Genomic DNA, 72,089 nt, shown 5'->3' on the forward strand with positions numbered 1-72,089 from the left:
ATCCGAAATGGAGAAATATGAGAGAAAATTCTAGTGTTATTTGGAGATTAAAGTGTAATATACTTTATTTTATAATGCCAGAGACGTGCAGTTATTACCTATATTTTATTTAAGCTGGCCAATGTGTTTTATATTATATAAGCTATTTTGCTAGGCGGGGGCTAGCGTGGTTAGTGGCCGAGCCATGTAGGCCTAGGGTTTTTGAATAATAATATATTGCCTATATGTTAGCTGTTACCTATTGGAATGTGAAAAACGGTGGAGAGGCAACGACCCGAGAAAAGCTGATGAATGAGTTTCTATGGATGGCGTGAGATAAAACGCTTAGTTAGACAAGTCAATGTACGATAGTTTATTAACTCTTCTCAAAGTGCCTTTGTGAAACTGGTTGCGGCCAGTAAGTGTGAGGCGTTAACGAGCTGTGTGTTCGTATGTGCGTGTGCGCCTCTTTCTGTTAAAAGTGTATCATACACAAGTCTTTGGAAGAAAGGCAAGATGCCGTGGTGCTCACCGGGAGTTTTTCTTTGATATAGTGCTTTGGAGTGTTCCGGCTGCTTGGGTGAGTGTTGAAGTATTTTAGCCGAAGACTGGCTTGTTGTCTGTTTGACATTTTGTGAGGATATTCAATCTTTAATCTCTGATTGTTAAACTTGTGTGTGTACTTACCGGGATGTGTTCTGTGTCTTTGAAACAGACGGTTCTGGCAATGAGGGGGACAGAGAGTCCCCGATGGATAATAAACATTTTGGTGTGACTATAACTGTTCAGACATTTTTGTTGGGGTTTTAATTGAATTGATTCATTATTTGTTCATTGTTAATAAATGTATCTTTTGTAATGCAACTCTCTCATTTTGACTACCTGTTAGAGTGGAGAGAAAGAGGTGGAGAGAGAGAGGAGTTGCGGAGAGAGAGAGAGAGAGAGAGAGGTGTCGGTGCTAGAGAGAGAGAGAGAGAGAGAGAGAGAGAGAGAGGGGGGGGCTATGTGTATTAGTTTGCCTCGACGCTCGAGTTACACGTTTACCAAATAAATAATGGGAAATGTCCCCATTACATACATACATATATATATATATATATATATATATATATATATATGTATATAAAATTGTGAACCTTTCAACTTTTTCCGGGTAGCTAACATTTTCTTGATCGTCACTTCGATCTTGTAATCATCAGAAAAAAGTCCTACATACTTAGAATTGTAGACGTGAAGACCCATGAACGTAGAGGTTTATACACTGGACAGAAACTCGCATAAAATTTATACGTTGGGCATCCTCGCTTTAACTTCAGAAGTTCCAGCTGCACGACAACTGCTGGCTGGATAATCTCGGCTTATTTCAGACTAGGTCTAAAAATCACGCACTTGAGGTTTACGTAATGAAATTCCAGTTCAATACTAATGGATTTGTGAAAATATTTGTCTGCCAGTTTGTGTGCCTATATCTGAGGAAGTGAACGACACTATATCGCCAGCGTATGCAGTAATTCTTGAATTCATTGTCTTTAAAGAATTTAGAAATACATGAAAGAATGAAACTGATGATGTATCCTCCACTTTCTATTTCCCATTTATTTGGCACAAGGCTTACATTTCATATTTTAACCCTTTGGTAAACAAGTGGAAAGTAGATCGTATTTACCTACATAATAAACACATCCATAAATATTTAATTTCTCATTAAAATATCACAGTTAACAGAATCAGCCACTGCTGGCCTGGTATCACTGAACAAACGACGAAATAGCGGAAATATTAATGTAGTGCAGCATTTGCTATATAAATGAATAGGAAAAATTAGCGAAATATAATGAATAAATAGATAGACGGGCCTGTAGTAGATGGGTAAAGCAGGTAAAGAACGGGAGAATACGAGTAAGTTCATGTAAACCCGCAACGTAGTCTCAAAAATACTCGACAAAAACGACTGCCCTTCTTTATACTACCTTGCAAGGAATGCTTCTACGAGGGCTCCCTGATTAAAGGGGATTTGTAAAATGTTTTCCCTGTCATCTTCATTAAACTCCGGCGGACAATAGTACTCGCAGTGAAAATGCACTTTTTCCCTTTCACGTTGATTAGAAATCCGTTCATTTAGGTAGTACTCTTCAGAGGATGCTAATGGCAGTGGCTGGAACTGTGATTAGAAATATTTTTAATAAAGTAATAGCTGAGAAATTTTTATGCGTAAAGCTAAAATTATTATTATTATTATTATTATTATTATTATTATTATTATTATTATTATTATTATTATTATTATTATTATTTTCATACAAAAACCACAAGTTTCAAAAATATTTATGTGCAAGGTTAAAAATGATAAGAGACTCAGATACTACCCCGTATCCCCTCATCACTGCTATGGCTTTTAATCCTCGATGTTCTAGTCTCGTTACAGGGGTTCCTTGGTTCATTATTATTATTATTATTATTATTATTATTATTATTATTATTATTATTATTATTATTATTATTATTATTATTATTATTATTATTATTATTATCTATATGAATGAATTATTCTATTTTACATGTTTGACATTCAAAGTCAGCCAGTGCTGCTTTTCTTGAATAATTTCACTAATCAAGGACAAGAAATATTCCTTTTTCGAAAGTGGAAAAATAATGAAAATAACTTCCAATTACTTGCTGAAAATCTGATGTTATTGCTGGGTGTTCATTAAACTGGATTAATTGGTAGGTAAAAGCTCGCAAGACTGGCATGCATCTCTTATTTAGTTTCATTTAATGATTTTACCACGACTAACAAGTTAGTTATGGAACAGATGTAAGACTGATATACAATTCTTATGCAAGGGCACTAAAATGTCATATGCGTTATGTTTTTTCATTAGAATAGTTTTGGGATTATATATTTTACATTAACACAAGATATTCCAGTTCCATTTGCCGACACCAAAAATCATATATAGGTGATGCAACCGATATCATATTGTTTTTGGTTAAGGAGAAGTCTCAGACTTGCTTTGAATATGAGCTAATAAATATTTTTCGTTAGATTTATTACTTATTTTTTCATTGATAAGGTAGAATTATTAAGCAAGTATTTCGTTTGATAAACTGAGACAGCTGATGTTGACAGAATTCAACTATTTTGTTTAGACATGAGGATCCATTTGAGAGAATAAGAACTAAATCACTCGAAAGAATCCCCTGTGGTATGAGACATTTAAGCCATAAATTATGAGAAATGAATTATTGGGAAAACAAAGCAAGTTATATTCTAAGTTCGCTAAGTTATTGAAATTTAAGTTGAATCACTTACGTAAGCACCACGGTCAAATTTTTGGCAAGCCCACGACCCACTGCTCGTTCACGTTGTAGGGCATTTTGCCCAAGTTAGGATTTTTACTTGTGGTTTGTAATGGTAACATATATGAATCATAAACATTTTCCAACTGTTTCTTTAGTGTTTGAGCTTATTTCAGTTTTAAGCAGTGTCCCTGTTTAACTGTAGGGGTTTTGTAATACATGAATGTATGATTGGCCTCAGCAATAAGAAGAAAAACACAGGACTCTTGGTGAAATATATACTTCCCAGGTCTGGCAATAAAAATTTGCCATATTTGAACCCAGTTCTTCATTACAGGCCATATTATCTGTCCCTGTATTTGTGTTTGCAACAACTTTTCATTTTTAAACCTTGTTCCTCCTTATCTTTATTGCCCATCATTTTGTACAGTTTCATCAATGGGTTAGCCGAATGAGTTTTAATGCTTTGCTGATTCAATTGTCCGTTCACATCAGTAGCACTGTAACTTTCTTTTGCTATTTTGTGACGGCTCTCAACAAGGGAGAACAATGCCGATTACCCATCTTATATAAGATTAGAACATACAAAATATAGGACATTATTTAGCCAATTATATATACATATATATATATATATATATATATATATATATATATATATAATATATATAATATATATATATATATATATATATATAATTGATATGACCTGCATCATTTATGTCAGTATGTGATTAAATATGATTTTAAGATGTAAAATTGGCATAGTTGAATGCATGGGAATACAAAGCTAAGGAGTGTCACCAAAGACTAATTTTAGTTTTCATTAGCAAAGTAAATCTGAATCAGACCCAAAAAAGGTTAAGATTCTTATACCTTTTTAGAATAATAAGTAAATTAATGACAGTAATTTCTTATTCCATCCGGCTTTCAGTTTTTTGTGATACAATTCGGAACTGGCTGCTATTTTAGATTGACTCATTGATTTATTTAACTCTCTTGACGTTCTCTAACGTTCATACACTAAGCCATTTGGTTCCAGATATGTGGGAGGATTATCCTGAAAAGATGAATAAGCAATCCTTACCACAAACATAATATTTGTAACTGATACGAACTTCTGGGAAAAGCCAAATTTATATAGCTGAGTAAGATATGTGTAAAATATATCTGAACGAGAAATGATTACTAGGATGAGTAAGACAATGATAAACTTTTATGTATAGTACTGATTTTAGAATTAATTTGTCTTTTCTACTTCTTTTAAACCAGTAGGACGTTGGGTATTGATTAAAATAAATTAATTAATTAATGGTGAGTCCAGGATTTTTTTAAATTACGTTTTTCGAGATTATGTTTTATGATTCATTTCAAGGTCTATATTGTGTGAAAAGTAGCTTTTTTCCACGAGTTCTAGAAAAGCTGCTTAAAAGGAGCTCTACCATTAATTAATCATGATTACGTTGATGGGAAATGCTACTCCTTTAAAAACAGCTATTTATCCTCCTTAAATGCTAGTTTACACTTCATATCACAGTGGTCTACTGAAATGAATCAAAACTAAAATTTCTTGAAGCTAGAATAATTAAATGAAGAACAATTCGATGATATCAAAAGTGTTTCATAATAAAATCAACAATAAAATATCTGTAATTACCTGAATGTAGGCAGTACTCTCATAATGCCGGAAGCATAATGAATGTAATGTAATGAATAAAATACTTATCTGTCGATCAAAATGTAATTCAGAGACACTGAGGAGTAGACTAACTGTCTCGAAACAACTAACGCTTTCAAAACTAAAAATTGATTTTGTTGGCATATATATCAAGCATAGAACGAACGTCATAATCTCACCGTCGAATCGACTGTGGAAACTGCTGCCTTACTGTCGTACTTTATAGCAAAAGGCTAGTCCCACTGCCATAATTGTGGAAACTGCTGCCTTGCTGTCGTACTTTATAGCAAAAGGCTAAGCCCACTGCCCTAAATGTGGAAACTGCTGCCTTGCTGTCGTACTTTATAGCAAAAGGCTAAGCCCACTGCCAATAACTGTGGAAACTGCTGCCTTGCAGTTGTACTTTTCAGTAAAAGGCTAGGCCCACTGCCAATAACTGTAGTTGATGACAGCGAGGGGATGCGGTCGTAAAAACCCCCAGACAATAAATAAACCATGCCTGATGCCTTTGATAATGCAGTGGAAAAGGCGCATCAGGTAACCGACCCCTTAACGTAGGGATAACGGTGGGAAAGAAGAAGGATGATCTTGTGAATTGTCTTGCACTGCTAAAAATACTTCCTCCAGCGTTGGATTTCCATTATAGAAGCAGTTTCTATATATAACTCGGTTACACGGTGGGAGGAAATACAGATAGAAAGCAAATGCTGAAAGCTTTTATATTCAAGTATATTTGTATATACGAGTAACCATGAACGGAATATTAATATGTATAGCATCACTGAATATGAGTTTTATTAAATTTTAAATTCTTGGAAACTCGATAGCTATGCAGCACTTTCAAATATGAACTCTACACTGTTGAACAAGATGGTTTTTTAGTCAAGTCTTACTCCATTACATACATACATACATACATACATACATACATACATACATATTATGTATAAATTTTTCACTCCAACAGTCGTGAATTTTTTTTACTCACAAATATCATATGACAAATATTAATTATTATCATAACTATGCCTATGAAATAACTCACAAAGGTAAATATAATTGTTAAGTGCTTCTACTTCTGCCAGGATTCGAACCAGGGTGCTTGGTTTAGAGACAACGAAAAACATTCGATTGTGATCACTCGGCTGCCAAGAGAGATTCAGGTTGCATGGATGTTCTAGTCGAATATAGGTTCGGTAAACATATATACGCTTCTTTTGACTTTCGTATGCTTTATGTGAGAGAAAGGGAATGTGACTTAGAGGAATAATTGCAAGGAAAGAATGAAGTTAAACAAACATAAAAGTCTCTTTGAGTAATCAGTCTTTGTTACTGAAAGTGGAAAACTTCAGCGACCTGGAGGCTGCTGGATGGAGCTGGAAACGAGAGAGAAAATCCGTCTCTCCCTCATTTAATTCATGACGCGTTTCCCTGTTTTACCGTTTCTCACATCCCTAGCACATCATCAACTTGATTTGTGTGAAAGGAGAAAGGAGAGAGAGAGAGAGAGAGAGAGAGAGAGAGAGAGAGAGACTCAGAAATGACAACAAAGTTAGTTCAAATCATATCCACATTAGCTTAATGTACAAAATTAATGAAAAAAAACATTGGTTCATTGCTGCGATTTAACAAATAGTTAAAAAAAAGTGGATTGTTTTCATGAAAGTTTGTACATGGAGTTTGCAATTTTTATTTTCATCTTAATCAAAATTCACACCAACACTGGTAGGTTTAGTAGGCATATTTAGCTTTAGTATCAAAGCCAAAAGTACTTAGAAGACGGAACGCTGTGTAATGGAGTATGAATTATTCACATTTAGCAATCTCATTAAAATAAAGACATTTGTGATGAACACTGAGAGGAAAAGCCTGATTCTTAACTCCAAATAGTAAAGCCTTAAACAGTTAAGTATTTTATATTGATGCAGCATACTAATCTAATGTAATAACTTCTAAAAAAATATGAATAAAAAAAATGAAGATCACCTTTCTAAAACAAGGTATAGTGACTTCGATATCAAACGATTTCTGTTTTTTGATATTTGTGAATAAAAACGGTACTCATTGCACTCATGAGGTAGTCGGTTTCATTTGTTCATTCATCCCTTTTGTGATAGTCCCGCTTCCGCTTAGATCTATCTAGTCCACATACGTCTAATCCATGAATGTTATTCGTTAATTCAGTCAACTTAAAATGACACTGGTAAGGGCTATTAACTGGTATTTATGATATGAAAGTTTAAGTAATATGGAACAAGGCGTGATCTGACCTCCAGCTTACTCGGGGGACACGCAAGATTTTCCCCTCACGCATAAGTTGTAAATATTATATTCCTAACTTAATGTAAATCAAAACGTGCTAAAATCTACGGTCAAATGGAGCCTTGTTTCGTCAACGAAAATTAAAGTAAATATTTCATAGAAATAATTTTTCTGTACTGTTAAACATGCAAATTATTTATATTTCACATTTTCATTCTAACAAACAAATCATAATTCTCATATCTTAAAATTCCTGCATCTTTAATTCAACGCAAAACGCCTTTTTCAGACCTTTTTAAACTCTTCCATAGAATTTCCCTATCCCCAACAACAACAAAGTAGTTTGTAGGTTTACTCCCCAGTAAGCGAAAATGTGAACGAGTCTGAAGTAAACAGGCGGATTGCTAAACCTTTCTGTAGCTTTAACTTATGCTTGATACTCTTCTTTGATCTCTGAGCCTGCTTTGTCGCCGTTGATTTCTAATGTGTTGACGGGAGTTGTTCAGTGTTCAAGGGGGGTGATCCGACCATTCGTTTCCTCAATTGGAGGTTTGAAAGCTTTGAAAATGTTTCATAGAAGAGGTGTATGGGGAGACAAGGAATGGAAGAATAAAGAAAGGGTGTGCAAAGGAATGTTAGGCAGATGAAGGTCAAATGGCAAAAGTAGGGGTTGGGCAGAGAATTAGAGATTACCACAGACCTGCCTCTGATTGTCCTTGGGGACTTCAGTGGCCATTCAGGTTACATATGGAAGCAAGCCCTTGACCAAAATGCAAAATACGTTATGAACTTAATGGAGAAATATGACCAACACTAATAAATAGAGATCATAACAGCAAAGGGGAGATAACCTGGAATAGAGGGGATCAAAGTAGCACTATAGACTTTGCTCTCCCCAATCAAAATATGTATAAAAACTACGAATGTATGGAGACAAATGAGGGGAAGTATGAATATGATCTATCAGAACTCTGCCTAATAAAAGTCTTATTCAGTATGAATACAAAAGCAAGAAAGACCTTTAAAAATGAAGCAAAAGAAATAAAATATATGAAAATAACAGAGGAGTCCACCAGGACATACCTTGAATATAGAGAAAGTAAACAAAGCCAACAAGACAGAAAAGGAGATCTAACCCAGCTGGAGGAAACAATGAGTGAAGCAAAAGCAAACACCTTAGAGAAAACAGTAAAAAAGAGGTTAATGAAAGGCAAACAAAATGAAATACAACCAATATGGGTCACCGAAGAAATAAAGGAAGCAATATATATATATATATATATATATATATATATATATATATATAGATATATATATCTATGTTTATATATATATATATATATATATATATATAATATCTATATATATATATAGTATATATATATAGATATATATATATATATATACTATATCTAGTATATATATATATATATATATATATATATACATCTATATTATATCTATATATATATATATATATATATATATATATATATATATTATATTATAGATATACATATAGGATATATACACTTAATATATCTATATATATATCTATATCTATCTATATATATCTATATATAGATATATATGTATAGATATAGCTATATATATATATATATATATATATATATATATATATATATATATATATATATATAATTATATATATAAAACAAGTTAAAAAGGAAAACCACAAGCATAAAAAGTAGAGATTATAACAATAAGAAACACATGAAGAAAAGGTTAGGAAAGAGATAATGAATAACAAAAACAGACAGGAAAACCTAGGAATATGGAAACATGCTGAGAGTTGAGATCACTTCAGACAAATAGTGGATCAGGATATACGACCAAAATAAGCAAGAGATTAAGGAGGAAAATTCTAAAAGACAATAAACCAAAATGAAGAAAACAAAATAAGAGATGATGCAAAGATCAAAGGCAAGATTAAGACATCATGCTTTACCACAAATCATTAAAAGAACACATAGATGTACCTAGCGTACGATCTAACAGTGACCGAAATTACTCATAAAAAAAAGTCAACATAATTGAAAATGTGAAATGTCAACTTGAGAGAATTATTAAATCAAATAAAGCACCAGTTCCAGATGGGATGAAATCAGTATTATTCAAGCTGTTCTTACAAAGCACCAACCTTCAAAGAGAAATGGCAGAATATTTAAACAACATATTGAAAGACAGGAAAACACAGAACATCTGGTTTAAGTAAAAAACAACACTTACACCCAAGAAACAACACCCCACAGTCAATGATCTTAGACCAATTGCATTTACTGTTAAGTATATCTTAGTTTTTACCAGACCACTGAGCTGATTAACAGCTCTCCTAGGGCTGACCCGAAGGAATAGATTTTTTTTACGTGGCAAGGAACCAATTGGTTACCTAGCAACGGGACTAACAGCTTATTGTGGAATCCGAACCACATTGTATCGAGAAATGAATTTCTATCGCCAGAAATAAATTCCTCTGGTTCCGCGTTGGCCAAGGCGAGAATCGAACTTCGGACCACAGGGTTGGTAGCCGAGCGCGAAAGGCACTCGGCAAACGTGAAACTCTGCATTAACTGTGTCATATAAATTTTTCATGGGAATCCTGAAAACCAATATAGAAAAGCATATTAAAAATCTAGGGAAAACGCATGAAGTACAATCCGGCTTTGCTACACACAGAAGGTGAATTGATAATTTATATATCTTAGAATATTGCATACAAGAAACACACATAAAAAAGGCATGTTATTTGTGGTATCAATAGACTGCCAAAAAGCATTTGAGTCGGTTAACAGAAAATAAGCTCATCGAGGTCATGATGAAATATAGGCTACATGCAGAGGTAATAAGTGGAGTTGCAAAGATATATACAAATGACATGACATTAGTCTATACCTTAGCAATGTACAACAAAAAGAGATAAATAAAACAAATGGAATAAGACAGGGTTGAAATGGTTCAACCATATTCTTTCTTCCAATAACTTAATCACTTGATAATCGAAAAATGAGAAAGTACAACGAAAGTTTTCAGAACTGAAGTTGTAAGGCTAGTGTCATTGTTATATGGAGACATATTAATATTCAACGATTGGTATATAGTATTGAAGACGTAGAAAATATGCAACACATAGAAGGATAAAAATCGTTCAGCAGATAAGATGCCTGGGTGTCACGATCAGCAACATGGAAGACTGCTTCAGAGGACAGATAAATAGGGTTAAAATTAAAGCAAAGCAGTTGACAAATATGGGTAATGCAGTCATCAGCAAAAGCTGTAGCAGGGGGAAATTAGGATAACTGTATTGGAAATGATTAGCGATGCCATCCTCCATGTATGCCATGAAAGTCACAATGAAACTCGACAAGAAAACCATAAATGAACTACAAAAAGCAGACAACCAGGTATACAGAGCAATTCTGAAAGCACCAAGTTACACAGCAAGTTGAATTTTAAAATCCTGCCACTCACAAGATATTAAGAATAAACTTTCCTGTCTGAAACATACACTTGAGAGTGGTGGAAATAGGCTCCTTTACGAGTTAACCATGGATCAACATGAAAATAAGAAAACACTTGGATTCTGCAAATAAAACTATATATATGAAATAATTTAACATAAGCTTAAGTAAAATTGAATTGCTTAAAGATAAGTAGTTAAAAGAAATGATAAATAACTGGGACAAAAAAACATAGCAGAAATAAATAAATGACAAGACAACCTTAAGAATCTATACAGAAAATATCAAGAAAACATAGAGAAGAAATGGTATAATAACACTAGAAAAACAATGGTGATCAGAAGGGCTAGACTACACACACAAGAATTAAATTATAGGAATAGGCTAAAAGAGGAATATACAAAATGTTTGTGTCGTAAAGAAGAAGAAGGAGAAGAAGAAGAAAAAAACCTAGAATATTTTTTACTCCATGTACTACCCAGCATATAATGAAATTAGAAAAGATATATGTAGATTTGTGCAGCAGCCATATTTGGAAAATAGAGGGATTGAAAGCTAATATACTTTTATTTATAGATCAGCTTAAGGGGGACATTAAAAATAAGAATGAATTGATACAAGTTTTATGGCATTACAAAGACATAAGGCTTAAACAAACACAGAGGAGGAACGAAACGAGCAAGGGAGCCGTTTCAATTGCACATCCTGCAGCCCACTACTACTACTGAGAGCAGCTAATTCTGAAAGCCGGTATCCTTGGATATCTGCCAGAGCCCAGAGTTGACCGTTTTGTGCAATGTTTGCGTGATTAGCTACATCTATTTTTTGCAACAATAACTGCTGTGTTTACGGTGCTGCTTGGTGCATTCTAATTTAGGCCACTCTGGGCAGACCCCTTTTGAAAATGTTGCACACAGTTCGTCCCCAAACAGTTGCTGGCTTTCATAACTTGATCATTTAGCCTAGTGTAGCCTACGAAAACTAAGTAATACCTAGTAGCTACCTAATCAAGTTTCATAGTTTGCTTATCGAGAACGAAACAGATTCTCATCTATGTTTTATGCTGGATCTATTAGTACCTAATGCATATTTTTATAATTAGAAAAAAACAAGCTAAATTAATAAGAGCAAACTTTGATTCACATGTAGTCAGTCATCATTATTTTATCTAGGAAGACAAATTGTAACAATACAAAAGTAGGCTCAGCTTATGCTAAGCCATCCTGAAGTACTTAGTCATAAGCTAAGCTTAAATAAACAGGCCAACATTAACTCACAGTTAGGCCTAGTTCTTCAGTTGAAGTTAGCTACCTATATCATGAAGTTAAATTTACCTAGGGTAGTCTAGGTTGTAGAGTGTAGCCTAGTCTTCGTATTCTAGGCTAGGCTATCAGAGAGAAAGAGAAACCTGTACTTACCTTTCCAGGCTTAGCAAGCTACATGGCATTTAATGGACTTAAACCTCTTGTATGTACCATTGACCATTTGAAGTTAACCTAGGTTAGGCTAGGCTAGATAGGCCTTGCTATGAAAACTAGCATATAGTATCCCTTGCTTAGTTTGGTTAGGTCTAGCCAGCCAAGGAGGTTAGCCTTTGGAGACTAGTGGCCTGAGGTGTAATTGTCTTTTGGCAGTGGATGCAAAGTAGGTAGGTAGGTATGATTAGGTGTGAGGAATCTGACTGTGAAAACGATTCAAACTACTGCTATAGTCCCATGTATGTGACCTTGGCTCAGGCTCCTGATTAATGAGTATTTTGCTCAACTTGTAGCACTGTCATTGATTGTGAAGTGTTTTCATGATTTTGGTGTGGTACTACATATGGACTGCATACTGTAGTAGACCAATATATACAGTTAAAGAAAAATAAAGTAGAATTAGTGCAGGAAGCAATAATATTTACAGTTGGTTGTTATACTGATAGGTGCCAGCCAACTTTTCTGCATCTTTTAAATAAACAGTCTTGTAATCCATTCATATTCATTTTGTGCCATACATTAGCAATTCTTTTAACAAATTTATATATCCCATATTACATTCAACAAAAAATTAACATATAATGTCAAAGCATGCCTTGATGCCTTAGAGTAGAAGGCACCAAATCTTAGCCTCCACATTGATATTATCTAGCCATGACATCATTACATGATATGTTTATCAATTTTGTATGCTTGTACCCAAGACATTAGGTACACTGAAAATATCTAAATATAAGAGTGGGATAACTATAATGCATTCACCAACCCATAGTAAAATGATAGTGAGCTAGACTATTTTGATAGCAATGTAGAAGAAAGTAATGATAGTGTTAACAAAATTCCTGTTCAAAATTGTAATGGAGACAGTGATAGAAGAACAAAAAAGTTCAGACCACACATTCTCCAGGTTGCAGAAAGCTAGTCAAGGCCTCTACCCGATGCCCATTCTCGGAAAAAGGAAGCAGGGTGCTAGTCTGTAATCTGAGGAACCCTCCACCTATTTGATTGAACCACCAACTAAAGCATGATTGTTGAGTCTTTTAGGATTCATTCTGCTTTTCATTATATAGTCTGGAGATTTTCCTATTCTATCATAGAGGAAACAAAAGCGTATGCCAAATCTTGTCAAGATGATGTTGGTCAAACAAGTGCCTGTGAGTGGAAGAGTGGAGGGGGCTGCAATAACTAAGTCATTGAACACCGTTATGTGACTTATATTTTTATGAGAATGACAGAAACGGCTGAAGAGCAGATGTACTGGACAAAGAACAAATGTTTTTTTTTTTGTGTTCATAGGTGATGAGTTTTAAATGGTTCAAACAATTGTTTAAGTATTATGTACCATGCTTTCAATAGAATAGTACTACCAGAAAAGCAAAGAGATTAATTTTAGTGTATCCAGTGATGGAATGCTCGCAGAGGCCGTGTCAAGATATGAACAAAATCTTTCTTTGGATGTCTTTGGATGAAGGAATGCATTAATGGAAAAGGAGGTTATCAACAAAAGTGCAGAATCCCTGGAAAAGCTAATTATATTTTATGCAAAGCAGACGTGGTTATGTTCTTGATTTTATGTTTTTTGGTGAAAAAAGTTATTCCCTTCTTGATGTTTGTTTACATTTTGGAGTGCCACGTAGGCAAAGGGTGCCATGTGTTTGTGAACAATGAGTGTAACTCCACACAACTGTTGCTGGGGAGCCTGAGGAGGAGGTGGTTGATGATCCTACATCACCATCAGTGAAGCTCAAGCTTGTGGATCCTCCAAGTCAGCCCAGGTGTACTAGTACATGTCCCAGAGAAGCCACCTATAGGAACAGGTGTGTTTTTAAAAATTCCTCAGTTTTTCTCTGGTGCCCAGCTTCTGTGTAGCCTTGAGTTTGTACATTTCTCAGCCAGCCATAGTCTGGGAGAATTCAATCAAAAGTGTGATGTCTTCATTAATACTTCATATTCAATGTTGCTCTTTTTGTAACACATTCCAGTCTGTACAAAAATGCTCCATGAATATGTTAGACAGTTTACCCCTCTTAACATTTGCACAAAGAAACATTCTTGTACTGTTAGCCATATTCATGTTCTGTTTCTGGTGTGACTCTGAATGTTAGATTTGTAATGCAGAATTTATTTCATAGAGATATTCATCCTATGTATCTGGTTTGTTTTACAGATCCTGTGTATGGAAGTGGAAGTTGGCCAAGTCCTTTGTTGTAATAGAAATAGACTGTCAACTGGTTTCTTGAGGTAGGCCTAATTAGCTGTTGTTCCTCATGGAGGTGCCTTTTCTGACATTTTTGGCCTGATAACCTAGATTTAGACCATGGAAGATTTTGAAGGGTTTCTACTGCATTACTGAAAGACTCTCAGCATACTAAAATAGCATCACAGTATCTTTTGCTGCCACTTGATATCTGTCATATTGGCTAATGGGTGTGCAGTAAGTAACACTTCATCTTAACCCTCACAGTCTGGGTTAGATATACATATATACGTAATAATAATAATAATAATAATAATAATAATAATAATAATAATAATAATAATAATAATAACTAATAATAATGCGTAATAATGATATTGTGTTCAAAAAGTTTTGTCAATTTGTAGTGAAATTTGCATTGGAGACCAAACATTTTTTTCTATGAAATTTACAGTTGCTGAGATTGAGTGGAGTATTAAATAGTAACTAAAGTTATTACTGCTCACTATATCACTATACTACCCTGAAAGAGTTCACCTTGTATTTTGTCAGTGTACTACAGTGTGTATTTGTATTTCTCTGCATTAATTTATTGATTTAAAGTTTTTTTCTATTAACTGATCTCTTCTTTTTGTATTTCCTTTTACCTTCTGTAACTTCCTTCAAAGGAATACCATATTCTTTTGAAGCTTGAATTTCAAGTCAGTGACCTCCGTAGGCTTGTTCCATATGAATAGGCATTTATTTTCAATAATAATAATTTAATTTTTGAATAATAATAAGAATAATAATAATAATAATAATAATAATAATAATAATAATTTTAATAATAATAATTTTAATAATCGTAATAATAAATAAGATAATAATAATAAAATAATAATAATAATAATAATCAATAATCTAATAAAATAATAATAATAATAATAATAAATAATAAGATATATAAATAGATAATGCGCCTTAGTCAACATACAAAAAGGCAAAGTAACGAGAACTGAAGGGATAAACCTACCAGATGGGAGCAAACATCAAACACATAGATGAGACAGGATACAAATACCTGGGAATAATGGAAGGAGGAGATATAAAACACCAAGAGATGAAGGACACGATCAGGAAAGAATATATGCAGAGACTCAAGGCGATACTCAAGTCAAAACTCAACGCCGGAAATATGATAAAAGCCATAAACACATGGGCAGTGCCAGTAATCAGATACAGCGCAGGAATAGTGGAATGGACGAAGGCTGAACTCCGCAGCATAGATCAGAAAACCAGGAAACATATAACAATACACAAAGCACTACACCCAAGAGCAAATACGGACAGACTATACATAACACGAAAGGAAGGAGGGAGAGGACTACTAAGTATAGAGGACTGCGTCAACATCGAAAACAGAGCACTGGGGCAATATCTGAAAACCAGTGAAGACGAGTGGCTAAAGAGTGCATGGGAAGAAGGACTAATAAAAGTAGACGAAGACCCAGAAATATACAGAGACAGGAGAAAGACAGAAAGAACAGAGGACTGGCACAACAAACCAATGCACGGACAATACATGAGACAGACTAAAGAACTAGCCAGCGATGACAATTGGCAATGGCTACAGAGGGGAGAGCTAAAGAAGGAAACTGAAGGAATGATAACAGCGGCACAAGATCAGGCCCTAAGAACCAGATATGTTCAAAGTACGATAGACGGAAATAACATCTCTCCCATATGTAGGAAGTGCAATACGAAAAGTGAAACCATAAACCACATAGCAAGTGAATGCCCGGCACTTGCACAGAACCAGTACAAAAAGAGGCATGATTCAGTAGCAAAAGCCCTCCACTGGAGCCTGTGCAAGAAACATCACCTACCTTGCAGTAATAAGTGGTACGAGCACCAACCTGAAGGAGTGATAGAAAACGATGAAGCATAGATCCTTCTGGGACTATGGTTATCAGAACGGATAGGGTGATACGTGCAAACAGACCAGACGTGACTTTGATTGACAAGGTCAAGAAGAAAGTATCACTCATTGATGTCGCAATACCATGGGACACCAGAGTTGAAGAGAAAGAGAGGGAAAAATTGGATAAGTATCAAGATCTGAAAATAGAAATAAGAAGGATATGGGATATGCCAGTGGAAATCGTACCCATAATCATAGGAGCACTAGGCACGATCCCAAGATCCCTGAAAAGGAATCTAGAAAAACTAGAGGCTGAAGTAGCTCCAGGACTCATGCAGAAGAGTGTGATCCTAGAAACGGCATACATAGTAAGAGAGTGATGGACTCCTAAGGAGGCAGGATGCAACCCGGAACCCCACACTATAAATACCACCCAGTCGAATTGGAGGACTGTGATAGATCAAAAAAAAAAAATAATAATAATAATAATAATAATAATAATATGCTGGAAGTAAACCCTCTTTTATTTTAAAACATGTTTTATTAAAAGTGATTGCTGCCTCAGCTGCATTAATTTTGTAAAGGTTCTTCTCTATTTTTCTAATTATTGTTTTCTCATTGTTGCTTAAACTGGTGAGGAACGACAGGGATGATGAGAAAAGCTCAGACAATGGATGAAGCCAGATACAGAGAGAACAAAGATCCCCTCCATGAAAGCCTACAACACCAAGAAATTAAGGGAGAAAACTAGTGAGGTCAATGAAATAAGGAGACTAATACACACCACCAATATCACAGAAACAAATAACTTGACATTTGCAGGAGCAAGATTAGTAGCAAAATTGATGGGGATACGAACACCAACACCACCAGCACAACCAACCCAACAGAAACCAAAACAGCAACCGCCTTGGAAAAGGCACCTGGAAAAGCAAATCCTGGTGATGAGATCTGACTTGAGTAAACTGAAAGAGATGGCAGAAAAAAGGCTAAGAAGCAAGAAAACAAGGGAGGAACTGAACGAGAAATACAAAGTACAGGAGAGGGGACTAAACAACACAATAGAAGATGTAAAACAGAGGCTTAAGGCCAAAGATCCAACGGTACATGAAGAGAAATAAGGGACACCAACCGAACAAACTATTCGGAACCAACCAGAAAAGACTATACAGCCAACTAAGAGGGGAAGACAACCACCAAGAAATTCCTGAAGCCGAATCAAGTAAGAGACTGGGAAAACATATGGAGCAATCCAGTATCAGACACCAAACTAAAGAAAATGCTCAACTGGAAAGCCCCAGGTCATGATGAAGTCCATGGATACTGGCTCAGAAACTTCAAGACCCTACACCCAAGAATAGCAGAACAACTCCAGCATTGTATCACAAATCACCATGCGCCCAAATAGATGACCACAGGAAGAATATCCTTAGTCCAGAAAGACAAGAGTAAGGGAAATATAGCCAGTAACTACAGACCTATCATCTGCCCACCAATAATGTGGAAGTTACTAACAGGTATCATCAGCGAAAGGCTATACAACTACCTAGAGGATACAAACACCATCCCCCACCAACAGAAAGGCTGCAGAAGGAAGTGTAGGGGCACAAAAGACCAGCTCCTGATAGACAAAATGGAGAGAAGGAAAACCAACCTAAGCATGGCATGGATAGACTATAAGAAAGCCTTCAACATGATACCACACACATGGCTAATAGAATGCCTGAAAATATATGGGGCAGAAGAAAACACAATCATCTTCCTCAAAAATACAATGCACAACTGGAATACAATACTTACAAGCTCTGGAATAAGACTAGCAGAGGTGAATATCAGGAGAGGGATCTTCCAGGGCGACTCACTGTCCCCACTACTCTTCGTAGTAGCCATGATTCCCATGGTAAAAGTACTGCAGAAGATGGATTGGGTACCAACTCAAGAAAAGAGACAACAGAATCAACCATCTGATGTTCATGGACGACAACAAGCTGGTAAGAGCATCAGGGAAATAGACACCCTAATGCAGACTGTAAGGATTTCATCTGGGGACATCAGGATGGAGTTTGGAATAGAAAAAATGTGCCTTAGTAAACTACAAAAGGGCAAAGTAACAAGGACTGAAGGGATAAAGCTACCAGATGGGAGCAACATCAAACACATAGATGAGACGGGATACAAATACCTGGGAATAATGGAAGGAGGGGATATAAAACACCAAGAGATGAAGGACACGATCAGGAAAAAATATATGCAGAGACTCAAGGCAATACTCAATTCAAAACTCAACTCCAGAAATATGATAAAAGCCATAAACACATGGGCAGTGCCAGTAATCAGGACACAGCACAGGAATAGTTGGAATGGACGAAGGCAGAACTCCGCAGCATAGACCAGAAAACTAGGAAACATATTACAATACACAAAACACTACACCCAAGAGCAAATACGGACAGACTATACATAACACAAAAGGAAGGACTACTAAGCATAGAGGACTGCGTCAACATCGAGAACAGAGCACTGGGGGAATATCTGAAAACCAGTGAAGATGAGTGGCTCAAGAGTGCATGGGAAGAAGGACTGATAAAAGTAGACAAAGACCCAAAATATACAGACAGGAGAATGACAAACAGAACAGAGGAATGGCACAACAAACCAATGCACGGACAATACATGAGACAGACTAAGAACTAGCCAGCGATGACACATGGCAATGGCTACAGAGGGGAGAGCTCAAGAAGGAAACGGAAGAAATGATAACAGCGGCACAAGATCAGGCCCAGCGCCTCAGTGTGGTGGTTGGTTTGGTGTTTGCTTCTCACTTCGGTGGTCGCGGGTTCGATTCCCGGCCATTCCACTGAGAAGTTTGGAAGTCACGTAAAGCCGTTGGTCATGTTGCTGAATAGCCACTTGTTCCATGCAACGTAAAAACACCATACAAATAAACAAACAAACAAGATCAGGCCCTAAGAACCAGTTATGTTCAAAGAACGATAGATGGAAATAACATCTCTCCTATATGTAGGAAGTGCAATACGAAAAATGAGACCATAAACCACATAGCAAGCGAATTTCTGGCACTTGCACAGAACCAGTACAAAAAGAGGCATGATTCAGTAGCAAAAGCCCTCCACTGGAGCCTGTGCAAGAAACACCAGCTACCTTGCAGTAATAAGTGGTACGAGCACCAACCTGAACGAGTATAGAAAACGATCAGGCAAAGATCCTCTGGGACTATGGTATAAGAACATAGACCAGACGTGACGTTAATTGACAAAATCAAGAAGAAAGTATCACTCATTGATGTCGCAATACCATGGGACACCAGAGTTGAAGAGAAAGAAAGGGAAAAATGGATAAGTATCAAGACCTGAAAATAGAAATAAGAAGGATATGGGAGATGCCAGTGGAAATTGTACCCATAATCAAAGGAACACTAGGCACGATCCCAAGATCCTTGAAAAGGAATCTGGAAAAACTATAGGCTGAAATAGCTCCAGGACTCATGCAGAAGAGTGTGATCCTAGAAACGGCGCACATAGTAAGAAAAGTGATGGACTCCTAAGGAGGCAGGATGCAACCCGGAACCCCACACTTTAGATACCACCCAGTCGACTTGGAGGACTGTGATAAAAAAAAATTGCTGGAAGTAAACCCTCTTTTAAACATGTTTTATTAAAAGTGATTGCTGCCTCAGCTGCATTAATTTTATAAAGGTTCTTCTCTATTTTTCTAATTATTGTTTTCTCATTGTTGCTTAAACTGGTGAGCAACGCACCGAAGGTTGACATATCTCAATTAGGTAATAGTAAAAAACGATTGGATTTTTATTGGTAAAAAATTCCAGTGGGGGTAGTCAAATTTTCGGGTATATCCCGTAGAGTTTATTGCAGATAGAATTTATGTTAAATTCTATTCTTTTCTATTCTTTTTGTGGGGCCACGACGTTTCGTCTGAATAAACCTCAGACATCCTCTTGGGCAGAGGTGGGTGAAGGACTGAAGTGAGAGGATGATCCTTCTGCTTTTATTGTGGCGTACAGTAGTGGGCTTCGTGCTGCTGCCTTTTCATTGGCTAGTGAATGTGGAGCTGCTTTATGATTGGCTGCCTGGCTGCGGGCTGAAGCCAGCTCCCGAGCACATGCTCAACAGGCGCGCCAATCTTCTCAGCTGCATAGCATCATGCCGGGCTTCCTTTCGATTGGTCAAAGGCTGCATGACGTCAGTGCTGGTATTATTCATGGTATTAATGTTGTCTTCGGTGTTATTTTCTTGAATTAGGGGCGTTTTGCCCTGCCCGAGGATGTCCTGGGAAGTACATTGGAATGACTACTATGCGTCTTGCGAAGAGAATCTCCTGTTACGCCCAAGAAGGGGCTATCAAGAATCACGCTCTCACCGCCCACCGAGACACAATCATCCGCAACTGTATTATCCACAACACTAGGATAATAGGGAGAGCACCCGACCCTCGCCGTTTGCGCCTTCTGGAGGCGTTACTCATCCAGGAGCAAAAGCCCTCCATGAATACGACGCAGGAGGCCTTTTTGCTCACGACCTGCATGCGAAGGAACATTCCAGTAACGGCAAACTTCACCATATCGCCGCCCGAAAACGCCCCAATTCAAGAAAATAACACCGAAGACAACATTAATACCATGAATAATACCAGCAGTGACGTCACGCAGCCTTTGACCAATCAAAATGAAGCCTGGCATGATGCTATGCAGCTGAGAAGATTGGCGCGCCTGTTGAGCATGTGCTCGGGAGCTGGCTTCAGCCCGCAGCCAGGCAGCCAATCATAAAGGAGCTCCCCATTCACTAGCCAATGAAAAGGCAGCGGCACGAAGCCCCCTGCTGCACCGCCACAATAAAAGCAGACGGACTCACCCTCTCACTTCATGATTCTACCAGCAGACCTCGCAGAGAGCAGACGTGCCGAGAGATCGCTCCCGCCTCCTCGCCGCCTATTGGTAGAGAGAAATCCTCCCTCCCATTGGCTGACAACCGAAACCTTCAAGCTTGTTCTCAGCAACCAAGCTTGAAGAAAGTTGAACTTGCCTCCTATTGGCTGAGAGCACTTCTGCCAGAGCTGCCTTCTCATTGGCTGCTGATACAGCTCTTCAAGCCACTTTTACGACTGCTGCCAAATTGGCGCAAAACTATAAGTGAAATTCCACCCTCCCGTCCATCCCCATCCATCCTTCCCTACCCCCATTCCCCCCCCCCAAACTTCCACCACTATCACCACCATTCCTAGTCCCATTCCTACTACCTTCCCAGGTTATATTCTTCCCATCCTAACCACTAGTTAAGGCAATCCCTGCCTTGTCTACCTATTCTATTGTTTCAGACCTCATTCTCAACTTCTCAACTTCTTCCAACTAACACCATCAGTAGCCCTTTGCCCCTGGAGTAGCCGTTGTGGTCTTAAAACTCTCTAGGGGCACTGGGAGTTCTGCATCGTCCAGGCTCATACTTCTTCAGTAGTGCCTGCATAGGAGTTAGGTATTGGTCACTGCCTTCCATAAAGTGACTGCTAACTATTACTGTAACTCTAATTTCCTTTTAAAAAAAAAGTTTTTTGGTTCTACCGCCCTTAATATTTGAAATTCTCCACTTTTATTTGAAGTTTTGTTAAAAAGTTAATATTTTTGCACCTTCCCCCCTTTTCAAAAGTCATCCCACATTGTTGTATCACAAATTTCTCAAAAATATTCCCAAATTTTGAAATTTACATATTTATCAAAAAGGTTGTGCAAATCCCCTAGATTAATTTAGTATTTTTCACAGAGGGAATTAATTATTCTGCTTAATCATGACATAATGGGTAAAGTTAAAATTAAGGACACTAGTCAGGGACTTGATGAAGAATCACGTCGCCTGGCAATATGGAATACTCTTCAGGAAAAATTTTGCTTTATCCACAAGCTCACTAAAGCTAATAATTACTACTTAGCTATAGCTGATGAAGCAACAATTGAAAAAATAATTCATCCTGACACCAAACTGGCTCTACACAATAATAAGTTTGAAGTTCTGGACCCCCCTCATCTGAATGCTTCACGCACATTGGTCATAACCCAGGCTGACAGTTTGGTATATAATCTATCCGATGAAGAGCTCAAGTATGAAATTGAACAACGTAATGGTGTAAAGGTTACTGCAATCATCAAGCTTCCCAACACCAAAACCACATTCAAGGTAAAACTAGAGTCTACCCAAATGGTGAGAGACTGTCTCATCAAAGGACTTCTCATCTCTGGCCAATCCTTTCCACCTAGATTCCTAAGCCAGGAGATCTACGCTGTTCCACCCCAGTGTATGAGATGCTACAGCTATGAGCACACAAAAAAGAACTGCCCCAAGCCAAGTAACTATAAAATCTGCTCAATATGTGCCTCTGAGGAACACTATTGGACCGATTGCACCAACCAGGAAAATCCAAAGTGCATCACTTGCAATGGGGATCACCCAACCATGGCTGCAAGATGCCCAACCAGGAAAGCTTTGACCAAGGACCAGGCTAAAACGATCAGAAACCAACAATCCCAGATCACTCCAAACAAGACCTTCGCCCAAGCCACAGCCTCAACTGCGCCGAATAGTTCAAACACACCCAACAACAACATCTCACTTCATCAGCTCACTGTAATCAACACAGCTATAATAACTGCAAATTTGAGTGAAACAGTTGAACCAGGCACTTTCCAAACAATGATGGACGCTTTCTACAAAGCTAATGGCCTACCGTTGATCAAATTCCTACAGAGGCTATCCAGCTAGCTAAGAAAGTCTCAACATTGCTAAAGTCAGAAAATCAAAAACAACACCAGCCCCAATCAGCCCCTGACAATTGATGACGACATGGAAATTGAAGAAGCCAAGAGGAAAAGAATACAAAGCGATTCAGACTCTGAAGTTGAAATGCCTTCACACCCGGCAAAAAAAACAGCCACTTCAACTATCACAAGCAACAACCTCATCCTACAATAATACAGACCCTGAAACACAAGGAGCTATGGCTCTTCCAAGCCTCCCTTCCATCAACCAGACCAAGAACCCCAAAATTGGACTTAGACTTTACATTTCCATTAACACGGCAAACCCAAAAACCCTACCCACAATACCCTCAAGCGGATGATTTTTGAATATAAAACGATGAAGTACATTTTCACAGAGGAATTAGATAATAATACAGTCAAACAATATATTACTGATGGAACAATAGAACTTGACAAATATAGTAACAGGATCACGAGGATAAACCACGATAAATTCCAAAATTAAACTCAGGATTCTTTGACTTAACGAAAGGAAAAACACCATAATGGACACTCTCACAGTCATCCAACATAACGTACTGAAGTGGACCTTCCTTCGTAGTAAGGAACTAAGCAACATTTATTCTTCTTTCTCCCCACATCTTATACTTCTCAATTCCACAGGGATACCCAACTCCACGCGCATCAAGATCTGGAACTACAACGTTTTCCAATGCAACACCACTAACGATCAAAATGCCGGGACAGCAATAGCAGTAAGACGGGATATCTCAGTCAAATTAATAGACGGATTCAATCATGACCTAATCGCAGTAGAACTACAGACAGTTCGGGACCAGTAATCATAGCAACGACTTATTTACCTCCCAGGAACCCAGTATTTCCTCAGCAGGATATCTTGTCCTTAATGAGACGCAATATCCCAGTCTATTTACTAGCAGACCTAAATGCAACTCACCCGGCCCTGGGCCACAATAGTACTAATCCCAGAGGCACCTTAATTCAAGGTCTTATGAACAGGAATCTAGTTTACTTTCTAGGACCAGATTTTCAAACATATTTCAGCAGAAGATCCAAGGGCAAACCTGACATCCTTCTGTCTAACAGATACCACATTTTCAATTATTCAATCACTCAGGGTCCTTTAACTTCCTCAGACCACATACCTATACTATTAAAACTTACTGTGAGACCTATTATGGTAGCCATCAGCCCAACACTCGATTTGACCAATGCCAACTGGGACCGCTTCAAGGATATTCTCGACGACTCTCTCTCCAACTATGACGAACCTGATAACATCAGAAAGGATAAAACCTATATCGATGACAAAATAACTTTTTGGTACAGGATGATCAAAGAAGCCACAGAACTTTGTATACCCCTCAAAACTTTCAGGATCTTACCATATTCTAAAGAAACAGAGAATCTTAAGCAATTACAATATTGCTATAAACAAGCCCTAGTTTTAATTAATAATCATGGCCCATCACTGCAGCTATTAGAATACTTACAAAATATTAAAGAAAGAATTAAAATAGAAGCTAGGGAACTCATAAATTCGACTTGGGAGACACTTCTAAATAAAATCGAAGGAATCTACAGAGACCCAGGAAAGTTCTGGAAAATGATCAGAAGGCTTCTGGGTTCGGATACTGAACCTACAGCTTACATCCTCCATAACAACAGGAAGATCTTTTCACCCCAGGATCAGGAACCAATTTTCAGAGAATACTGGTCTAATATCTTCAAAATAAACCCATGGGAGAATCTAAGGTTTGACTTGCAACATGAACAACGAGTGATTGCAGCACTACATGAACATGATGACCAAATAATACCATACGACACGGTAGACCTCGACAGATTAGATATTGAAGACCAGTTTATTAAACCAATTCAACTGCAAGACATCATCAAAATAATCAATAATTTTAAAAACAAAGCACCTGGCCATTCTAGAGTAAACAAAATTATTATTAAGCATCTTCCCAACTCCATGCTGGTCTTCCTAAGAGTCATTTTCAATGAAACCATAAGTATGGGCTACTGGCCAGTCTTTTTCAAGAAAGCACTACTTCCCTTTGTGGGGAAAAAGGGTAAAGATCCAACTATGGTTTCAAACTATAGACCAATTTCCCTTCTAGAAATACCTGGTAAGATCCTGGAAAAAATCATTCAGATAAGGTTTAATGAGTTCCTCGAAGATAATTTACTAACCAATAATAATCAATATGGGTTTACTCAAGGCAAAGGAACTCAGCTTGCATTAACTAGACTATATGAGTACATAGCAGTCAAGAAGAGCTTAGGACACGGCTGCAACCTTATCTCTAGGGATGTCAGTCGAGCCTTCGATAAAGTCTGGCATGACGGTCTAAAATACAAACTTTTGGAGGCGCAATTGCCAGATTTACCAACCAGACTGCTATGTAACTTTCTTGACAACCGGGTGGCAAGAATTAAAATTAAAGACTTCATAGGACCAGAGTTCCAGTTACAGTCAGGGGTCCCTCAAGGTAGTATTCTCTCTCCATCACTCTACAACTTCTACATTAAAGACACCCCTCCTCCATCTCAAGGTTGCCTTCAAATTATGTTCGCAGATGATCACACCCAAGTAATAACATATCCTACCAAAGCCAAAGGTATGCTGCAAAGAAAGACTATTAGAGAAATACAGAAAATCAACAACTACGAAAAGAAATGGAAAGTAACTACAAATATCAATAAATTCCAGCTCCTCTCAATTTCTGCTCGACGTCCCATGGATATCATAGTCAACAATAGGAGAATTCCATATAACTAACAAGTCACATTCTTGGGTGCAAATTTCAAAAAATCATAGGCATTCTTCCCATGTACAGGCGAGAATAGCTACCGCGAGGAAAACGGTCAATAGATTAAAAAGATTCAGAGGACTCTCGGCAAAAACTCAACTCAAACTATACAAATCACTAGCCAGGCCACAGCTAGAATACCCAGCCATCATATTTGGAGCACTTAGCAAAACAGTACTAAGTAAAATGCAAGCAGTTCAGAATAAAGCTCTGAGGCAAGCATATAGGGAAAGTCCCCCCTACTTCAACACAATAAGAGAGTTGCATAATCGCTCAAATTTGGAGCCTCTGAATGTCAGGTTCCATAGACTTGGGCAGAAAACTTGGGACAAATTAAGTATAGAGGATGAAAACTTATTCACAACCACTAGAGATCTCACCATCAACCAAGTCAGAGATCACTACTGGTGGAGTAGACTTGAGCCAAAGGTCAATTGTGACCCCCCCAGACCAAGGTATATATATACTGACTAATTAAAAAAAAAAAAAAAAAAAAAAATATGTATGTATATATATATGTATAGGTATGTGTATGTGTGTATATATATATATATATATGTGTGTGTATATATGTGTATATATATATATATATAATGTATGTGGATGTGTATATATGTGATGTAAATAAAAAAAAAACTAATACTAATAATAATATAAATCATAATTAACATTTAACTAAATACATAAGGTGCTTGTACATCTTAATCCTACTGTCATATAAAATCAATTCCAGTTAGCAGGAGGTGAACCAAATTAACTGTTTTTCCGAGCCTTTCTTCTCTGTCTTGTCCTTGCATGATGGCTAAACTAGTAATCTAACTTCGCAAGAGGGTCTGCCCCTCACTATTTTCTCTTCTACTATACTTCACTTTCCATCCCTTTTTTTCCTTCAACCTTTCCCTTCCCGAGTATCCGCCGCCAGGCTTAAACTGGATTGTATCCAGAGGTACTCTTCCTTCTCCCTTATTCCCCACTTCCCTATCCTTATCCTAGTCCTAGTCTCACTTCAGTCCTTCACCCACCTCCGCCCAAGAGGTCTGAGATTTATTCAGACGAAACGTCGCGGCCCCACAAAAAAAATAGAATTTAACATAAATTCTACCTGCAAGAAACTCTACGGGATATACCCGTAAATTTGACTACCACCACTGGAATTTTTCACCAATAAAAACCCAATCATTTTTTACCATTACCTAATTGAGATATGCAACCTTCGGTGCGTTGCTTACCAGTTTAAGCAACATGAGAACACAATAATTAGAAAAATAGAGAAGAACATTTATAAAATTAATGCAGCTGAGGTCAGCAATCACTTTTAATAATAAAGTATTAAAAATAATAATAACTAATAATAATAATCAATAATAATAATAATAATAATAATAATAATAATAATAATAATAATAATAATAAATAATAATAATAATAATAATAATAATAATAATACAGACTTCAGCAGTAGCAAAGACCCCACCTGGCCACTTCATAACAGACCTGTGTATAGATACTTTAGGCCAGTTTGTAGCTACGTACGTAAGTCCATTCTTATCTTACCTTGTAACCAGAAGACTTCACAATTTCTGTGATTTAATCAGCTTCTTACCTGTCATTCCAGGTTATCCACAGCTGAAATTTCTTAAGGGGAATCATTAATGAATTCTGAAGAAAATTACATACCCTGAGAGAGTTGTGTAAGTAATACTTTAACAAAGGTAGGTGTTTGATTATTGTGAAATCTGCTTCTTTGGGGAAAAGTTAAAGTTAAGTGGGACAGGAATGGTTGTTCAGATGGAGCTGATATACACATATAAAGGATGATATTATAGGTAGTATTTAAAATGATGCAGTTTAAGGTTTTGGACTTTGGCCTAGGGAAGATTGAAGATGGTGATGATAAAAGACACTGAAGCTTGTGGACTGTCATAGCCAATAGCTTTTGGAGTACAGTATGTATTCCTAAAATTCGTGTTAGTTTTGGTAAAGTAACATTTAAGTACAATAGTAAACAGAGTTAGGGAGCTAGAATTATTTATTATTCACCGTTTTTATATAAAAATTTTGGTACAGTGTTATGAAATTTTGAACCCTGAAGAGGGTTAAATATATCGTAATTTTACCAGACCACTGAGCTGATTAACAGCTCTCCTAATGCTGGCCCGAAGGATTAGATATTTTTACGTGGCTAGGTACCAATTGGTATCTAGCAACGGGACCAGTAGTTTATTGTGGAATCCGAACCACATTATATCGAGAATTAATTTCTTTCACCAGAAATAAATTCCTCTGCTTCCATGTTGGCAGAGTCGAGAATCGAACTTCGGACCGCTGGATTGGTAGGCAAGCACGAAAACCACTCTTCCAACGAGGACCACCCTGTAGAGGGGTAGTGCCATCAGTACGCCTAATGTTCTTTGCAGCATCCCATTGGGCCCTAACTGCAACCTCTTTCATTCCTTTTACTGTACCACCTCCGTTGATATTCTCTTCTTCCATCTTACTTCCACCCTTTCCTAATAATTGTTACTTACAAGTATGTGGTGTAACCGCGAGGTTTTCCTCTTGTTACATTTTTTTACCTTCTTACTGTCAATTTCCATTTCAGGGCAGAATGACCTCATAGTTCCAAGTGCTTGGCCTTTGGCCTAAATTTAATTTCATTCCATTCCATTAAATTTTGAAGTCCTGTTTCTCTACCATCTCCCCATTAATTATGCGTCAGTTCTAATGTACTGTTGAGAATGGTTTGGTTTTTTGGAAATATGTACTGTGAATAATTCATTTATTCACAGTAAAAATAACTTTTCTGAAAATAATTGAACCAGCAATTAGAGGTTTTAAGACAAATTAGTGAGAAATGGGGCATCGTTGGTGCTGGAATATCTTCTCATATAATGTAACAACATTGAAGTTATCTTTTTAATGTTATAGCTAGACCCAAGTAGCAGTAATAATAATAATAATATTAATAACTTCTGTTGAAAATAATGGCTGATTCAGCTGCATTAATTTTATTCAGGACTTTCTTAAGTCTCCTTATTGTTGATTTTTCAGTATTGCTTAGACTGGCAAGCAATGTGCTAATGGAGGACATGTCAGAAACGTTGGATCAAGGGACAAAATTATTATTCTGCCTTGAAATACTGTACATCAGTCTTATTTCTCTCTCTCTCTCTCTCTCTCTCTCTCTCTCTCTCTCTCTCTCTCTCTCTCTCTCTCTCTCTCTCTCTATTTCTTGCTCCTTCTTCTTATTTTCTCATAATGTTTCGACTCAGGTTCTGCTGGCCATCTTCCAGGTGAAAGTTGGAGTTGGACTGATGCTGTTAGGAGTCCTGCAGTGATTTATACCAGTGGTGCCAGAGGGGTGCAATGGGATGTTTTTGACATGTCCTCCATTGGCACATTGCTTGCCAGTCTAAGAAATATTGAAAAATCAACAATAAAGAGACTTGAGAAAGTCCTGTATAAAATCAGCACAACTAAATCAGCCATTATTTTCAACGGAAGTTGTTTAAAAGAAGGCCTACTTCACAGCAACAACAACAACAACAACAACAATAATAATAATAATAATAATAATAATAATAATAATAATAATAATAATAATAATAATAATAATGATACGTACTAATAATACTAATAATATTTAATTTAGTAACAGAACTGTTAATTTTATTTTGCTAAATTGAAACTTGCACTAAGAACCTCTCACATTTTATAAGTGAAATTTGCAGTGTATTCCAATCATAAATTAATATCTGTAGCTTTGACTGATACCATTGATAAAAGACTATGAATATTCAATACAGGTTTCAAGGGACCTTGTCCCGGGTCTAGGACAACTGGCCACGGCCGACTGGCCGTGGTCCAGCTGGCCGTGGCTGACTGGCCGCAGCTCAACTGGCCGCTGGGGACGACTGGCCGCAGCCGACTGGCCGCAGCGGTAAGAGAGAGAGAGAGAGAGAGAGAGAGAGAGAGAGAGAGAGAGAGAGAGAGAGAGATTTGTTTTTATCTTTTGATGGAAACTAGTGTTTATTTATTTATATATAAATACCCTTTTGATTTTTGTGATTGTTGTTATTGGTTATAAACTCTTTCTTTCGAATAAAACTGGTTTTTATTGTTATTAATGGTTAAACTATTTTCATTTTTTAAATGAGAGCTTGATACTTTGCCAATTGGACTGTTTCCTGTTTTAAATACATTGTTGAACTTTGTAATTATTGTTAATGGTTATAAACTATTTATTTCATGTATGCATATCATTTTTGAAAAGAGGTTTTCTCTAAGAAAAGAATAATACTTAAAATGTAAATTTTATTACACAGCTGAATTACATAGAAGTTACATAAAATCTGAATTACTGGAATAAAAAATTTAGAAAATAAGATAATTAAAGATAAAAAAAAAAAAGTTAAATTTCACTAAAAAGCTGAATCATTGAATAAAAAAACCAAGAAAATAAAAGATAATTAAAGATAAAAAAAAGTTAAATTTCACTAAAAAGTTGAATTATTGGAATATAAAAACTGCTTAAAATAGCATCTACATAACTATATATCTTAAGAGAAGTTATGAGCAATTCCTCTCAGATACTCTTCGTCTTTTAGATTTACTGTATCTAAATATTTTCTGTGTGTGAGAGAGAGAGACAGAGACAGACAGATAGACAGAAATAATTTTTTTTCTCTCATCTCTTCGTCTATGGCCAGTTGGGCTGCGGCTAGTCGGCCCCTGCGGCCAGTTGGGCTGCGTCCAGTCGGCCATGGCCAGTTGGGCCATGGCCAGTCGGTCGCGACCAGTTATCCCATTCCCCCTTGTCCCATATTACCCCTTTTAGTAAAGGGAGCCTTGGTATAGGATACTTAAGGCCCAGTTATAACAAATTATCTTTATCTCAGTACCTCATAAGCCCAAAGATCCATTTAGCACTTAGTAAGCCCAAGGATCTCAATGGGATATGATGTCATTAACTTCTTCCTCATCTTTTCAGGAGTGTCACCAGCATGGGGACAATTTTAGTTATAGCCCAGCATCACCAAGTACCAGCTATGAAAGAAGAAAGAAAATTAAAGCGGTAACTACTTATTATTCACCAGATTTATACCAAGTGCCATAGTGCAAAAACCAAGGGTCCCATTAACCCCGTTACATAACTGCTGGAAAGAGTCCTAGAGATTACAATGCCATCTCCTTTGATTGTTAAAAGTAGGATTCGGTTAGATTTACAGTATTGTGTGCTGTATCTGGGTCATAACAGCACCTGTTGACCAGAAGATTTAGTCAAGCCCAGGTTTGCTTCATGTAATTTTGAAATAGGAGCTGTTGGAGTTTTCATGAAATAAGGTAGTTCACGGCTGCTGGTTTAATATTTCAGGATAATTTTTTTTTTTATTTCTTCTCAATGTTAGCCATGCAGCAGCTCTGTATCATTTGTGACACATGGAGTGTTTTATGCCCAAAACTCATATGGATTTGATATTACTTAAGTACATATTTAGTCTTCTTATAAGTTCAGCATCAGGTAACCTGTAGTTTAGTATGTTTCTGAAGAGTATGCAGTTTTCATGCTAAGACTTCTTATCACTTGAGATATTATTATTCAGAATATAAACCCCTCTTCATGTGGAACAAGCCCACAGGGGCCATCAACTTGAAAATCTAGCTTCCAAAGAAAATTATGTTCATTTGAAAGAAGTAACAGAAGAGATCAGGTATTAGAAAAGATAAAATATATTAACCAATTAAAAAACAGATAGATAAAAATGTTAGTAAATTATAAAATATAAAAAATATGAGGAGAATTGCTTTAGAGTAATAATGCATTGCATCTTCGCTTGAACTACTGAGGTTCAATTTGCACATATCAGTTATTTCAGTAAATGTCAGTATACCTGGTGTACTTTCCACTATCAGCTATGATGAGGCAGCTTGGTGTTTTGGTATAGTAGTATACTATATTAACTTTATCAGTTTTACAATGATAATGTGGTACCTTCAAGATACATAGTCAAGTAGTACTTCAGTATGATACAGGATAGTTTAATTTTAAATTCTTACTAGAGGATACATAGGTTTTCATATAAATTTCATATTAGTTTAATATTAACAGTCAAATTGTTCTTTATGTTTCAGGATACATGGTTTTAAGTTTTCTTTAATAATATACGTATTTGATATCTGTTACAAGTAGCTCAGTGTGTCCGAATTCCCTAAGAAATTTAATTTTCTTATTCAGTACCTGCTGTCTTGCAGACTGCAAGATACATGATTTTTTGTTTTTACTTAAGATTCATAAGTTTAGGGCTAGCTATCTAATTTATGTATCCTGAAACAATTTCAGGATACATAAAATCTTCACTAAAGCCTCTCATACGTTTAATACAGCTGTGCATCAGAATTCATAGTTTTCGCTTGAATTTCCTAGTATGTATAGTGCTATTAGCTATTAAGTAGCTTAGCGGACTTAGAATTCATAATGCTTACCTATAATTCTCATTAGTTTAGTTTAAGGTGATAGGTAGCTCTGGATATTTCCATTTGCATAATATTAAAAATGAATCTAATGTCAGTACAATGTCTTCGATAAGTAGTCACAGCAATGTTATGACTAGCTTATATCAAGAAGTCCTGTATGTATAAAGGTAGTTTTTGTATCAACGTAGTTATGATTTGCTGTGTCCAGTAGGTCACCAAGTTTAATATTAAGCAATTTCAATTATTTTCATTAATTTAACAAAATTTTAAATATGAGCTCCTCACTTGACGAGTGAGTTCCATACTCGACTATCAATCTGGTAGCCAAAGTTTGCTTCCTGCAGCCACGAGCGTGGAATTAGAGGCGTTTATTTCTGGTGATTAGAAATTCATTTCTTGATATAATGCGGTTCTGATCCCACAATAAGCTTTAGGTCCTGTTGCTGAGAAACCTGTTGGTTCCTAAGAAAAAAATTTGATCCTTCGGGCCAGCCCTAGGAGAGCTAGCGGTTAATCAGCTCAGTGGTCGGGTAAAACTAAGATACACTTACTTAAATATGATCATAGCAATAAGTTCATTAGTTAGAAGGACTAGTTTTACTAATGTGGTGGACTATTTTGATATGGGTCAGTAAAGATAGGAATAGTTTTGTGGAATAAAACTTGAAAGATATGAACGTTTTTGGAATATATAATATTTTTATCAAATAATGTTTTGATATTTTTTTTGGCAAGTCTTAAAAGATATTCTCAAACTAGCTTCCATCATAGTGGGGACTTGCGTCAAGCTTATCATATACACTCCTTAGCCTTCATCTATAATTTGTTTCAATTTTTTATTTATATCAGACTTCCTTTTGAATTAATTTGTAATACATAGTTTCGAGGTTTTGCGTTATTGTAATGTTATGTAAGTTTGGTACGTACTTATTTTGTTAAAAAACTGGTTACTGAAAGGCTTTGTTTACTACAAGAAAGATATAGCTTGAAGCATTTACATGTGCACACTGTTAAGACAAGACATTTCATAATTCATTTTATTAGTTTTATCTCAGATTTGATGTCAAAGAACTTGCATTAAATGATACTCTAAATTTTTTTTCTCTTTACAAAACTTGCCATGAAAATAATGTTTCTTGCTTAACATTAAACACAAACCAATCAAAAGTTAGTGCTGTAAATATCGGGCACCACCATGGTGATTTTGCTACAAGACCCATCGGACAATTTGACTGTTTACCCGTCAAGTGTGCCCGTTAAGGCCTGTCCACACGATCGGGCCTGATCGGCGGACTTCCCCTCTAACGGGCACACTTGACGGGCAAACCGTCAAATTGCCCGATGGGTCTTGTAGCAAAATCACCACGGTGGTGCCCGATGGCTTTTACTTCGACCCTGGCAGACGTATGTTAAACATATACATTTCTTTTACTGAGCCATTCTTTGCACCATATTCTCTTCTTTTTCTCCTTTTTCATCACACACAGCAATTATCATGCTACGCTATCATCTTCTTTGCGGTAAGCACCATGTTTATCGTACCGCACTGAACACACTACTGGCATCGTCGGGCACGCCCACCTCTCCATCGCCTCACCCGTGTGGACAACATTCATGGGTACGCCCGCCAGAATTTGCCCGTGAACCCCGGAGCACGCCGATCAGGCCCGCTCGTGTGGACAGGCCTTTAGAGGGGGGGTCCGCCGATCAGGCCTGGTCGTGTGGACAGGCCTTTACAAGCAAATGTTTGCTTGGCATGTAGTGTCTTGACATGATTTATGTATTGACAGTAGATTTTTCCTGAATTTTGTATCAAATGATGTCTGATGGCAAAATAAAATCCCATTCATTTTATTCTATGAACAACTTGTAAGAAAAAATGCAATTTTTTTATATTTATATATTTTGACAAAATAAACCACTCCATCACAAAAGGCACCTTCACAATTGCAATACGTATATGGCAATTTACCAAGGCCATAAGGCCGCATTGATAGAACCTCACAGGGTTTGCCATAATACAAGTCCTTATTACAACCTGTATTAATGAGGTAATTTAGGCAAACCACAGAGATAAAAAAAAAAATAAACACTTGACTTTCATGGGACCCATCCAACTAGTTTGTTTCTAATGGCAAATCTTACATTCTATTTAGTAAACTGCAGTTCTTTAGAAAACACACAATTGGGAAATACAAAAATGCTGAGGATTCTGACAAATCTCTGGACAGAAGATAATAAATTTCTTGTGTTAACTGACCTAACATTAATATGATTCCATTTATTTCTTCTAAAGCACACTTGGCATCAGTTTCTATGAAAGGGAATTGAAGGCCAACAAATTGTTTAGCAATCGTTGGGAATGAAAAAAGATTGAACGATGTACTATAAATATCAAAAGGGAAAATTTTAAATCACACAAGCAAAGTTGAAAAGTAATAGGTGGCCTTCTACATGAGTGTCATAGATCGAAAACATCATATATGTGTCAGCCAGGAAAGAACAAGACACCATAGGAACTCATGATGCGATCAACCTCCTAATGCATTTACTGATAAAGGCTCAGGCTTAGAGGGATACAAAAGATGGCTTCAAAAACTGGAGAAGAATAAGCAGAAAAGGATAACAAGGCCTATGAGGAGAAGAGGAAGGTGGCTAGATGATGATGATGATGCTGTGGTAGATAATGAATCAGAGAAGGGCCAAGATTTGAATATAAGAAAGGGAGTAGACAGACCAGTGAAGGCAGAGCTTCAAGATTCTTCTGTGATGGTTAAAACTATTATCTCAAGGATGTTATGAAAAGAGGAATCAATACAGATGCCTTCACATATACTACTCAAATCAGCAAGAGAACTCATGTGATAAGGAACAGAAGAAAAGTACATGGGAATGTCTATTCAAAATGAGCAAACACCGCAAGCATCTACAATATACGGAACAGATAAAATGGAAATAAATACATACTAACATTATTATATATAATATATATATGTATATAGTTTAATATATATAGTATATATATATAATATAATATATTATATATCTATATATATATATTATATTATATAATATATATATATATATATATAATACATACATCAACAAACACATCATAAACAGTAAAGTAAATATAAACACAGAATCAATCACTAGAAGGATATAATGCAAGGTTCGTTAAGGCAGAATTATACAGATGGGCAGAAGATTGAGGAGAATGATCATACAAATTATATGTAAAGGTTAAGATTGCTTAAACAGAGTGTACATGAGTACGGGCGATGGAAGAAATATTGAAAAATCTCAAGAAAGCTCCGAACAGAGTACAAGAAATACAATTAGATGAGGCCTTACAAAGGCAAAGAGGTCTTCGTCTTACTAAACAAGTGTTGGAACTTAATACTAATATCACGAACAAGGAAGTATTGCAACACTGATTTACATTTCTGCATATTTAGGGCACATATAAGAAATGGCAGGATAGCGAAGTTGGAGTTGATATCCGTGCTAGGCCTAACCAAAATTCAGGGGACACGTGCCCACAGTGTAGAAGGGAAGTAGGTAGGCAACAAAAGGCGTTAGAATGCGACAAATGTAAGGAATGGTTTCATACAAATTGCGACAATATCACTAATGACCAGTATGCTGGCATTCAGAGAGCGGTAGATGTAATAAACTGGTATTGTGCAGAAGAGTCGAGACCAGAAGGATAGGGAGATCAAAGAACTCAGGGAAGAGAACCAGACGATTAAAGGTAGACTTCTATAAATAGAAGTAACCCTTAGGGACATTAAAGAGTCCCTAGTCAAAGACATAAAAGAAGAGATTAGGGACATTAAAGAGACCCTAGCAAAAGACATAAAGGAAGAGATCCTCAGCAGCAGTAGAATAAGGGAAACAATTCAGGAAGAAATAAGAGAGGCCCAGGACAAAGACAGAAGGAAGGAAACCTGATCATATTCAACTTGCCAGAGCCTCAACCAGGAGAGGAAACAGCAAACTGTAAGCTAGATGAAGAGAGGTGCAACGAAATTTTCACAAAAGAACTTGACCTTAATAAAGACGAATGGAAAATTAAAGATATAGTAAGGTTAGGTAGGCCACGACTGCAACAAGGACAAAACAATGAGACGATGGGCAGATCAAGGCCCGGAGCACTAATAGTGAAACTCAGCAATGAGAGGGAAAAGTGGAACATATTAAAAAGTGCCAGACTGCTAAGGAATGCAAAGAAGGATATTTACAAGAAAATATCTATAGTACCAGACATGACTGCGAAAGAAAGAGAAAAAGATAGCATATTAAGATCTGAATTAAAGAAAAAGCAAGATAACAAAGAGGAAGGATGGTTCATAAGTAAGGGAGAGCTGAAGAGAAGGGAAAACTTTCAGACGACTAGAATGCTTTAAAAATGAAGTCCAGGGAACTATAGATAGAAACAATAGAATTGTTAGAAGTGTAAATGAGTTAGAGGTAGGAAAATATAAAATAGAAATGTAAATAATTTAGAGACAGGGAGTAATAATATTTCTAGGAGTGTAAATAATTTAAGAGAAAATAGAATATCTAGTAGTATGTTAAGAATTCTGAGGTAGGGAGTAGAAGAAGGGAAATTAATTTAGGGCAGGTAGGTGAAGGAAGTAACTTTAGTAACAATCTTAGACTATTTGACCTAGAAGAAAAAAGTTGTTCGCAAATGATGGATAAATGTCTATATGGTAGAAGCAATTTTGTAAATAGAGAAAGTGAAAAGATAGTGAGCAAGACAGAAGATACATCAAGAAATCTTGAAATAAAGCTCATAAACATCCAAGGACTGACAAAAGCAAAATAATCGAGCTAGTGGAGATAACAAAAGAAAACAAAACTATGTACAAGCATCAGAGTGGTAGACTCAATGAGAGATGAAGGCGACACCAAACAAGGAGGTTTACTAATAATATATAGAGCCAAAGGAGAGATCCAGATGGAAAAAGAAATGTCGGAACACAAAGACATTCTAATAGTAAAGGTTAATTAAGGAACAGCCATATTTAACCTAATTCTAGTCTACATGTCAACTAGTGATAAAGAAAGAAATAAACGAATAATAAGCGCCTTACATGCAGCAATAGAGAAAGCCACAGACCTGCCTGTGATTGTCCTTGGGGATTTCAATGGGCATTTAGGTTTCATAGGGACACAAGAACTTGACCAAAATGGAAAATACGCTATGGACCTAATGGAAAAATATGACCTAACGCTATTAAATGGAGATCCCAGCTGCAAAGGAAGGAGAACCTGGAGTAGAGATCAGCACAGCGCTATAGATTTTGCCCTAGTCAACCAAAATATGTAAAAATACTATGAATGTATGGAGATAGATGAGGGAAAATATGAATATGACCTATCAGACCATCACCTCATAAAGGTCCAATTCAAATGAACACTAAAGTAAGGACAACATTCAGAAATGAAACAAAAGAAATCAAATATTTGAAAGTTACAGAAGAGTCTACCTGGAAATACCTTGTATATATAGAGTATAAAGTAAGCCAACAAGACAGAAAAGGAGATCTAACCCAGTTGGAAGAAACAATGAGTGAAGCAAAAGCAATTAACTTAGAGAAGATAATCAAAAAAGGTTAAAGACAAGAAAGCAAGAAGAAACAGAACCAGTATGGGTCACCAAACAAAGAAAAAAATAAGCCAAAGAAGGATATATAACAAATTAAATAGGAAAGCCACAAGAATAGAAGAAAAGAGATACTACGAAGAAGCATATCTTAAAAACAAAAAGTACAGATAATAATTAAGAAAGCATATGAACGATATGAAGAAAAGGTTAGAAATGAGATAATGAATGATAAAAACAGACACAGGAAAATCTGGGGATATATAGACATGCTGAGGGGAAAGACCACATCAGAAAAAGAATGGATAAGAATATTCGACGAAAATAAGAGATGAAGGACGAAACCCTCCGGAAAGAGCTGGTAAAATTCTGGGGAACAATATACCAAAAAGAAGAAAACAAAATAGGAGAGATATGGAATGAAAGCAAGAAAGAACAGTACAATCATGACATGGAAGAAATAGTGAAAAAATTAGGACAGCAGATGAAATAACATATATCTTTAAGGGAACACATGCATGGAGTGTATGATTTAACAGAGACAGAGATAAGACCCATGGAAGAAATCAACATAACAGAAGAAGATGTAAAAAAATCAACTTGAGAAAATGAAGGCAAATAAAGCACCAGGGCCAGATGGAATGAAGCCAGCTCTGTTCAAACTACTCTTACAAAGTAACAACCTTCAAAAAGAATTGGTAGAATGTTTAAACAGCATACTGAAGGGCAGGGAAACGCAGAGAAGCTGGTTTAAGTAAAAAACAACAGTTACGCCCAAAAAACAAAACCCCACAGTCAAAGATCTAAGGCCAATTGCTCTAACAAATGCATCATATAAAATTTTCATGGGGATCCTGAAAACCAAAATAGAAAAGCATTTTAGAAATATAGGAAAAATGAATGAACTGCAATCGGGCTTTACCGCACAAAGGAGAGGAATCGATAATTTATATATTTTACAATACTGCATACAAGAAACGTAAAGAAGAAAGGACCCATTATTTGTAGTATCAATAGACTTTCAAAAAGCATTTGGTAAAAAGCTAATTGAGGTCATGATGAAATATAGGCTGCATGCAGAAGTAATAAATGCAGTTGCAAAGATATATACAAATGATGTAACAAGCCTATGCCTTAACAATATAGAACAAAAAGAGCTAAATGTAACTAATGGAATAAGACGGGGATGCAATGGCTCAACCATATTCTTCCTACTAATAACGTACCTGATAATAGAAAATTAGAAAATACAACAGGTTTTATAAATGAAGTAATAAGGATAGTGGCACTATTATATGCAGACGATGGATTAATACTAGGCCACTCACTAGAAGAAATAACAAAATCAATAAAACTCTTATGGAAATCGCAAGTGAATGTGGCTTAAACATAAACAAGAACAAGAGTAATATACTAATATACAACGACTGGTACAGTATCGATGATGCAGAGAATATGGAGCACATAGAAGGAATGAAAATAGTTAAGCATATTAAATACCTAGGAGTGACAATCAACAACATGAAAGACTGCTTCAGAGAACAGATGAAAAGGGCCCGAGTTAAAGCAAAGCAGATGGCAAATATGGCTAATGCAGTCATCAATAAAAGCTGTAGCAGAGTAAAAATAGGAAAATTGTACTGGAAAGGACTAGCGATGCCATCATTCATTGTATGCCATGGAAGTCATGAAGCTTGACAAGAAAACTATAAATGAATTTCAGAAGATAGACAATCAAGTATATAGAACAATTTTGAAAGCGCCAAGTTACACAGCAAGTTGTGCATTAAGATCTGAAATAGGGGCCTCTTCCTGTCACTCAAGAGATATCAAGAATAAACTATTCTACCTGAAACATACACTGAAGAGTTGTGGAAATAGGTTCCTATATGAGATAACCATGGATCAGTATAAAAAAAAACCTGGATAATGCAAGTAAAAGAGTACATGAAAGAACTAAACATAAACTTAAGTAAAATTGAAGCAGTTAAAGACAAACAGTTAAGAGAAATAATAAACAATTGGGACAGAAAAGCATGGCAGAAAGAAATGAATGAAAAGTCAACGTTAAGAATCTACAGAAAATATAAAGAAAACACAAGAGAAGAAATCTGGTATGACAACACTTAAAAGGAGAAGATGCAAAATGTTTATGCTGTGAGGAACAAAATGAAAATTTAGAACATTTCTTACTTTACTGTCCAGCATACAATGAGATTAGAAATAGATATACCTTTATGCAGCAACCCTATCAAGAAAATAAAGAGGAATTAGTAGCAAATATACTCTTATTGGTAGATCTACTGAGGGAGGAAGTGGAGAATAGGAAAGATTTTATAAAAGAAATGTGGTATTTCAGAGAGAAGAAACTCAAACAAACACAAAAGAGGAATAAAACAAGCAAGGGAGCCGTTTCAAAGGCATATCCCACCTACTACTACTACTATGTGAGATCTTGTGTGAATATAGTGACTGAAACAGCCAAAGAATCTATAAATACTACAATAAACTCTCGGGCCCATCACAGATCAGCACAGGGCCCATCATCACTAATCATAGTCATAGAAGAAGTTACAGATAAATGAAAAAAGGGAGGCCCCTATGAGCTGCTGAATACAGATGTTCTGGTGTTAACCGAGGAAGATATCTTACAATATTTTTTGAAAAATTGGATACAGAAATGGGGAGCTAAGGACAGAATATCAAAGCAAGGAAAATAAGTTTATGATGAAGGAAGAGGACACCAAGGGTAAGGCATAGTTTGAGACCACCATGGGTATTCTGAGTGAAAGCACACTAAGCGTAAGATAATGAAGAAAACTCTTCAGATATCAAACTCATATGAGGGAAACCTGACAAAAAATGGGAATGAAGGTGTGTAAAATACTGACATGGAAATTATATGAGTAACCAACTGATGATCTTATAATTGCCCTGAAGTAAATCCAGGCTGAAGGCATAAGCTTGAGCACAACCACAAAGTAGATATTACTAAAGTCTCTCTTTGGTATCCTTTCAGCCTCAAGTGCACCGCTCTTTCTCTCTACTCTTCGCCAGTTCCCTCTGGTCTCTTTTCACATTAGGCACCTAACTTCTATAACTTTACCTCTCGTTATTTGTCATTCTGATTCAAGTCAAATGAGAGAAGTACAGTGAGTTTTGCAGTTTGATTGAATCAAATCTCTTCAGTAGGATGGTACATGTTTGTGATCCTGTAAGCAACGTCTCCTAAACCCAAAGCCATCGACAATGCTAAATTCAATCCAAACTCCAATCAAATATGCTACCTTCAGCATCCATATAACTGTATATTTTCATCTTCAAGTAACCTGTAATGAAAAAAAAAAGTACAAATTCAAAGTTGTAGTTTGGAAAATTTTCATATAACAAAATAATGCGATAATATAATGCAATAACATACAATACCCTTGCCTTAACACATGTTCTGACCAGAAAAATGTTATTGTTAGTATACAATAAGGTTTTGTACATACTTACCTGGCAGATATATACTTAGCTATACGTCTCTGACGTCACGACAGAATTCAAAACTCGCGGCACACGCGACAGGTAGGTCAGGTGATCTACCTTACCCGCCGCTGGGTGGCGATGTAAGAACCAATCTCCCTTTCCAGCCAGAATTTTTTTCCTTCCACCGGTCTCCTGATGGGAGGCTGGGCGGGCCATCAATCGTATATATCTGCCAGGTAAGTATGTACAAAACCTTATTGTATACTAACAATAACATTTTTGTACATGAACTTCCCCGCCTCATATATATACTTAGCTGATTGACACACTTGGTGGAGGGAAAGAGACAGCAATATAAATATGGAAAAAAGGGGAAAACAACACTAGTTGTAGGATGTAAAAACAACCTTGGTTCTTACCTGTTTAGGCAGAAGACTTCGTAGTTACTGTCTATGAGTCTGCGTTGCCTTAAGAGCTTCAGCGAGGGCGTGACCTACAGCTGACAGACTCTTTGGGTCTATCAAAGGGATTTGGTTGTCCGCTTACTGATAGAATCCGAGCAGGATCTGTCAACGGGGATTCGCCCACTTATATGACAGAACTAACCACTATCATTGCAAGGAGCTCAAACATACACCGATCACCTAACCAATCTAATCATTGTTAGCACTACGAATTGAAAACATGCCTACCCGCATGTTCTTTCAAACAACCAAAACAAAAAACCTTACAACCTAACAAGGGGAAAAAAAAAAAAATATACTACTAAGGATATGTCTCAGCTCCCTGCCCCAGCACCGAATCCGCCGATACGTACGGGCCTAACCCGAAGCACTTTTTCATAACGTAATTTTGACGTCTCTCAGATAGTGGTTTTGCAAAGACTGAGTTGCAACGCCAGAATGTTGCCTTCATTATATTACTCAGGGATATGTTTTTGTTTAAAAGTCAATGACGTGGCAATAGCTCTTACCTCATGAGCTTTTACCTTAAGAACTTTGTATTGACTTTCCTCACATATCGCATGCGCTTCTTTCACCAGGCTTCTGATAAAGAAAGAAAGCGCATTCTTCGAAAGTGTCCTCCTTGGATCTCTTACAGAGCACCAAAGGTTGACATCATTGCCTTAAGTTTTTTCTTTCTCTGTAGATAGAATTTCAAACTTCTTACTGGGCAAAGAGACCTCTCTGCTTCCTCGCCTACTAATGCAGACAATCCTTGTACTTCAAAGCTCCTAGGCCAAGGATTTGAGGGGTTCTCGTTCTTGGCTAAGAACGAAGGAAGGAATGTGAACAGATAGCTGCATCTCCTCTGAATCCCACATTTCCTTCTAGTGCATGGAGTTCACTAACCCTTTTTGCGGAAGCCAATGCCATGAGGAAAATTGTCTTCTTCGTGAGGTCTCTGAACGATGCAGACTGAGGCGGTTCAAACTTATTGGACCTCAGGTAACGTAGCACTACATCCAGATTCCAACTCGGAACCCCTGGAGAAATCTTCTTGGATGTTTCAAACGATCTTATTAGATCATGAAGGTCCTTATCTTCTGAAATGTTTAACGTTTCTGTGCCTAACACTGCAGATAGCATGCTACGATAGCCTTTAATGGTTGATACCGCCAATCCACTTTCTTCCCTAAGGAAAAGTAAGAAGTCTGCTATTTGTGTCACAGAGGTACTGGAAGAGGAAAAGTGATGGCTCCTACACCATCGCCGAAAGACGTCCCTAACACTTCGATTGGTAGACTCTAATGGTATAAGGCCTTCTTGCTGCTGCGATAGCCGTTGCAACTCTTGCCGAAAAGCCTCTCGTTCTGACCAAACTTTTGACAGTCTGAAGCCAGTCAGATCTAGAGCGGGGAGGTTTTTGTGATATCTCTCGAAGTGGGGTTGTCTGAGCAGATCGATCCTCTGTGGTAATGTTCTCGGAAGATCTACTAACCATTCCAGTACCTCTGTGAACCATACTTGTGGCGGCCAAGAACGGGGCTACCAGCGTCATCCTTGTGCCTCCGATTCTGCAAATTTCTTTAGAGTCTCTCCCAGTATCTTGAATGGGGGAAAAGCATACGTGTCTAGACCCTTCCAATCTAGTAGGAACGCGTCTATCGACACTGCCCTGGCGGTCCGATATCGGAGAGCAGTAGTTGGCTATCCTCATATTCTTGGCTGTGGCGAAGAGGTCTATATGAGGTTTGCCCCAAAGCTTCCACAGATCCTGGCAAACATCTTCGTGCAGAGTCCACTCTGCCGGCAGGACTTGATCTTTCCTGCTTAGGAGGTCTGCTCTGACGTTCTTTTCTCCCTTGTATGAACCTGGTAAGGAGACAAATCTTCCTTTTTCTGCCCAAAGCAGGAGTTCTTTTGCTGTCTCGTACAGGGAGAAAGAGTGAGTCCCCTTGCTTCCTGATGTAAGCCAGGGCCGTGATGTTGTCCGAGTTGATCTGAACTGTTGAAGCTAGGACGTGGGGCTCGAAAGCTTTCAAAGCTAGCCAAACCGCCATCAGCTCCTTCTTGTTGATGTGCCAGGTCACCTGTTCCTTGTTCCAGGTGCCTGACACTTCTCTTGAGCCGAGCGTCGCTCCCCAACCTGTTTCCGAGGCGTCGGAATACAACACTTGGTTGGGGTTCGGAATGTGAAGGGACATACCCTTCTGCAACTTGAGAGGGTTGGCCCACCAAGAGAGGTCCTTCTTGATTTCCTTTGAAATCTCGAAGGAGAACTCTAGGTTTTGTGAATGACACCTCCAGTTCGATGGAGAAAGAACTGGAGAGGTCTGAGGTGCAACCTTCCTAGAGAAAGGAATTGCTCCAACGAGGAGAGTGTCCCCAACAAACTCATCCACTCCCTCGCTGTGCATACTTCTTTCTCTAGGAAAGGGCTTTGACTTTCTCTGACCCTCGGGCTATCCGTTCTGGAGACGGAAAAGCCCGAAAATCCAGAGAAGCCATCCGAATCCCAGATAGATACGATCTTGACTGGGGATCAACTGAGACTTTGAAAGTTCATCAAAGTCCCAGCGAACTTGCCATGAAAAGGGTCTTTTGTAGGTCCTCCAAACATCTTTCCTGAGACTTGGCTCTGATCAGCCAGTCGTCCAAGTAAAGGGACACTCTGACTCCCTCCAAATGTAGCCATCTTGCTACATTTTTCATTAGGCCTGTAAAGACCTGAGGGGCTGTTGAAAGGCCGAAGCACAAGGTCCCTGAACTGGAATATCTTCCTCCCATCATGAACCTGAGGTATTTCCTTGACGAAGGATGGATAGGCACATGGAAGTAAGCGTCCTGAAGATCTAGGGACACCATCCAGTCCCCTGGCCGAAGGGCCGCCAACACTGAGGATGTCGTCTCCATGGCGAACTTCCTCTTTTCTACAAAGAATTCAGGGCGCTTACATCCAGAACCGGTCTCCATCCCTCCTGAGGCTTTTGGAACTAGAAAAAGGCGGTTGTAAAAGCCCGCGAGCAAGGGTCGCTCACTAGCTCTATAGCCTCTTTCTCGAACATTAGTTCCACTGCTTGTGTTAAAGCAAGGCTCATGATGGGATCCCTGTACCTGGCCACCAACTCCCTCGGAGTCGTTGTCAACGGTGGTCTTTCCGTAAAAGGAATCAGATATCCTTTCCTTATTATAGAGAGGGACCAGTTGTCCGCTCCTCTCTTTGTCCAGGCTTCCGAGAATCTTAGAAGTCTGGCACCTACTGGTGTTTGGAGGACTACTTCCCTACTTCTTAGCTCTGACAGAGCGTGAGAAGGATCTACCTCTCTTGAAAGTTCTATTACCTCTCGAGGTAGAGGCTCTAGAAGGGGGGGGGGGGCCCCCTCGAAAGGGCTCCTGTCTAGCTGGAGTCTCCTTCTTAGTATTCGTCTGGAAGGAGGTCTTAGGCTTCCGTGCCGACTGTGCGAGCATGTCCTGAGTCGCCTTCTCAGAGATAGATCCTGAGATGTCCTGGATTATCTTCTTTGGAAAAAGCAGAGGCGAGAGCTGCGAATACAGGAGAGAGGCTCTTTGGGCATGCGAAACAGACTCGTGAGAAAAGAGCAGGAAGACTGATCTCTTTTTAAGGATCCCTGCTCCAAAGAGGGAGGCTATTTCGCTCGATCCATCTCTAACTGCTTTGTCAATGCACGTTAGAACACTGTTTAGATCTTCTGGCGAAATAGCATCCGGGTTCTGAGTCTTCTTAGCCAAGACCCCAAAGACCAGTCAAGGAAGTTGAAGACTTCCAAGACTCAAACATTCCCTTCAGCAGGTGGTCAAGCTCGTTCATGTAGCCAGGTCGTTTTGGCGACAAAAAGAAGCCGAGCGTCGTGCTGATCCACCAGAGAAGAGAAGTCCGCATCCGCCGATGAAGGAAGACCCAGACCTAAGGGATTCTCCAGACTCGTACCAAAATCCGAGTCTGCCCGTAAGCTTGGAAGGAAGGGAAAGAAAACACAGTTTTCCTTTCTTTCCTTCCTTAGAAAGCAGCCAATCACCAACACCTCTCAAAGCTTTCTTCATTGAAGATGTTGGCTTCATTCATCTCACACAAGAGGAAACTTTCGTCTTCTTCGAAGTCGAGAATAAAGAGAGAGGAGAAGGAGGAGCGACGGGAGTAAGGGAGTCTCCAAACTCTTGAAGAAGTAGATCTGTAAGGATCTTGTAGGACGAAACTGACGAGTCCTTCACCAAATCCTCTTCTGAAGGTTCAACTTCATCCACTGAAGAACCCTCCGCTTCTTACGAGTGCAGTTAGCCTTCTCTAAAGAAATGCGCCTGTCCAGAGAGTGTCTAGTAGTAGACTGGCGCCTATCAGGGGAAGCCAAAGTTTCTGGAGAGCTCCTCTCGAATGAGTCTTTCCTACCTCTGTGAGTGCGTGCTCTTTGCTCCTTAATCCTACTCCTAGAATTCCGGGCTTCCAAGGGGGCAGAGCGCCTGTTAGGAGAGGAGAGCCTACTATGCTCAAGGCGCTTCTCAGATCCATTGCGCCTGTTCAAAGGAGAGCGGCTGCCAGGCGAGCTGCGCCTACCATGAGGCGAAACGCCTACTAGGCTCTTGGCGCCTACTTACAGAGAGCGAAGGTCTGGAGAAGGTCGCTTACTAGGAGACCGGCGTCTACCATGCTCCACAAACTTCGCCTCCCGACTTGTGTGTTCTCTTCAAAAGGTAGTCTCCTAGAAGAGACATATCTTTCAGGCTCTACGCGCCTGTCCTGAATCGAGCGGACTAAAAGTAGAGCCGCGCTTATCAGGAGAAAAGCGCCCATCAGGAGAAAAAGCGCCTATCCTCCGCACCACGCTTGGGAGCGGGAGAGCGTCTACTTGGGAGTAGCGCTACTAGGCTCAAGGAGCCTAAATAAGGAGAGATCCTGTCTCTTGATGAATCCATCAAAGAGTAGGCTCTCTTATCCGGAGAATGAAGGATCTTCGTAAAAGAGCGCGAGGACGAGGCGTACGCCTGTCTTTAGACGAACGCCTACTAGTCGTAGATCCCTTCTACTGGAGAGATGTAGTCACCAGGAGAAAGCTTCTTGGGCGATTGATGTCTGGAAGACGACAGCGCCTGCTGAGGAAGCGCGCCTCCTTCCATCCGCTGATAAAGGAGAGAGAACCGACTCTGACTGAGACGGTAAGACAGGGTGAAGGAATCCTAGACTTCTTGACAGGGAGAGAGACGTCTTTCCAGCCGCGTTCTCCTGCCAAGGAGCCCGCCAGTGCCGAAATCTGCGCTTGCAGTCCCGCAAGAATTCGAGCTGGAGATCTTGTAAAATCCTCACCGGTAGAAGAGGCTCGAAGCCTACTATGAGGCGAGAACTCCTGCTCCTCCTGGGTTTCTGATCTCTACTTCCGGCTCTTCTGGAAAAACTTCCGGGCTGGAAGGAAAGGAGCCAGGCGCCTTCCAGGCTCTCTTCAGTGGTCGTGAAGAATCCGAGGCGCTCCATCCTCTTCTAGGTGAAGGAGAGGAAGACGAAGAGAACATTGGGCGCAATACCTCCTTCTTCGCGCGAACAAGGGCAGCCTGGGTACGATCATCAGGATCTACCGAGGGACGCCTGATCGGTGGGAGTTCTCCCTAACCTTCCTGCGGCTTTTGACTTTCCTCCTCCACTGGGACTGGGAGTCTGGAAGAGGTCTAGGCTGGAAGCATTAAGGAGCCGATCAGACGCACCCCTCCACTGCACTGGGTCACTGCACAATTCACCGTCACTACTCTTACCTTGCAACGAACGGATCTTCTTGTCCATGCTAAGGGACGTCGCTCTCATGGTTGCCACTTCCGTAGTCGTATCCTTAGGTTCGATGCAGGGCGCAGGAGCTGAAACTGGAGAAGGTTCTAATGCTACAACAGGATTTTCTTCTACCTCGCTAATACGAGACTTACTAGAACTTCTAGAAGAAGCCTTTCTCACCCTGTCTTTCTCTAACTTCCTCAAGTAGGAAGAAAGAGCCTTCCATTCACCCTCATCCAACTTCTCACACTCATTACACGGGTTATCAAAAGAACATTCTTTACCTCTACATTTTAAAGCAACTGTGTGAGGATCTACCGTAGCTTCGGTAGTCTCACCTTGCATTCATCCATAGCACACACTCTAAACATAGAAGATTTCTTAACCTCTAACTCAGACATCTCGAAATCAAAGAAAAATCCAAATCAATATCCAAAAACAATCCACAAATGCGTATGCCAAGCCAACAAGATCAGGTACTTCACCGAAAGTCAGTCCAAATAAATCCACGGCAACGAGAAATGAATAAAGCTGTCAGGAGGTAACAACCACAGGTGTAGTCGTCACCGGCGACAGAAAAAATTCTGGCTGGAAAGGGAGATTGGTTCTTACATCCGCCACCAGCGGCGGGTAAGGTAGATCACCTGACCTACCTGTCGCGTTGTGCCGCGAGTTTTGAATTCTGTTCGTGACGTCAGAAGACGTATAGCTAAGTATATATCTGACAGGGAAAGTTCATGTAAACGCAAAATTTAATTTTATGTTGATTAATACAAGAATACAAAATACTATAGCAGAATTCTTCTTGCATGTAAAATATAAAGATGTCTAGATCAACAAAGAACAGGTTTACAATGCTTAATTTCCATACATAGAATACACAAACAGCTTTTTACACCTCAGCCTAATACCCAAAATGGAGCAGTTGGCTATTTGCTTCATAGGCAGAGAGAATTAGTTAGTTTTTTTCTCATGATGGTGATTACATTGTCTCCACTGAGAGAAGAACCGTTGATCAGTGCTCTCATTGCGGTTTGGTATAGATTATCTGATTGGTTTGGGGCACTGAAACCCTTGGGTTCTTCAGCACCATGGGCTTTTGACTGCCAATTTTGTTTATTATGAATTACACACTTTATCCATAGCTAAGGTTACGGAGTATAGCTTACAAAATTACAGCAATACTGTATTGTTATTTGTGAAACAGAATACTGAAATGTGATTAAGGTCTGGCAGACAATAAGAAATTCCCTCATGATACAGCTAAAATAGTTCAACCTTAAGTTCATTTCAACTCAATACAATAAAAACAAATTCAAAACCCCAATATTCCTAATCTTCATTGCTGTATTAAGGTTAGTAACCTCTTTGGTTTTATAAAAATTCACACTTAAACAATCTTTACCTGTGACAAGCCCTATAGGCACCTTATATGATCCCTTCTTAGGACCAATTTTTCCTTTCTATCAAAGTATTTTCATAATGCTATTTCATATTGAGATTCCCATAAGACTTCACCCACATGACTTATCAAATGAGAACTGAAGATAGGAAAATACAAATCTATTATACCTGAAAATGCGTTCTACCCAAATTCACATAAAAACACCAAATACAGAAACTATGGGGTCAACCAAAACTGAAAATTCTGCTCTACTTAAGTAATGGAAAACTTGAAAAAAAAATTTAATTTTAATAAATCAAGTCTTTTAATCTCTAATACACAAAAGTGGCAGATGGATCCAAGATATCCTCTGCAACTCTGTAACAACCGTATTAGATTCTCTGGTATGAAAAAGCCTAAATCTAAAAGCATTGCTGCCACTTTTTAGGAGTCATGTTCAAGAGGCACATTAACTTTGCTGTGCCATCTAACTCGACTAAATCCCATTAACCACTCACTTTCATCTAAAAATTCACCAACATGCAAATATACAACAGCCATTAAATGTGATGACAGGAATTCACCCTTCTGTTCTGCTACTGGAGGCTTTGGCTGACTGCACCTGGGACATTTCATCATAGCAAAATTAAAAAAGGGCAACCAACTACGTCCCTTTTCTTTGATTCTGACAAATCTCAAGGGCGTTTAAAGGGACTGATAATTCATTTAAAACCTTTGTGTATCTAAAAGGCAGTGAATGAAATTCCAATGTCATTACTCTTATAACATTTACATCTTAGTTCTTTAACTCCATGTAACTTTTATCCAGAAAAAATGAACGGCTCCTTCAAAATAATTTCAGGAATGAGCAACCCTTTCATGGAGTCTTGTCATTGTCAAACTTTTATTGTTTGTTTGTATGGTATTTTTACGTTGCATGGAACCAGTGGTTATTCAGCAACGGGACCAACGTCGAGAGTGAACTTCTATCATCAGAAATACACATCTCTAGCCCCTTAATGGAATGCCCGAGAATCGAACTCTTGGCCACCGAGGTGGCAGGTCAATATCAAACTTTTAAGTTCTGTCATTTCTCATTTTCTTTTAGACATTTTACATTGCCATTTCCCTAACCTACTAAGGAGATTAACAATCTACTCAAAGCATGAGTCTTCCTTGCTGCTCTCTTCAACAGAAGAATCAAGAACTTGCTGTTTAATTATGTCCAAAAGTTATTTCTCCTACCTTTATTTAAGGTTCTCTCTTCCGTACACAATCTAATTGGCTCAGGTGAAGAGATAGGAAAGCTACAGTGCACTAAAAGGAGCCCTCCTCACTGCCTACTGTAATCCAATAAAAAGACCTCCTCGAATATTTTCATTTCCTTCGACGCCACACTGTGTTTAGTCCACTGAGGTGAAATGCAGTATGGAAGACCATGTATGACACTCTAGTTCTAAGGGTGGGAAGGCATCAGTACCCTCCTCAATTCCTAAGTTCTAAGGGTGGGAAGGCATCAGTACCCTCCTCAATTCCTAAGTTCTAAGGGTGGGAAGGCATCAGTACCCTCCTCAATTCCTAAGTTCTAAGGGTGGGAAGGCAAGGTAAGGATCAGTACCCTCCTCAATTCCTAAGGAGTTTATTACTAATAGAGTGATTTGTTAAAAGACATAGGGGAAATATATCAGATATGAAGAATAAATTAGTAAGGTGATAGTGAATTAACAGTAGCACAAATACGTAATTTAAAAATACTAAACAATGCAATACAAGATCTAAAAGGCCAGTCTGAGAGGCCATCATTACTTAACGGGGAACTAATGATTCTTGGAGACGAAATTCACCAACAACCATTCATAGAAGCATTGCCTCTCTTGAAAAACCTTTCAATATAGCTCAACGAGGAAAGTAGAAATAATACATCAATATTTCCTAAGCATGCTACATAAAATGATTGAGTGTTTTCTAGAACTTGGCTCCAGTTTCAGTTAAAAGTGTTAAAACTGAGGATACTCCTCACATCAGCACAGTGAGAGAACCTACACTTCCGTCTTCATGCTAAATCTTCCACTAGAGGAATAAAAGTAATTTCCACTTGACCTAATCATCAGAACATTAATTTCCTCTAAGCAAATAATGGTACTATAGTAGATTCAGATCAGGGCGTATCCCTCAGTAGAGGTGGAACCTGCATTCCGCCTATGTGAATGGTACTATAATAGATTCAGATCAGGGCGTATCCCTCAGTAGAGGTGGAACCTGCATTCCGCCTATGTGAACTCTTGAGAGAGAGTGAGTTTCCAGCCCCTGTAAGTGGCTTACCACAACCAATAATGAGCATCGTATGGGACTGGCCTAGACATCAGATGCACCGGTGATGTGAATCTACTATATTACAAGGTGTATATTACTGTACGGTTAACTCTTTAAACCGAACAAAATTTGTCAATTGAAAACAGTTTGCAATCAAAATAGAATAATACGTATTTTGCTTGATAGCAGTTGGTAATCAAAACTTGAGGGAAGATTTATAATAATTTTGTAATAAACGATTAATAAGTCCATAATTTAAACACATTCAAATCTGTTTAAATTTTGGACTTATTAATCGTTTAATACAAAATTATTAAAAATCTTCCCTCAAGTTTTGATTACCAACTGCTATCAAGTATCAAATTTTGTTCAGTTTTCATTACAAACTGCCTTAAAGTAGCAAACTTGGTTCAGTTTTGATTACAAACTGCTATCAAGCAAAATACGCATTATTCTATTTTGATTGCAAACAGTTTTCAATTAACAAATTTTGTTCAGTTTTGATTACAAACCGCAATCTAGTATCGTTTTCTAAACTTTAATCACAAACTGCAATCAAGAAGAAAATTTTGTTCAGTTTTAATCACAAACTACAATCTCTTATCAAATTTTGTTCAGTTTTGATTAAAAACTACAATCGAGTAGCAAATTTTGTTGTTTTCATTACAACCTACTAAACTTTCATTACAAACTACTGAATTTTGTTCAGTTTTGATTACTATCCTCTTTCTAGTAAAAACTGCACACATCAATCTTTCATATACATTAAATGCTTTCATTTTATAAGAAGACATGTCATTACAAAATTCTTCATTACAGGTTCCAGTGCTTGGCCTTTGGCCTAGATCTTAATTCCATTCCATTCCAACATTGCTTTAGGTAATAGTACTAATAGTAGAGTCCTTTGGAGGAAAATTGAGAGTAACAGGAGGAAAATCTTTCGCAAAAGCACAATGAAATAAAACTGAGGAAAGTAAGATGGAAGATAATGAATATGAAAAGAGATACAGTAAGAGGAATGAAAGGGGTTGCAGTTAGGGGTCGAAGGAACGCTGCAAAGAACCTTAAGTAATGCCTACAGTGCACTGCATCAGGCACACTGACAGCACTATCCCTTCCAGGGCATAAAGCAAGTTTACTACCTCATTCCAATCACATACCTTATCTGGTTCCAACTGCACGAGACTTCACGGGAGACATCTACCAGGAACATCAGTTCTTAGTAGCCTGGTTCCCTCCATAGTGGTACTTTGTGGATCACTGTTTAGACCCCAATGACGACATCATTTTACTGGATTCACAGGCCTGCAACACAAGTGAAAATCATGAATTCATTGCAACCTCCTTCCAATGATATATTAAAAAAAAAAAACTTCCCAAAGGACAAATTACTGACGATGATATATAAATCACAACCATTCCGAAATCTAAAGACAATCAATTCTTCGACAGCCTCGTAGTTCTGACCATGTCTTATCAGATAATTTTCACAAATATATTTAAGTCTGTCACTGTCATATCCGAGGCTAAAGGCAGACCGCCCTTTTATCCCATTCCTACACCTATCGAGGGAAACCCTTGACTTTTAGTACTGGATACCAAAAACAAGTTGTTACACGTGCATTGATTAAACCTGTTTTGAAGAGAGAGAGAGAGAGAGAGAGAGAGAGAGAGAGAGAGAGAGAGAGAGAGAGTTTTTGCGATATAAAATTCAGTCTCATCCATTGCGGTGAACATCACCAGTGTCCAGGGACGGACTGGGACTAAATTTCGGCTCAGGACTTTGATGTTGACCGGCCCACTTGAAGATGGAGCCAAATAGAAGTGGGGAGGTATATCTTGAATTGAAAGTATACATTTGATGACTCTCTCTCTCTCTAGTGATGGGTCAGATAAACGGCTCTCGGGCATAACTAAAGGAATTACTTTTATTTTAGATTATCAAAATTTTCTTTGATAGTTCACTCTTAGGTGCAACTTTGTCAATTATTAAATCATTATCGAGAGACATTAATATATCACACTCTAATGTCATTAGCATAAACTCCTGGAGGTGTTCCTGTGAGTCTGCTTCTTAGACGATTTTTTATTAATTTCAAGGTCAGGAGATACTTGTAAGCTAGACCAATTATATGATAGGCATCAGTTAACAAGTTGTACCTACTGAGTATCTGGTAACAGCAGACTGGACAATTCTTAAATGATGAACATTTCGTTGCAATTGTCTCATGACTGTCTTCATTTAAATGAGACTCGTAACTAGGCCTATGTTTTAATTAATTTTCGTTTAAAAAAAACTTTTCTCCTAATGCGACAGTACAGGCATTATTAAGTAAAACCTCAAAGATATAAGATTCATCAGGAAATACTGTAAATCGATTGTTAGTACCATGTGAACATTTTACAGACGAGCCTAAGCTCACTAAGTAATCACATTAGAGTTATATTTTTTGTATCACATCTAGCTTTTCACAAATCATTACATTTCAAATATTAGTTAATCAAATAATATAATTTAAGTTTTCTTCTCGCTTTTCCTGATAATTATTATTGTGTGCGCCCTAAAGTTTAAGTAACGTTAGCAAAAATGCAATGTCTCATATCAGTGCATAAGATTATGATGTCATCAAAGTGTCATCATGTCTTTCAAAAGAAACTGTTTGAGAAACAAGTAACCCAGTGACAGCGGTTGAGCATGGGCGTATTGAAGTGTTTTCCTGAAATGCTAAATGCGAAAGCTCAGTGGCTATATGATGAAAAATTACACAAAACCACTTCACTTAAGCACAACACTTTACACACGTCACTTTGAAAGAACAATCACTGGAGTAAACGTAGTCACTTAGGAATAAAATTCGAATTCTTCTTCACCAACACACACCGATTCCATGCATTTCACAAGATTAACTTGGACAATTTTCCTGATTCTTGAATACACTGCGCCATTTTCTATATGATGACTGTTATATCCAAAGTTTGTTGAATGAAACAAATATTTTTTTTAACTTGCATAGTAATAGCCACGAGAAACTAACATACAAGAAATACCGATTGAGTAGCGTCTTACTGCCTGTGTGAGTGTGTAACCTTTCGCTAGCAGTATAGCCAGAAGCCTATAACGCAAAAGAACATTGCAATACAGCACTGTATTGAGCGGCTTGATCAAAGATTCGACATAACAATAGAATGTTATCATGTGTGCTGGCGATGAGATCAGTGTCATGCCTTCACACCCCCGTCCCCCCACCCGTCCCCTCCCCCACCCCCTCTCTCTCTCTCTTCTCTCTCTCGTTCCTCTCTCTCTATCTCTCTCTCCTCCTCCTCTCTCTCTCTCTCTCTCTCTCTCTCTCTCTCTCTCTCTGTGTTTTTTATCCGATTATATTTTCTTTGTTCCCTTATTCTTCAGATTTTAAAGTTTTCTTTCTAACTTTTTTTATTTTTACTGATTTTTTAAAAAATTATTTATAATATTTTTTTTACTAAAGACCGGCTCACAGGCCCCTTTTAACCACCGGCCCAAGAGGAAAAGTCCCCTTTCTCCAAATGGCCAGTCCGTCGCTGCCAGTGTCTAGCATTAATCTTATCTTGCAATGGAACCGAGGGCCTGACCTCAAGCAATGAATCTGATATCAAAGACTGTGCCAGTCACAGTATAAAGGCTACCATAAATATGATTAGAAAATTAGGGACTGCTCTCCACCTAGTATCAGGAAATTCAATATAGCACTGGCCACAACCCCTCTGTCTGTCACAAACAGTACAAAGGTGAGTCCACACTGCATTACAACATGCGTAAATAAGTGATTTTTTTTTTTACACAAGACTAAGATATCAAAATCATAACAAAGACAGCTGTTAACTTCCAATTTCCACGAGATCAAACAGTTTCATTGTTTAACATTATAGTTTCTGTGGAGAAATGTTCATCAACAGCATAAGTAATTGTTGATGAAGGCATTCACAAACCAACTAGCACTCAAGCAAGAGTATCAGCAGTTTCAAGTTTTAAAAACTAAGCAATTTCAATCACGGCTTTTTCAAGTTTTAAAAATTGAGCAATTTAGATCACGGCTTTTTCCAATTATGAAACCTGAAAATATAGATCCGCTAAGTGCGCTAACACACCACAGATATGACCAATTAACAGTTTAACTACTAGTACTAGCCTCACCGTACCAACCAGCTCTGTGGTCAATATACTTACTAGATACAAACCTCATGGTTTTAAACACATGGATGTAATTTGTGTTAGCATACACAAAATGGGGGAAACAAATCCACAGCTATTTATAGGTACATATAACAAAAAATAATTATCTACAAAGAGCTTTCGAAAATCTTAAGTGTGGAGTTGTTTCTCCATTTTAAGACTCATACTATTTTGAGTATTTTCAGACATGAGTTTCAGTAAACTTAAAAACCTGATTCTGGAATACATCCTTTCATGCTAAATCAACCTTATTTTTGGAAGTTTAGTGCACAAATCAAATTTCAAAACATTTTGGTTTACTATTTTTCTAATGCTTCAAACCATTGACCAAATTAATAGACAAGATAATAAAAAAAAAGAAAAACAATGAAACTGGAAGCCACGTTCCCACATCTCTACTCTAAGGTATGATAGGCCTATATTACCTTGGATGGGTATAGCCTTAAGGGTAAGGCTATACACACAATACCCCTCGTAGGCTCGAGCGTGGTTCAGGTCATCCTCAAATGACTTTTCTTCATAAACGTCGACCTGGATCAAAGGTCTTGGGTAGGTTTAGGGTGTATCACGTAAATTAGGATACCAGTGGCCAAACAAACTTAATCACTGATGGTATATAGTTTATTCTCTGAAATAACACAAATACCCGATTAGGAGAAGTCAGTGTTCCCCATACCCATACCCTGGGGCTAAAGTATCTCGAAGTTCTTGACCCAACCGGAATGACGACGCAGCATAACCCCCGACCCATGTCTAACCTGACTCCCTCATTGTCCAAATGCCCACTGTAGGAAGCAACGCTAACAATCTTCCTGGGAGTTACGAGATTCTTAACACTGTCACATGGTTCAAAATGAAAATAAATAAAGGTACTACCCAAAATAAGTAGCCTTCAGACGCCACTCAATACAAGACAGCCCGAAATAATAACTGCATAATTCGCAAATTTGAGGTTGGTATTTATGGAAAGGAAAAGGTCTATGTAGCATTCTTCGTAACAAGGTATAATATCCATGAAGGTAGTTTATTCATGGTTGTCAGCCATTTTGAAATGGCCTTGAAAGTATGAATGAAAAAACGACATGTATATACCATGTAAATGGATGCAGGTAGCTATCTTAAAAGAATCCCTGCTTACACCTACTGCTGTGGACAAAAAGAAAAAAAAGGGGGATAACTAAATAGTTAAAATAAATGTAATAAAAAAGGATTTTACCAACTCGAGAGACACTAGACACGGCTGGCCCACAGATGGACGAAAACGAAAATGAGAATAAAACGAACAATGAAAATTCAAAACAGTGTCATGAAGAAACGTTAATTGTCATGGAAACTGCCTCCCCAGAACTAATGTGAGAGAGAAAGAGAACAATCTCCCGTTAAGATCAAGGGGAGGGGGATGAAAAGGGAGAGGATGAAGAAGGGGGTCAAGGGAGAAAGAGGGAGAGGGAGAAGAAGGGGGGAGTGGGTGGTCTCTTTAATGACATCATCGTATCCAATCAAATGGATTTATATTTAAGTGTTTCTCTCTCAGCACTAATCACCTTAGAAGATGGACAGTCAACCACAGCTTACGATGTTTGAATACTGAATTTAGGCCAGACGCCAAGCACTGCGACCTATGAGGTCATTCAGCGCTGAAAGGAAAATTAAGAGTAATAGGTTACACGGGTGAAACATGAGGAAAACCTCGCAGTTGCACTATGAAACAATTGTTAGGATGGGGCAGATAGCAAGAAGGAAGCAAGAGAATTATGTACTATGGTGGAAAGGAGGGGGTTGCAGCTAGAGGCCGAAGAGACGCTAAAGGTGCACCGAATGGTGTGCACTGGTGGCGGTACCCCGTTACAGGGTACAATGTTTGTGCCAAGGACTGAATGTTATCTATTTGGGGGAGTTTTGAACTCCTTTCAATGCGCTCTACCTATCTATGTCTGTTTCACAGTTGGGTTGCAAACCGGATGTAAACTGTAATAATACCTTTAACTACAGATGTTTAAATTTGGTATTCAAGGTAACAAGGCATTCAGCCGGTAGCTTCACAATCCATACAACCTCACACCAAAGTTTAGATGGCATGTGTGAAACAGCCGTCAGTATGTCCTACTTTACTAAAACCATCAAGATTAGATTTCTCGGCGTTGCGATAAAAAAAAAAAAAAAAAAAAAAAAAAAAACGTACATCAAAGATAATAGTGAATAGACCGCGGATAAAATTATAGTCGGGGGCGGTGGGGAAAGGCGGAACTATAATTTAACTACACGTAAATATTAATGCAATATTTGTGCCCATATATCACCGACATTCTTTGGGAAAGACTTTTAATTAGAGAATATGATCTGTTTAATGTAGTGTCTGGCTCCATTTACCTACTTTTATGACTTACAAGTCAAATGACAGTGATTCCCTTCAGATGTTAGGTGTCAAGAATATTAACAATACCCTACATAAAATCCTTGAAGAATAGTCTCTATCATTCCCTCTCGGAAAATCTTACCATATATCTGGGACAATGAGTTCACTATATAGAATACAGGCCCCACCACCTTGTTGCAAGTTTGACCAAAGAAACCTGTTTTACAGCCGACATCTTGGTCCGACCGTTCGTCAAATATTAGGGAGGAAAAACACTTCCGACTAGATACATGAAGAACATTCACCATGAAATTAGCATTCATCCAGTCTTCGGTGTACACTACACAGTACACTGCAGATTTTACATTTTATTACAGTGACAGTTGGGAAAACAATGTCACTGAGACCCGGCTGTCGGGAATGCAAGGGTAACTTCCCTCAATTATAACAGTCGGGGAATCACACCGGACTTACCATAAACAGATATCTCATGATGGGAGCTTCTTGTACTAAATAAATAAGGACCTATGAAAGTCCTGAAAAGATACGAATTAAAACCCAGGGTTTTCATCCTTCCTGCCTAGTCACACGATTTGCCTTCTTTCTAAGAAATATTATACTATAAATCACTAATAAATATTACTGAAGTTCACTTCGTTTCCTACCGGAAACTGGTCGGCGACTCGGCTATAATATACCTCCATTTCTCTGGATAGCTTACAACTTAGGAGGAACCATCTTCGTAATTTGATTATGCTAAAATGAAACCAACGACCTAACTCAGTAGACGGACCCACACCACAACAAAACGTACCTTTTTCACAACAGCATCCCCAAAACCGGTAAAAAAACCTACCAATATTTACTGAGAATCCAATGACGGACGAACTACAGTCATCATAACACTGCACCGACTTCAGTGAGTTATCTGGAATGTCTCTCCAGTCTCCAAAGTCCAAACTCCAAAGTTCCGCCTGCCTTGAACCGTGGACACGCTTGAACACCCTATGGACCAATCAGAACCGTCCGTGATCTACCGAACTTCTGATTGGCTGAATAAGAGAGGCTTATTTCCAACTGACGTTACGTCGCTGTGCCTGTGAGTGACACCGTAACGTGGAAAAAGCGTTAAAAAGGGAATGCAATGGATCTTTGGCATACAAACTGTTAAAAGACTTATTCACTCTATATTTGATGCTTGACTGAATCAGTAGCTCAGTTAAGATGCTAATATTTGTAAAAGGAGATCTAGGCCATGATACAGAGGCGACGGATTTGCTCGGCGTTGTAGTCCCATGAACACGAAAGGGCTTCCAATACTGTCTTTCGAATTCAGGAAAGGGCTCACAAATATGATGCAATGTAACATACTAAAAAATTCAATTGTAAATCCCTTAGCCTGGGTTACCTGCTGTATCTGAACGTCCAAAGGACGCCCATCACAAGGGAAATTGGAATTCTAGTCTGGTCGGGGAAATTTGAGAAAGATCGAAAAGCGGCAGAGAGTCAGATCATTATCCACACGATGACAAAGCGGTATGTCATAATACAAGGCCAGTTTGACGACGTAGAGGGAGTTTGTCGAAAAATGAAGGAAACCACGAGGCATATCCTGCACAGAGGTCTGCCGGCCCTTCCATGAAATAAGCTATTCAGGAGAGAGAGAACTGGAATAGCTAGAAAAAAAAAACATCATGAATGAAAAAGATTTTTCCGAATACAACTTCTCAGGTTAATCTCTGGTCGAAGGCGCTTTTTTCGATGAGCCCATCCCAGCTGTTTCTATCTTAAATTGCTTCAAGTTGGTGCTGATAAAGTATGAACAGTTAGTATTTTGTGCAGTGATATCTTCTACACAATATCTTCTCCATTAATATGACGTCTTCACTTTCCCTAAGCAAGGAGAATGAAGATTCATTTTTCAAATATACCAACTTGATAAGAAATTACCTAATAAGCAACAACAATCATCATAACCCGATAGTACCTTCGTCTGATGCTGCCGATATCTTTCACATCACCCCGCAAGCACCTTATAGCAACCGGGATTCCTAGAATGTCCCCGCTAACGATGAATTACCTGCAAAACAACAAGTGAGGAGATCAAGAGGGATAGCCATGCGAAATATAAGTAGAGGAGAAGCAACCACCTAGTCCTAGTTGGATAGTTGACCGTCCTGCTTGTCGTCTTGTCCGTTTGAGAAACACATTGTCGAGGTCGTCGTCCATTGTTGTTTCTATATCGTGGTCCATTGGTTCTCTCCCTAAAACTGGAGGTTACATTATATTTGCTTTTTGTATTGATAATTTTAGTTAGAATAAAGACGAACCCAGGACAGGGTTCGAAAGCTTTTGTAACGTTTTTATAAAATTACTAATTAAGCGGTAGATATTATTTTGGACCAGATATACAGCATATCCCGTTCTCAATCTTTTTCTCTATACGTTTTTATTCAATAAATTATCTAGAAAAGATTACAACAAATCTAGAAGTACATACATTTCCATCTAGAATACATTGCTTTCAATGTTACAAAATTCTTTGTGAAATGCTTTAGCAATTTGTCTCTCAAAATGGCTTTGACATCTCTGGTTTTTTTTATAATAGAAGCTCTTATTCTATTTATAATCAAACGTTCAGGCACATTCTTGTCTTTGAACAACCATATATTTACAATATAAGTTGACAAAAGTAAAGATAGTTCTTTATACACTTGGAAACCTATAATTCTAACAGAAAAACTTAGAGCACTTATTAAAAAGTTAACGCATATAAATATGAATAACTATTGATTTGAAAAGCCCCTCACCCCAACCCCGGAAGAATCATTAACAAAATATGCTGATGTATATATTATATGATATATATATATATAGATATATATTAATTAATATATATATATATATATATTATATCTGTCAAAAGTGGCATACTTTCATCGGGACACTGTTGCAGTACTGTTTAACGAGAAACTTTTTTTTGGAGCTTGATTTCTGATTGATAAATTCATTAGAAAAAAATTTATCTACAACATAAAAAGTAACATTATTCAATTTATTTTGCGATGAATTCAATATCTATATTTTAGACAAAAGGATATTGTTCCCATATAGTTTTTTTTCGTTTTAAGATTTGTTTTGAAGGTCCTGAATCTGCTGTCATATATGCAAATAAAAAAATCCTTTTCAATTTTCTCTTGAATAATTATTATTCAAGCGTCCAAGTAAGTATATCTTACTTTTACCAGACCACTGAGCTGATTAACAGCTCTCCTAGGGCTGGCCCGAAGGATTAGATATTTTTACGTGGCTAGGAACCAATTGGTCACCTAGCTACGGGACCTACAGCTTATTGTGGGATCCGAACCACATTACATCGAGAAATAAATTTCTATCACCAGAAATAAATTCCTCTGATTCCACGTTGGCCGCGCCGAGAATCGAACTTCTGACCACCGGATTGATAGCCGAGCGCGAAAACCACCCGTCCAACGAGGAACTATTCAAGCGCCAAGGTTCAAGAGATACTCCACTTATAGATTCAAGCGCCCAGGTTCAAGTGTATAAGTGGAATATCTTGACAACCGAAACTACTCAATTCAAGGCTTGCAAGGTTCTCTATAATCCAACTTATCTGCTAATCCTGCTGGTACGTTCCCACGTTCTGAAGGAGTAGCGAGGGAAGTCTCCGAATAAATTTAAACTTTGAATAATTACACCTCTGCTCAGGTCAAGGATCTGTGGGCGTAACATTATTATGATCAAATAGAAACTTAAATTTCTCAAATTGTACATTACGAACGACAGGATATTCATGTCCCCACACTTGTATACCTAAAGATAGCTTCACTTAATTATAAATACATATAAACAAAGCAAAGTAATCGTTACATTGCTGATAGCCATGACTTTAAATCATACAAAGAGTCTTTCATATTGCAATAGAACAAAAAAATTCTGTACATCAGAAGCGTTCTGGACATTTAACTGAATTTTTAAATGGGATATCAGGTAGCAATGGCAGCAGTTTCTCTCTTTTTCAATGTACTCCATCTCACTCTCTCACTTCTCTCTCTCGCTCTCTCTCTCTCTCTCTCTCTCTCTCTCTCTCTCTTTTGGTAACAAATCTTAATTTGGTTTCATCTTCATCTAAAACAAGACAGGTCTCATAATATTTGATAAAGTATTGTCATTCCTTTTTAGTTTTCTGTAAAAGGAAAATGTTGAGATGGTTATTTGTCTGTCCGTATGCGCTTTTTCTGTCCGCCCTCAGATCATCATCATATCAAATTGCAGCCCTCAACCTCAGTAGTTCTTATTTCTTTTTTATTTAAGGGTAAAGTTAGCCATGATCGTCGTCTGGCACCGCTATTGGTGCCAACAACACTGGCCACCACGGGGCGTGGCTGGAATGTTTCATGGGCCGCGGCTAAGGGTTTCATACAGCATTATACGCTCTACAGAAAACTCGATTGCGCCGAAGAGATTTCGGCGCAGTTTTTACTTGTCCTTGTATAAAAATGAAGTCTTTCCAGGAACTACGTAAATGGGTCTTCATTCCAGATATCCTGTTATAGAGCACTGTGTAAAAATAGTGAGATTCTTTTAATAATCCCCTTCTCCCCCTCTCCTCTACAGCTTTGCTGGATCCTTATCCTCTCTTCTGTATTTTTCCGAGTTATTTAAATCCCTGGAATTTTAGAAATACCAAAATGAAGACGGCAAAAAAAGTGAGTTAAAAATGGTGAGCATTCTTGCAATTCCTTTCAAGTTTCGTATCTGCTATAGATTGAGTTATTTATGCCTTTAAATTACGTCGTAGGGAAACACTTTCTAAGTGAATGTGTCCTTCCATGTGAATATCATAATAGCTGTTGGTATTTTATTGTTTATGTCATTATTAGTACGTTGTTTTGTCTGTTTTAAAAAGTATTTTCTTTGATCCATTCATGAGCTGAAGGGTGTGTCTTTGTCCACCTCTTTTTGGTTTTGCCTTAAAATTTTAGGACAGAACTAACATTAAGGACATGCTGTCCTTTGTGTACTATTATTCTAATTCTATACACATAAAAAATAATTGACATGGCCATCAATTGTTCGCCCGTACATTATTTCTTTTTACGTGAATATTATTTAGTGAAATTAGATATTGCAAATGGAGAATCTTCCTCTTATTCATTTCCTGATCTGTGTATGAGGAATGCTGACATGGGAATTGACGAAAGGAAGAAAGAAAGAAGAAAATGTCAATCCGAACGAAGGGGTTTGTTCTACATAACGACCGGTGTTTAATTAGCTTTGGCAAATTTGACGTTTCATTTTTAAGTCTCTCTCTCTCTCTCTCTCTAGCTCTGCATATGAGAATGAAACGGAAAGGTGTTATTAAACTTATATCCGCGGAATTCCGTTCACCGATAAATATTTTGTCGACATATTGTCCGATAACCAATATATCAAGCATTGTCGTTCCATGCTGAACTGCCAACACACTTGTAAACTCTAAAAATGGGTCACAATGTTGATTACTTGTATTCGAAGATTGTCCGTCAAAAATCTAAAGTATTTGGTTAGTGTAATTACCGAGGCATCGAGTTTCGAAGCATTTCGGAAAAATATCATCAGTAAGTAAAATTTGGGAAGTGTGAAATTAATACTAACTGAGGATTGTTTGTTAAAGAAAGAACAGTGGTAGGATAAACAATCACAGCGAGTGATTCCAGTCTTCATGGGAGCTCGTTGCGAAAATTGAACGTAGATGGCTAAACACAGGTGTATTTTCCTATCTCAAAGTCCGGCAAAACCCAATTACAAAGTATAAATACGAATTCCCACTGGCTTTCAAATCCATTATCTGTCTCAGTGATCAGTTCCGTTACTAAAGCTAAATAACTTGAAGATACCAACCGCCAGTTTCAGTCTAAATGAATTATTGACTAACTACTACCTGATTATTTCCCCAAACATTTGAGCTGGTTAGCAGTCTAAAGGAATCATTAATTACGGTATAACAATGACTCCAAACTTTCGGACTGGTTTAGACAATTATTGTGTCTTGTCAGACACTTCAGAGAATGCAACAACCATCAGGGACATACTGCCCCTCGGCATGTTGTACTTGTCAAAGCCCAAGAACCAGCTTTGAGTAAGGAACCATAAAAGTACCAGTTGTAGTTAAATGCACTGAAAGTGAAAGTCTCGTCTTGCTGCTTCTCGGATATTCATGTGACCACCAAGAACACAAGGAAACTTAGTCAAGAGAGTCACCGTTACAATAACAAAACCATGATAAAAAAAATAATAAATGGAATGAAATAGAGGCGTTACTTTTTGTGTATTGTTTTGAATATATTTTTCATTGATTTTTAGCTTTAAGTTTACTAAAGGCCGTCGTTTTGTAAAATTAACATTTAAAATTTCCCATGATTTTAACGTAAAAAAAATTTAAAAGTAAAAAGTTAAAAATATATACGTTCCTCTATTCATTGACCCCAGCACCCATCCTTTTCCTCCCCCTTCGCTAAAGCCTCATGACACCATTTTGAAGGTCACCATTTTGAAGGTCTACTGGAACACCGGAAAAAAAAACGCCGGTATTTGATCTTTCTTTGTTGGTATGAAGGAATGAAATACTTCCTCAATCTAATCCACAGACTGATCTTTTCTGAAGCAACATTGTTTTCTATACGTAATGCTGTCATATTATATCACAATCCATGTATAAAAACCTGGATCGATTATGTTCTTTTCCACTTAATCCTGAATAATAGAATGTATCAAACTTTGTAGTAAAATGATATCTCTTTAAATATAGTACGAGGGATGACCACTGAGACGAATGAATTTATATATATTGTTACGAAGTGCCAAGTATCTGGTTACTTCACTTACCATTCATTAATTGATACCTCACAAAAGCCAGACACCTGAACCCTCATAACACATATTAAACGACTGAATACTCTAAAGGCAACAGTGATCCCATAACAACTTACCAATATTGCAGAAAATCAAACTAAGTTCATCAAAACAGGTGTGAGGTAATCTTGTAAGTAATTAAATTAATCAAAGGGCATCACTCCATCAACAACTTTAAAAGCCTAAGTATTTCCCTGATTTCAGAAGTCTAAGTACTTCCCTGGTTCTAAGTCACTTCAAGTAAATTGAAGGAAAGCAGATCAATTACCACTCTATGTTTCTGCCTAACATCAATATAATCAAATGCAAATATACTGGTTAAAAATGAAATACTTATAAAAATTTTAAATACGAAAATTTATTATCAAACTCAAAATTTATAAGTGAAATTCACAATATCAGGGAAAATTACTGTTACTTGAAAACAAAGTAAAGTTTAATTAATTCTTGAATCAATTAAGTAAAATTAAATTAAAATTAAGTTATCATAAAATTCAAGAAAATCAATTCAATCAAAATTCAAAAGTGTTAGGCAATAACTGAAAATTAGAAATTAATTCACAAGTGCTAAACAATAATAAAACTTGGAAAGAATTCTAAGTAAATGCAAATTAATTCACAAGTGTTAAATTTAATTAAATGTACAATGATTAAGCAATGCAAATGAAAATATAAAATAAAAAGGCACTTCAATAAGAAAATGAACAAATGTACAAAAAATGAAACAAACTCAAAACACAAAAATTTGCAATGTGTAAAAGAGTAAATCTTTTCACTCAAAACATTGTAACCATCAGTTTTTACCAAACTAATAACTAATAACAGATGGTTATTAGTTATTAGTTAACCACTGTTCCTATCCGTTATTAGTTCCTTACCAAACCATCATAACCATTATATATTAGTTGCAACTAATAAAAATAAAACACACTTTACCTTTTTGGTATACCAACTTCTTTCTTTGCTGCAGGCTTGTTTTACACTTTCACAAAAACCAGGTGCCGTTACAATAACAAGGTTTGTTCAGATTCCACAAAAAACACTATTTAACACTAAATAAACTCTAAGAAATATCAAATATGAAATTCTTCAAGTTACGAGTGATCAATTTACGTTACGTTAATATAATCTCAAGGATGTCGAGAGAGAGAGAGAGAGAGAGAGAGAGAGAGAGAGAGATCTGAACGCCTAGAGTATCGACAATCTAATGAAATTCTTCTCCCTGCGGAAACTGGACAGTGGATGACACAAACATGTTTTTGGTAATAATGCTTCCAGAAGCTTCAAAATCTTACGCAATTTTACATACAAAATGTGCAATCTGCACGTGGCTTTGACAAAGACATACACGCATGAGACCAGTCTGTTAAAAAAAAAAGAAGAAGACATGTATTCGTCTCGATCGACTGAAGCAGAAGCCCTTATCTTACTTGATGACAGATTCTCAAAACACAAATGAAGTCTCAAGCTCGCTTATCAAACGTGTTGACAGATTAGGAAAGCAAACGGAGAACTTGGAGTCCCTCTAATCTCACAGTGCTGACATAATAGGGAAAAAAATCGTAGTTTCGAACGGACAAAGAAAATCTCTCTCTTTCTAAATTCTATGTTAGATATATATTCTTTTACATTATGTTATGCGAAATCTGAAACACACATTTAAAACATCCTATCTCTAAGCGATCTAGGAATCTGAAAAAATGTTGCACAATTCTACAAAACATTTTATACAGTCACAGAGGAGATATATGCATTTTGAAATTAGCAATATATAATAAAATATATATATAATATATATATATATATATATATATATATATATATATATATATATATATATATATATATATATATATATATATATATGTGTGTGTGTGTGTGTGTGTGTGTGTGTGTGAATGTATGTATATTTATGTATAAGTATATACACACTCAGTTGTAGAGAACGAATTATTTTCTTTACCGCCTTTTCGCTGGCGGGAAGAAAGGGAGACGATTAATTAGAATGACCCGCAGGTTTTTCTGGAACTTTCTCACTTAATGATCTTCCTAATGAGAATCACCGGAAAGAACTTTTTTTTTGTACCTTATTTTCATATTTCACATATTATCTAATGATTTCTGTGTACGAAAGGATATGAATACTGAAAAAATATTTTCTAATTATACCCCCTACCTCCTCTGTTCTTACCTAATTAATGCTGTATCATCAAAAATAATTTTTCTCGAATAATTATTTTGAATAATAATTTACGAATAGAGCACTCAGTCCTATTGGTGATTAACGAAAGGGAGAATAGAATATTGATCTCAAATACTATAACACAGATCCGTATTCCATTAATTTTTTATGCGAAAACTTCCTAAAAGACACCAAAGAGGATAACTGGTTATACGAGAAAATTTTCAACCAAAGAAAGGAAATGACGCAATCAATATTATTAGGATGGTGACAAAATTCTCTGTTTACGAAGGAATGTTGAAGGAAGGGAGAATGAACTCAATGAACCACTTCATGATTCACTCAAATCTTTGGCAGATAAAAAGAAGTTACTTGAAGCCCCCTGAAACTTGTTGAACTCCCATCTTACATAAGTAATAAATAAATAAAGAGGAAAAAATAATTCCAAAACAATACGATGAAAGGATGTTAAGGTTTACACAACGACTCGTCATCCAGTTTTAATCGCCTGTCTGTCCAATTTGTAGAGAGAATTTGAACTTCCATATTTTGAAAATGACAAAGTAGTTCTAGACGAAATCTTTCCATTTTGTTGTTGGGCTACCTTATTAGGCGTTTCTCCTCCGCCACGCCGATGAAATAATCCCTCAATAAAGAGACTTTTACGGAACCACTTCATCTTCTTCTTCAATACGTAGTGGATATCCCGCTTGTGTTTTGAAGGGAGGGGCCCGCTAAGAGGAATTCGATGAAGGGGCAGTATTTTGTTGAAAGACTCCTGCGTCATAAGCTTTAGTAACTTGAAATATATTTCCTCTCAAGTCTCTCTCTCTCTCTCGCGCTCCATATTTCAGAATGGAACGAGATAGGTTCTAAATCTAAGCCCGGAATTTCGGTTCGCCGATATACCTTTGGCTGATTTACTCCCCAATATCCAGTATATCAAGTATTATAATATCCTAGCGCACTGCCGATATTTTAGCTAACTGCGAGATCTGGTGGGAATTTATTAACCTGTGGTCGAGGAGGGCGTCATCAAATACAGGAGTAAATAACGATGGTATCTAGACAACACAATGTCTAAACACAACCTCAGACAAAACAACGTAGGTGGGTTTCAACTTAGAAAGTGACAGAAGGACCTTTGAGGAAGCACGGCGTGAAATTACATGGGAGTAATGAGCGACTCAAATGTTGATTAAACAGTTCTTCGAGAAATCTGAGCTAAAGGATGTTATCCATTAACCAGAATGTGTGTGATTTGATTTGATTTATATAGATTTTTGGCATTATGCCAAGTACTGGGGCAACTAAGGTCATTCAGCGCTGAAACGGAAATTGACAGTAAAAGGTTTGAAAGGTGTCACAGGAGGAAAACCTCGCACTATGAGACAATTGTTAGGAGAGGGTGGACAGTAAGATGGAAGAAAGAGAATATGAACGGAGGTACAGTAAAAGGAATGAGATTAGTTGCAGCTTGGGGCCGAAAGGACGCTGCAAAGAACCTTACGTAATGCCTACATTACACCGAACGAGGTGCACTGACGGCACTACCCCCCTACGGAGCAGAATGTGTGTGATAAAAACTATTTCCGACACATGCCTGAAGATTTAAAACGGGTGTACTTGTAAGCTGAAGGTTTTAAGGCAAAATGTAGTTCTATATTGTGCCACAGTTACCCTACGGTATGAAAACAAATTCTAAATAATTAAAAATTTTCTGCACGCTTTCAGTGCTCGTTATATGCAAGACTTCAAAGGATACATCAACACAAAGTTACATGTAGTTACTGAGAGCTAATTTTATTTACCTTATTCCGCATAGCAAGAAGGAGAGCAAAGTTTAATTAGAATGTCCCGCATGTTTTTCCGAAATTTCTCATCTAATGATCTCGCTAATGAGCGTCACTGCAACAGAGATTTCCTTTCTGCATACTGCCATCATTTTCCGCATATAGATTTCTAATGATTTCTGGTTACAAAAAGAGAGGGAACTGATCGCAAAAGTGTTCTCATTATACGTTTTGTTCCCGGCTAATTAGTGCTACAACACCAAAAACATATTTTTTATGATATTATCTTTCGTTCCCAGTATAAATAAATATCTGAAATAAAGGTCTCGCTGCTGCTAATGGAAGGATGAACATCATAGGTCAGGTGCTGGAAAATAAAGATTCTATATTTTGTGAAATTTCATCGGTATTTCAATCATTTTTTTAGGGGAATCAAATCAGGAAACCATGAGAGTCAAAATCATTTAATGGTATTTAGATCATGTAAAACAGCAACGAAACCGGATAAAGAAATAATACATTATAGAACAAAAGGGTTTAAAAACATTCACACCAACCTCAGTCTTCATTAATTAATATTGATAATATATGAACAGATGAACGCAAGATAATACCTTCAGCGGAGAAATATACAAAAGAAGGACATTTTTTTCTCTTAGTCTCCATACAATAAAATCTGTGGCGATTTCAATCTTTTTGGGGCCCTCACAATGATTATAAAAAAATGTATACATTTCTTTCCGAAGACAATGCATCTTGTTTAATCATGTATACGGAAGATCTTCATGATGTCTGTGAAACAATAAATAAAAAAAATATTTTCTTAAAATGTTAAATGTTTCTGATTAAAGAAAATGACATTTGTTTTCTATTCTCTCCGAAAATGACATATTTCATGATGTTATAATCACTTCGTATGCTCATTTGATAGCAAACTTCTGAATTTATAGACTATAAGAATTACAAAAGAAGTAATGCTTCTTAACACTGACAGAAACATCAGTGAGTGAAATTATTATTCTATAAATAATGTCACTGAAGTTCCTAACATAACTGGAGTTATTAATCATCCTTTTACTGAATAGTAAAGTAATCTTCAAAATATATGGTTGCCATGCATGCTAATCCATCAGAGCTGTCAGCTTCATTCTTCAATAAATTTTCCGTGATCTTATGTCATGTTATCCTGGTTCTTTGATGATGTGAAAATGGCTGTTGCAAAATACACGCCACAATTTACAACAATCACTAATCTTTGTAATGATGTCTCACAACAGCCTCAGGATTTTAGGTCACCCATCCCCCAACACACACACACACACACACGCACACGCACACGCACACGCACACACAATAAAAACTGCCAAATGCGTTACTTTTGCCTTTACATTACTTTCCATGAATCATTGCTGTTATGGTTAGTGTAGTCTGCCAGTAACCTAATCAGTGTCAGTTATTTTGTTAAATAATACAGCCTCATGTGTCGCAACTGTAAATTAATTTTTCTATCGATAGTGAGGGCAAGAACTCTATATTTCTATTGTTTTAAACAATATCTCGAAGCAAACTGTAATGGAGATTACTAAGAATACCTTAAGCATCCAAAAAATGAAAAGAAATTTATCTTCAATTAACCTATAAAAATCTATAATAGTCGACTCCGGTGATTCCATCATTAATCCCTTGTCTGGTCGTCCTGTCTTCATGGGTCCTGGATTCATCTGAGCATCTGCTCAGGTGGCCCGTGAGTGAGTTTAAGTTTTGAAAAAGCTTGAATGGTTCTAGAGGACATTTGGCAGCTCCAAACGACATCATCTAACTCTGACAACATTCTCACGTGATAATGAGGTCATGGAATTATAAAACAAACTCCACTGTACGGCACGATCTTTATCCTACTCTTTATGACGAGGTTCAACAACGTTGTGACCTCATGCAGCACACTGTAGGCATTGCTTAAGGTTCTTTGCAACGTGCCTTCGCCCCCAAGCTGCTGCAACCCCTTCCGTTTATTTTACTGTACCTCCTTTCATAATCTCTTTCTTCCATCTCACTTTCCTCAACCCTCTCTAAACAATTGATTCATAGTGCAACTGCGAGGGTTTCCTCCTGTTACACCTTTCAAACCTTTCACTGCCGATTTCCGTTTCAGCGCTGAATAATGACCTCATAGGTCCCAGTGCTCGGTCTTTGGCTTAAATTTTACATTCAATTTAATTGCATTCAACAACGTTGTGAGACACATATTTTAAAGCTGTTGCATTACGAGTGAAAAGATATCTAACGGGGTTCGTTGAAGCCGCTGGAGGGTGGTTGGACAGAGCCATCCGGTTCACTGTTCCTGCAGCCTTAGAGAACCTGGAATGTTCGGAGAATAAGAAATATCCGAAGGTCAGTTTTCTGCTCTATTCTTTTTCTTGTAGTGCTCGAGGGTTCCGGCTGAAAGATGTCTCTCGAGAATTGATAGTTTTAAAACGACAAGATAAAGAGTATATATAAATATCCGCAGACATACACACACACACACACACACACACACACACACACACACACATATATATATATATATATATATATATATATATATATATATATATATATATATATATATGTGTGTGTGTGTGTGTGTGTGTGTGTGTGTGTCAGCGTCAACTTTTTTATAGCTAAGTCATCTTCAAAGGACTGATAAAAAAAATTGTAGAAATATTCCCTATAGACATTAACCATCTACGAGTATATACAAGCAACAGTGCATGCGAACAGAAGAGAAGGTTGGAGTCAAGCATTTGCACCTGACAATTGTTTTGTAGGCTTAGACCTTCCCTAATCAGTGACAGGTCAAGTTTATACAAATCCAATTATCTTGCTGGAGCCAGTAGAATTTGTCAAAAGCTGACCTGTCACTAATGAGGGTAGAAATCCGCCTAAAAGGAAAACGCCTGTATGGTGCAAATTCTTGTTTTACAACCGTTCGCGTGTTCATTGTATTGCATTACTAAGATTATCTATGGTTAATTTCTGCCATTTTGTACCAATCCTCTGAAGATGGTTTATTTTTCCCAGTGGTGCTTGATATATGAAAATCACATATGAAATGTGACCAAAATTATATATATATAATATAAAATATAATATATATATATATATATATATATATATATATATATATATATATATATATAGATAGATAGATAGATAGATAGATAGATAGATAGATAGATAGATAGATAGATAGAAAGATAGATAGATAGATAGGCAACAGTG

At 37.5% G+C, this 72,089-nt stretch overlaps 2 long non-coding RNA genes across 2 annotated transcripts; one reads left to right on the top strand and one right to left on the bottom strand.

The window, feature by feature from the left end:
• Window positions 1-14,339: 14,339 nt before the first annotated feature.
• LOC135215134 (uncharacterized) lies at window positions 14,340-33,390 on the top strand. The gene is made up of 3 exons (XR_010314595.1): window positions 14,340-14,417; window positions 27,516-27,591; window positions 30,891-33,390. It is a non-coding gene; the product is annotated as an uncharacterized LOC135215134 (long non-coding RNA).
• Window positions 33,391-35,495: 2,105 nt separating this feature from the next.
• Window positions 35,496-58,966, bottom strand: LOC135215569 (uncharacterized). Its single transcript, XR_010314731.1, has 3 exons — window positions 58,792-58,966; window positions 52,530-52,674; window positions 35,496-41,317 (listed from the first exon to the last, which is right to left on the bottom strand). It is a non-coding gene; the product is annotated as an uncharacterized LOC135215569 (long non-coding RNA).
• Window positions 58,967-72,089: the final 13,123 nt, after the last annotated feature.

This window comes from Macrobrachium nipponense, chromosome 5 (assembly GCF_015104395.2).
Source record: "Macrobrachium nipponense isolate FS-2020 chromosome 5, ASM1510439v2, whole genome shotgun sequence".
Classification (NCBI taxonomy): domain Eukaryota; kingdom Metazoa; phylum Arthropoda; class Malacostraca; order Decapoda; family Palaemonidae; genus Macrobrachium; species Macrobrachium nipponense.